The sequence below is a fragment of the Equus caballus genome, chromosome 2 (assembly GCF_041296265.1).
Source record: "Equus caballus isolate H_3958 breed thoroughbred chromosome 2, TB-T2T, whole genome shotgun sequence".
Taxonomy (NCBI): Eukaryota; Metazoa; Chordata; class Mammalia; order Perissodactyla; family Equidae; genus Equus; species Equus caballus.
The window spans coordinates 29,244,324-29,310,427 of NC_091685.1; the positions used below are offsets into that span (position 1 = coordinate 29,244,324).

Here is a 66,104-nt window from a genome sequence, read left to right on the forward strand (position 1 = left end):
AAATGAGACAACAAAAAGAGGCACAGGGCCTTGTTGTGATTTTGTGAAAGTGCCACCTCTGCCAGTTTATAAAGCTTGTCCTGCTTCCTGGTCCATACCACCTACTTCCTACACTCAACTGTCCTCTCAGTATGGTCAAAGACTGTGTCTTGTGTACTGTTGAATCATCACGGCCTAACACAGGAACTGGTACATAGTAGATTCCAACCCTTTTGTGTGTGTGTGAAGATTGGCCCTGACCTAACGTCTGTTCCCAAGCTTTTTTTTCTTCTTCTCCCCAAAGCCCCCCAGTACATAGTTGTATTTTCTAGTTGTAGGTCCTTCCAGTTCTGCTTTATGGGATGCTGCCTCAGCATGGCTTGATGAGCGGTGCTACGTCTGCGCCCAGGATCCGAACTGGTGAAGCCCTGGGCTGGTAAAGTGGAGCACCCGAACTTAACCACTTGACCATGGAGCCAGCCCCCCAACCCATTTTTTGAATGAATAAATGATAGTAGCAAAAACACTGCTGCCTAAATCCACCCTCTGCTAGGAAGGGGGGCAGTTAATGAGATTAGAAATAATTAATGGTCAGGATAATATTATATGGATACATTTAATCTTAATTCTGAAATTGAATAGCTCTTTCCCATTCTGCAGAAGGAAGGAGACTTAGGACCAGCTGGCCAAAGCCCAGGAACTGTCCCTGAAACAAGAGTCACAGAGTCCCCATGTTGAAGCAGGGATCATCTGGTCAAACTCTTTCATTTTACCTATGGGGGAACTGAACGCATAGAGAATAAAGTGACTTCTCACACATACACTCCCACACATACCCCATTTCTCAAAGCGATGAAGCTTTGGAGTCAGATTACACAGGAAAGGAGTCAAAGTAGGAGAATTCCCTCCTGTTTATTGGCCATACCTTCTGCCCTGCCCCCAACCATATCGAGGGGCCCAATCCCTTGGAAGAGCTTCAGAGATGGGAAGAGAAGGTGGGATGAGGACGCAGAGCTCCAGGCTCAGTGGCCACACTCCTTCCAGACAGTAGCTGTGTCCTACATGGGTTCCATCTTCACCTCCAGCCTCTCTGGTCCCTAACAAGAGGACAGACTACTTGCCTCTCCCTAACTCTTCCTCCAACCCACCCTTCCCTCAGGCATCTAAACTAGAGGCCAAGGGCTAGAGTTGGGAGAGCTGTCTGGGTAGGATTTAACCCAGCATCCAGCCTATCACCATCAGAAGAAATATAGGAATCCAGATTCCTGCAGGAAAGAAAGAAATCATTATAAAACAGGATTAGGAGGCTCTGGGAGCCTGGGAAACTTTTTAGGCTTAGATATTCCACTTTGGGGGATTATTTAGTAATCCATTCCTGCATTCCTTCAACAAAGCTATCCTGGGACTGACTATGCCAGTCCCTCGGTTAGATTAGGGGTGAGGCAGATGGAGATACAGAGATGAAATGCACTCTCTAGGGGCTGGCCCAGTGGCACAGCGGTTAAGTGCACACGTTCCACGCCAGTTTGGATCCCGGGTGCAGACATGGCACCGCTTGACAAGCCATGCTCTGGTAGGCATCCCACATAGAAAGTAGAGGAAGATGGGCACGGATGTGAGCTCAGGGCCAGTCTTCCTCAGCAAAAAGGTGAGGATTGGCAGATGTTAGCTCAGGGCTAATCTTCCTCAAAAAAATAAAATAAAATGTAAAAAAAAAAAAAAGAAATGCACTCTCTAGTTCAATGTGGACCCCACTCAATCCCCCTCACTTGCTGTTACCTGCCTGGCCTGTATCTTGAAATTTCAGTCCCTACTCTAATTTATTTCTGGATAGTCTCGGGTTCTGATGAGGTATAAAACTCTATGACTGACAACCACTCCGCAATGACAACTCTGCCGTGTACTGCCAAGGAAGCTGAGACTCTGAGAGGGTAACTGACTTCTCCTAAGTCATAGAGTTGAGCAGAGACAGGATCCAAGACCAGCACCTGCCAGAACCCAATGTGCACCTGCAGACCCTGGAGCAACCACCAGAACTTCATCACAGCGATCCTGTGTACCAACCTGCCAAACTCCTGCTGCTGGAGGCATTGGACTCTAAAACCACATAGAAAGAAAAATTGAGCTTGAGGAGCCATCCTGACAGGACAAGGCCAGCATGTTCCCATCATTTCAAGATTGGGCAAAAGCGCTGACCACTTGTTGAAGCTGGGACTCAGAAGGGTGTGATGACGAACCTTCTGCCTCTAATAAGAATGGACTTACTAAGGAGATAGGTTTTCCCATGAGGGTTGGAGTTTTGGAGGACTGTCATGGAAGAAAGAAGGGAGAGACTGTTCAGACCAGCAAGGAGGATTTACAAAGGCAGGCTGTCACAAGGGACAAACAGACTGGGAGAAGAGTGAGCTGGTGTGGCAGGAAAGGTGGGAGGAGAGAAGCAGAGACAACTCAGACCAGAAGTTTAATAAGTTTAATAAGTCAGAAAGGACCGGGTGAGGGGAGGGGACCTCTCCTGAGCAGACGGGGAGTCCAGGGAAAGCCAAGGGGGAGCCGAGGAGGATATGGGCTTGGGGAGGAGACTTGGATTTAGGAAAGAATGTGAGGGCATGAAGGGAGGAGGGGGCTCAGTGAAGGGTCGGGGTCTCTGAGCAGGTCAGTGGGAGGCTCTGGAAGACAAGTCAGGGAGGCCCCCAAATGATCCAGTTACCGCTTATTCGGATGGGCCCGAACACCATCCAGAGGGCTCTGTTCTCCATGCCCTCCGGCTCTCGGATCTCCCAGGCTCGATTCCTCCCGGGCGGACTCTTCTGACTACAGGTCTGTGGGGACACGAGCATAAGGGTGACAAGACCCCCGACCTCGGGCGGGCCTATGCAGGAGGCCCCAGGTAGATGCAGGCCGTTCACCAAGATCCCGCCCTTTAGGTCAACCCCAGCCTCCTCACCCCCACAAGCCACGCCCCCGGCAGGTTAGGCCAATCCCCCGCACCGCTGTCCCCCAGGTACCGCCTTAGTCCCGCCCCCAGGATGCCGGCATTGCCGGGAGGTGGCTCGCCGGCGCGGCACCCCGGAGCTGCCCGGCAGGCACAGGCTGCGGCGACGGGTGTGGGCCCCCGGGGCTGCCCGCTCACCGGCTGGCACGGGCGCCCCGCCCGCTTGTCGCTCAGAGTCACTCGGCCGTGCAGGTAGAGCGTATCGCTGGTCAAGAAGCGGAACAGGTTGAAGGCCGGCGTCACCTCTAGAGAGACCCCGTTGGCCCCCAGGCCCTGGAGCAGCTGGCTGCTGACTGGGCAGCTGTGGGGAGAGGCAGCGTCGTCAACTGTTAGGAGCCCCGGCTCGGGGCCACGGTGTGGATGGACAAACAGTGATTTCCCCCTTTCTGCTTGTCCTGTATGGGTGTAGATGCTGGGTTTCGCGCTGGGAACTTTACTTGCATTATTTCATTTCATCCTCAGATCAATCCTAGAAGGAAGACAATACTTTCCCTCCCTTCTTTCCCCTTTCTTCTCTTCCTTTTTTTTTCTTTTAACATCTTTTCTCTTCCTCTTTCTTTTCCTTTCTTCTCCTTCCCCTCCTCCTCCTCACTATTATTATTTTGACAGTGTGGTGCTAGTAAATTCAAGGTGAGATGACCTTTTATTTTTCTTCACTTTCATTTTATTTTTTTCTTTTTCTAAGTCTCTTTCCTTTCAATAAAGTTTGTTTCCTTTTTTTTTTTTAAGATTTTATTTTTCCTTTTTTCTCCCAAAGCCCCCCAGTACATAGTTGTGTATTTTTAGTTGTTGGTCCTTCTCGTTGTGGCATGAGGGATGCTGCTTCAGGATGGCTTGATGAGCAGTGCCATGTCCACGCCCAGGATCTGAACTGATGAAACCCTGGGCCACTGAACCAGAGCACATGAACTTAACCACTTGGCCACCGGCCTGGTCCCTAAAGTTTATTTCTTGACTGAGCCTAGTTTATCAGTGATTCCTTATTAGCAATAACTGTTCCAAATTGAAAAAGGAAAACTCAGTTACCGGTGACAATGTAGGGATTGATGGCAAACCGTGACAGACATGGAAAATTCTGAGCTAAAGGATTCAGAGCTAAGGGTCTGAACTGTCCACACTATTGTCACAGTAACTTTTTTTGAGATGACAATAACCTAAATGTAACTCTTTCACTATAACTGGTAATATTTGGATAGGCCTGTGGTGTAGGGTCCACGGGCAGAAAGAAATTCTTACTGTTACATAGGCTCCTTTCTAGGTGCTTAGGAGAATTAGGGAACATGAGTGAATAAAACAGAGCAAAACCTCCTATTCTCTTGTGGGTGAGGGGAGACGGACAATAACTAACTTAAAAATAAATGATCTTGTGTGATACAGTGTACAGTTAGGAGGTGATAAGTACATAGAAGAAAGGAATCGGGATCTAGAGTGGATGAATGGAACATAGTTTGCAATTTTAAATAGCATGGGTGGGGTGGGCTTCATTGAAATGGTGACATTTTAGCAACGACTTAAAGGAGATGAGAGTTTTCCATGTGAGTGTCAGGGAGTTGTGGGTTCCAGGAACAGAAACCAGCCAATGCAAAAACCTAAGGGACAGCAAATTACTTTCCCACCAAGTTACCTGTCCACACAGATGCTGCCTCCTGTAGGTATTAGGGAATTACCTCTCTGATCTCTGCCTCTTGTACTCTTCAAATCCCATTTAGCCTTTTTACCCCAGGGCCTTTATTCCAGGGCTCAAGTTCACCATCAATAAGTCCATTCTAGTTTCCCCCTTGATGGACCCTTTCTTTTTTAAAAATGAGGAAACTGAGGCTCAGAGAGGTTAAGTCAGGTGCCCAAGTTTCTTCAGGTAGCAGCCTGGCTCCATACCCTTAATCAGTAGGTTCTATTTCCTCCTGACAAAGGAGGAATTACATGCTAGGGCGGATTTGGTGGTGTTTCAGAACCTGGACTCTGGACCATGAATAGATCAACAGCGTGTCTGGTTAAGTCATTTACACTCTCTGAACCCCTCTTTAATCCCCTCATCTATACAGTGGAGGAAATAATACTTCAGAAGGTTGTTTTCAAAAATAAATGAGGCAATTAATGATTCACTGTGCTCTGTGAAGACTTGTTGTTAACATTAATCAAATACAACCTAGAAGTCAGGAGACCCAGCTACTTCCTTAGATGGTGAGCTGTTGAGGGTAAGGACTTAGTCTTACTTATTTCTATGTCTCCGGCACTTAGCAAGGTTTGCCACTTACCAACTATGTGAACTGAGCCTCAGTTTCTCCATCTATAAAATGGGAATAAACATATAACACTCATACAGTGTGTTGTGAGGCTTAAATGAGTTAATATATGTGAAGTGATTCGAACAGTGCCACGCATGGAGTAAATGCTATGTCGGAATTAGCTGTGATTAGCTATTAAATGTAATGCATGTCAAATGTATAACATAGTGTATAGCACTCAGAAATGTTAGTTTTTGTTTTTTACTTTTATCATTGTAGACCCTCAATAATTGTTTGAGGAAAGAAAAAAAGGAATGAATGTCATTTATTGGCTGTAATCTTGGACAGGTGTTAATCCCCCTGTACCTTAATTTACTCATCTGCAAAATGGGAGTGATAATAATACTTGCATTAATTCAATAAACATTCACCCAGCATGTACCTTCTCCCAGTGCTTAGGTACCATGGATACAGAGAGGAGTGACAGGATCTGTGCACATGGGTACAAAAGCACCTGGCACAAGCCACAGTCCAAAAGATAATATGGCACTGGCAGGATGTTACTGAGGCCTTATAGACACTTACCTCTCCTTCACAAAGTGGTAGGTGTCCTTAACAGTACCCATCCTGGAGATGTTGGAGCTGGCAAAGACCTCATTGGCCACAAGGGCAAATCTGTCTGGATCACTGCTTGTGGCTCTGAGGACCACGTAGAGAGGCTTGCCAAGGGGAGCTGGTCTGTTCCCAAGTGGAGATGAGAGCTGAGGGTCCGTGAAGATGCCCAGGATGACGATGGTGTCCCCAGTGCCTGGAACATGGATGGTGATATATCTGGAAAGGGATAGGAGTTAGACCCTCACCACAACACCCTAGAGGGAGGGACACTCACTCACCTTCTGCCTTGCACCCAAGGTCACGAGCACTGGTAGCCATAGAGAATAAGGGGAGGAGAGGAGCAAATCTGCTAACCTGCCTCCGGGACCTCCTAAAAAGTGAGGGCCCACCTCACTGATCCCCAGACCTAGCGCCTTGAAGCCATCCAAGCCATCCTACTCCATTTATATAAGCAATCCATAATGAATTGTGTCATAGAAACATCTTTTTTCTTCCACTAATGCTTTGAGTCTCAGTCTAAGAGGTACCTATGATTAGTGGGGTGAGCATGGGGAGGCCAACATCCTGAGGGTTTTGACCACTTTTGCCTGGATTTGAGGTAGCACTAGGAACTCAGGAGTTTCCGCAGGGCCCAGCCTGAGAGGGAGATAGAGCAGAACTGACAGGAAGGAGACCACTGGGTAAGGGTCGCTCTGGCTGACATTCACCACCAGAGGATACGTGCAGCTTAAGCACAGCATCGTCAAGTCAGTATTGGTGAAGCCAGGGAGAACCTGCAGAAGCTGCACCTCCAGAGAATAAAGGGCGTGGCTGCTGTTGGTCTAGAAAAGACAGGGAGGGGCCGTTACCCTCAGATCTCCAGGGGAAACCTTCGCCCATACTTGTTGGCTGCAAGTGGTTTATTTAAAAGCAATGGCTAAAGTTTACTAAGCATGGGCTGTATGCCAGGTGCCGTTGCCTAACCACAACTTTCTGAGGAAGATTCTGTTATTAGTCCCATTTTACAGAAGAGCGAACTGGGGCTTAGAAAGTTAAAAGATGCCCAGAGCAAGTACAAGAGCCAGAATTCAACATCTCTCTGATTCCAGAGCCCGTGTTCTTAACCTCTGTGCCAGTGGTTCTCAAATTTCAGTGTACATCTTAGAATCCCTTGGAAAAAAAATAAAAGAGTAAGCATTGGGGTGCTTCTTAAAAGTGCCACGTCCTGATCCCTAGCCCAAGATTTGGATATCTTTTTGGTATTTTATTGTTTCCTCAGGATCTTTTAAAAGAATCAAAAGATTTGTTGCTGTAAATAAAGCACTTTATTAAAAAGAACACTGATAGAGATTTCTAGGGGCATAGCCATGGACTTACCTATCGCATGTTGAAACTGCCAACTCTGTTCCAGGACCTAAGCAAGAGACCCCATGAAGCTCTGTGTGGCAAAACTAGAGATAACGGTAAACACTGAAAGGAACTAAATCACCCTTTTAGGACAAACTCTAGTTTTCAAACTGAGCCTGTGGGACCCAGGGCCTCCTTAAAGGGGCGTAACCGCCCACTTAGGTGTTGGGGGGACAGCTAACCCAGTGAGGCGATCTTCTTCCTCCCCCATTCAGTCAAAACAGCTCTGTTTTTCTATATTTATGTTTATATTCGGCTTTTGTGTAAGCTCTCTTCCAAAGAAAGGAGGCAGCAGCACTGGTGAGTAGTCAGGAGCACAAACCAGCTCTGTTAAGAGCTAGCTGTGATACTTGGGAAAATCTCTCAACTTCTCTGAGCCTAAGATTGCTCATCTGTAAAATGGGAACTTCACAGGACTATTGTGAAAATTTAATGAGATGATGCATGCAAAAAAGATTTTGACGCATGGCACATGGTAAGAAATTAATAAATATTGGTTTTGGTTGTGGTTATTTTTTTTTTTTAAAGATTTTATTTTTTCCTTTTTCTCCCCAAAGCCCCCCGGTACATAGTTGTGTATTCTTCATTGTGGGTTCTTCTAGCTGTGGCATGTGGGACGCTGCCTCAGCGTGTCTGATGTGCAGTGCCATGTCCGCGCCCAGGATTCGAACCAACGAAACACTGGGCCACCTGCAGTGGAGCGCGCAAACTTAACCACTCGGCCACGGGGCCAGCCCCAATGGTTGTGATTATTTTAAAGGGTTCTGTGGCTGACAGATTTGGAAACCAATATCCCAGTCCATCAAACATGGCACCATCTATAAGGGCAGTCCCAGTCTGATGGGGTACAACATGGTCTTTTCCCCCAAAAAAAGACTGGTTTGATGGCGAAGACTTGACTCCATTCTGGAGAATTATTCCTCAGTCAGATGGAAATGGTCGCTGAGGCCAATCGCTCATTTCCCAGGCCCCCCACACCACCACTTATCCCCTCTTCCTATCAGGTGGTCCCCCCAGCTTGCTTACAGAGAGGTGGAGTCCACAAGTTGACCTCCTTCTTCTCCATTCTGAAGACCTGGACGCGGTGACCTTCCTCTATCTTGCTGACACTGGAGCATCCTGAGAAGGCACCTGAGAAGTTCCAGTGGTGAGTCTTCAGGAAGCAGCTGATCAGGACCACCTCAATTTTCTGCGGCTGGCAGTGCAGAGCCACCAACAACGTGGACAGTTCTGCAGGAGAACAACAGCCAGGACAGGGGCCTCCTGAGGCTCCTGGGACAATGTTATGGGAAGGGATACTAGTTCTAATCCGGGTGGAAGAGACACTGGGGATACTAGCCCAACCCACAATGACTCCCTGAAACAGAGTCCCCTCACAGGAGGTGAGACGCCCACACCATGATGGCACTGGGGGACCCTGATCCCTGGCCTTCACCGATCCACTCAGAATCTCTTTCCCAGGAACTGAGCCTAAAAGGAGGCAGTATAAATCGTGAGTATTGTGAGGCAGCAATTTTCGGTCACGTGGGCTGAGAGGTAGGACAAACCAGTGTGTGGAGAGAGGAACAAAGCAGGTGCAGGTGCAGAATGGGGAGAGCAAGATGGAGAAGAGAGAAGCGACTTCCTGGTTCCTGCCATATCCACCGTTCCAAGTCCCAGTCCCTGGACATCCTTGTTGGAGCCTACCCTTGGCCTCCACAAGACACCCTTATAATGAGTTCTCCTGTTTTCCCTTAGCCAGCCCAATTGGTTTCTGTTACTTATCTGGCAAGATTATTTTTGGAGGTATTGATTTGTTTTGTTCTTTGATTTCCCTCTCATTCCAATACGTAGCCTGGGCCTTGGGGGTTTTGGAGGGGCCTAAACTGCTTCAGTCAGTGGCTCTATCTCGTAAAAGCCTGAACTTGAGAAAGACAGGCCGAGGGAGGGGAGGGAGGGGGCGCCTTTGAGAGCCATGAGGGAGAGAGGTCAGTCTTCACGTCCTCTTTAGGACATTTTAGTTTCATGAGCCAACAAATTTTGTTTTATTTTGTTTCATGTTTTCAATTTTGTTTGTTTGTTTTGCTCAAGCCAGTTAGAGTTGCTTTTCTGCCCCAGCACCACAAGGTGTCCTGCTAAATGTCCAACACGAGTGCTTTTTTGGTGTTGAATGAGAAGGTTAATACTTAACCCTCACCCCTTCTTTCTGTGCCTGCTGTTTCCACACTTTCTATTGAATTTGGGATGACCTGCTTAAAAATTAGCCGTTAAAAAGGAAAACGGAGCGGAAATAGTAGCGTAAGACATTTCTGGACTTGTTTCATTACTTTGAATGTAAAAATTTCTTTTCCTTTGCTCTTTTAAAAAGCTCACTCTTTATATCTTGGCAGGCGTGTTTGGTCAGAGTGACGGGCTGCAATTCAAGGGCAGATGCTTTGTACCAGTGTGTGTTGCAGGGGGAGCTGAAGTCAATCACAGAAATTTCTGCTATTGTAATCCATAGCATATTGTGATACGGAGCGCCAAATGATAACATTAACAATAGCTAATACTCAAACATTAATGCTGTGAGGTACATGTGCTCTTATTATCCCCGGAAGAAGAAAAGGAAGCATAGTTCAAACCCAGACAGTGTATCTTGCAGAGTCCCTGTTTACTCACAGGGGAACAAATTAACACAGAAAGAAAAGCTGGCTCATCCTCAGTGCATGAAAACACAAGCATAGACTTTATATTTCCTGTGGAGGGACACATGCAGCGTTTTACAAGTGGGCACGTAACCCCCATCTCACCAAGAGAGGTGGTTGAGATAGGTAGGGACAACCCTCTAATGAGCCAATACCTACCCAGGGTTTGACTAAAATGCCCCCGGGCTGGACGGGTCATCCCAGTCACTTCTATCTCACCCAGCCCCACTCAGCTCTCATCTGAATTCTCCTCCTCTGCAACAGGGTATATTCCAAGGGGCTACATTAATGTTCCTCAGAAGGAGGATTCTGGGGACAGACACTCCTGGAAAACTCCCGCTACAATCTGCTTTCAAAATCTGACTTAAAAGTCACAGTGGACAGTGGAATATTAAATATTGAAGGCTCTGAAAAGTCCTGCAGTCAAGAAGCAGTTTTGTTTAATCCAGTGTTTCCCAAATATATTTTTTGACAACAGAACCCTTTTTTTTTTAGTGTAATGTCTATTGAAATCCCATAGCACTGGCGTCCCACAAAATACATTTTGGAAAATACTGGTCCATACAGTAAGCACTGCTTAGTTTTGAATGTAAGAGAAGCTTTATCCCAAGGCTGGATCATCCAACAGACCAAAGCAGGAATGCCAAAGAAATATTTTTTGAAGGAATTTGATATTTAAAACAGCAGAGCAGTCATTTTAGGAAAATCGGGATTTTGTTAAATTGAAATGTTTTGGGGGAGTTAGAATTATTTTGACTGTAGAGGACATGTCGGGGGGACAACATCATCTTTTCGGTTCCCAGGACCCAGCTTCCATGCGGCTAGCGTGTGGGCCTGGGAGATTGCTGCAGCACCTAGGGGAGGCCCTGTGAACTCCGGCTTTCTGAAATATCTGCCACACTGGTCTTGCCCCAACAATAAGATTTCTGCCTCAGTTTCCCTGCCTAGCCCTCCAAGCCTCCGCTGGCGCTACAGCCTTTGTCTTTGGTAGATTATCAACTCCTCTCTTGAGGAAGTTTTAATCTCTGGCCAGCAGTTGGAGTCCTGGGGGTTGGGGGTCGATGAATTGTCTGTTCCACTTCTGCTACAGACTGAATGTTTGTGTCCTCCCGAAATCCATACGTTAAATCCTAACGCCCAATGTGATAGTATCAGGAGGTGGGGCCTTTGGGAGTTGATTCGGTCATGAGGGTTGAGCCCTCATGAATGGGAGTAGTGACCTTATAAAAGAGACCTCAGAGAGCTCCCTTGCCCCTTCCACCATGTGAAGACACGGTGAGAAGATAACTGTCTATGAACCAGGCAGGGGACCCCCACCAGACGCTGAATCAGCCAGTGCCCTGATCTTGAACTTCAAGCCTCCAGAACCATGAGACATTTCTGTTGTTTATAAGCCACCCAGTGTATGGTATTCTGTTATAGCAGCCTGAACAGACTAAAACAAACTCATATGCGCAGTTGCCTGTCCTCTCATAGACATCACCTCTAACCGGATGGACTCTTTTTTTTTTTTTTTTTTTGAGGAAGATTAGCCCTGAGCTAACATCTGCTACCAATCCTCCTCTTTTTGCTGAGGAAGACTGGCCCTAAGCTAATATCCATGCCCATCTTCCTCTACTTTATATGTGGGATGCCTACCACAGCATGGCTTGCCAAGTGGTGCCATGTCTGCACCAGGGATCTGAACCAGTGAACCCTAAGCCGCCAAAGCAGAATGTGCAAACTTAACTGCTGCGCCGCCGGGCCAGCCCCAGGATGGACTCTTTAGGTGTTAGTGTCTGATCAACCTCACGAGCCCTCCCGTACCCTTTGGACGCACATTCCTCTGGGCCTTCACAGATTTATGAGGTCCGCTCTGGCCCCCATCTCTTCTTTGCTGTACTGACATGAGTTCCTTCAGACTTACCTGAGTGAGCGTAGTAGCTGTCATTGCACATACAAACACCCCTGCTAGCTGGGTACTCATCCAGAGTACAGACTCCTGCTCTGGGACTACTGCTCTGGGTGTGTTTAGGGGAAGCTTGACTGGCCCCAGTCTTGGCAGAGGATTTTGTTGTCCCTGAGGAGCTGAGGATACGGGCTGTTGAATGAGCAGCTGTTGTCTCAGGTGACTGAGCTGTTGCAGTGCCAGCACTTGGGGCTGATTCCAGTAGATGGGAAGGTGTCTGTGTGGCGGTGTTGTGATGTGTTTCAGACAGCGTTCTCATCGTGGGGGCTGTTGCTGGGGTTGGAGGCGCAGCTGTAGTTTCCCCTTCCTGAGTTCCAGACATGGTTGTTCCAACACCAGTTGTCCCCAGGGTGGTCATGGTTAGTGAAGTGGTGCAGATAACTGCACTGGTTGTCACGGGTAGAGATTCTTTTGCCTCAGTGATTTTGTTCAATGTGGTTGGGGATATTGTTGTAGCTGACTCCTCAGAGACAGTGGCTGTCATGGACCCTGATCATGTAACATCATTGCCTGCTGTGTTTAATGCTGTTGCAGCTGTGATAGTGGCTGACTTCTGTGAGTAAGTGCACAGTGATGATTCCAATCCATTGACTATGGAGCTTGATGCTAATGCGGCTGCAGTTGGAGCTCTCTGATTTTGTTTCGGGGTCTCAGCTGAAGTGGCCATGCTGGATGAGGCCGTGATTCTGGATGTCCCTCCCTGGTCCTTCAACAGAGAAGTCATCGTGGAATTTGACAGTGTTGTGCCCTTGGGGGTTGTGGTGAAAGTTGTATTTAATCTCTCCTCCTGAGCCTCATGTCCTGGGTTGTCTGCTCAGTGGACCCGGCGGAGCTGCTGCCTAGTGGTGAAGTCAGAGGAGTAGCTGGTGTATGCTTCTGGGACTCAGACTCTGTTGTCCTCCTGGTTGCTGGTGAGGTATGAGGTGGAACTGTAGGGTCGTTGTCTCTCCCATTCTTGGACAGAGCTGAAGTTGTGGATGAATCTACAGTTCCCTTAGGCGCAGAGACTTTTGTGGAGGCTGTTGTATCTGACTCCATCCCCCAGGTTGTAATAATGCCTGTAAAAACAAAAACAAAGAGAAACTAATACACCTGTTCCCTCCACCAATCCAGATTCTCAGATGTTCTCACTTACCAAGTATCCTTATTGGAAGATTCAATAAAAATAATATCAATACCAACTCCATTATTACTGGCTCGCATTCATTTATGTGCCAGCTTTGTGCTAATAGATCTCAGCTAATGCGTGCCAGGGAGAGTGGGTTTAACTAGAGCTGGCAACTATGTCTCATTCGCCTCGATGATTGTCCGAGAAGGAGAGTCAGCAAAAGGCAGAAATCTGTTATTGCATTTAGTCTCTGCTTTCTTTCCTTTCTTTCTTTCTTTTTTTTTAGAAAAATTGGCCCTGAGCTAACATCTGTTGCCAATCTTTTTTTTCTTCTTCTTCTCTCCAAAGCCCCCCAGTACATAGTTGTATATTCTAGTTGTAGGTCCTTCTGGTTGTGCTATGTGGGACGCCTCCTTAGCATGGCTTGATGAGCAGTGCCATGTCCACACCCAGGATCCAAACCAGCAAAACCCTGGGCCACTGAAGCAGAGCGTGCGAACTTAACCACTCGGCCACAGGGCCGGCCCCTTGTTGTAGGCTTTTAATTAATAGAGGCCCTGATATGGGTTCCCCTACATTAAACTCAGCATGTATGGGGTTAAAACCAAGAGCACCCATCCCCTTTCCCAGCTTCATTAGTTACACTCATGTGTATATATCTGTTTCTTTAAACTTTGACTCCCTGAGCTTTACAACCAAATTGAAGTTACAAATTGTGAAAGCCCAGGTGGCCTCACTAAAGTTGACTCACACTAAAGTTTTGGCTCATCACTGGTCCTTGAAGTTTATTACAGCAAAACTAATGTCCAGAGAATATCAAGAAGCTAAAGTTTCCCAGGCCCCAACTCCTTGGCTTCCTGACACTGGAATCCACCACGGAGACAGACTACCAAGGACGTCCACCTTATCTCGTCACCCTCCTCCCTGGGAACAGCCTCACAAGGCCAAATGCAGGCTGGGGGAAAACACTGACCAGCAAGGTCACAGGCTCTCCCCCACCCCATTCCTTGCAAACCTTTAAAACTCTTTACCCATTTCTTAACGAGGAGCCAGTAGTTCTCAAGGTACTAGCCAGCTGCTAGCTCCCCTTACGTGGTAAAGAAAGTAAAGCTCTTTTTCCTTTTCACCCAAGACTCTGTTCTTGTTATTTGGATTGGCACCGGATTCAGAGACTGAACTTTTGGTAACAGTCTCTGGTTTCTTGATGCTTTTTTTGGTGTAAGTTTCCTACTGCATTGAATATGATTCTCATATTTAAAGATATACAGCTTTTTTGTAGAAAATGACCCCCAACTGCAAGCCAAGTACTTCATTTAGTGCAATAGCAGTCAAGGATAGTTTGTCATTGTTCGATTTTCACCTTGTCTGAGTAAGGTGCCACTCCAACCCATAAGCAATGGCGCATTGAATCCTCACATCCAACCTGAAGTAAAGATAATTATTTTTATTTATCAGATGAAGAAACTGAGGCTCAGACAGGCGAAGACACCTGTGCAAGGTCACACAGCCAGGAAGTGGTGCCACTGCATTTGGTACGTGGTCCATGAGACCCCAGAGCCCAATGTCTTCCCTGCTGCACTGCACAGCCTCGCAAAAACAGCTTCATTCTCATGACCGAGCCAGCCATTCTCTCCAGAGAGAAAGGTTCAAATCAGGTACACTGAGCTGGATCCTGGAAATCTTTCTCTTTCCCCTGGGCAATGGGCAGAAATAGGTCCATCACCTGATGCCCTGTCCTTGCATTTTTGGCAGTTATCAAAGAACTAATTCAGGAAACTCAAGGTGACCCAGCCCAGGTGGTGAGCTCCTCCTTCCCATAAGCTAGCTCTGAAGAGGCACTGACCTTTGTCCCTACCCCTGCCCCTGTCTGGCACCTGCTCCTTCCATATGCTACTTTCTTCTAGCCTTGGGCAGAGTTAAGGGGTCACAGTAGGGCAGGAGAGCTGTCCAGGAGAGAGGCCCCACCTCTCTCGGTGCCTCCATGTCCCCCTCAGCACAGTGAGGGACTTGGCTCAATATCCCAGGAGTCCTCTAAACTCTGGTGATACATGGGTGGGTTTGCAACAAAAGTCCAGGCTGAAATGAACAGATGTCTTGTTACAGCGTCTCAAATTTTTATTTGCAAGGAGAGATGTTTCCATTGGATGTGATTTTGTGTTTTTTCCATGTAGTTAACCAGTTGTCCCTGCCCCCTTATGGAAAAGTCCATCCTTTCCCCACTGATTCATCATGCTACCTGTCATTATGTATCCAGACCAATTTCCATGCTTTTCCATTCCATTGGTTCACTTCTCTGCACCAACACCAGATTTACTTTAATGTAAATCTCAGTATTTGTTAGGGTGAGTCTCCCATCTTGCTCTTCAAAATTATTTTGGCTATTGTTGGCCTTTTGTTCTTCCTTACATATATTGGAACCCATTTATCAAGTTCTACAAAATATCCTATTGGGATTTTGATTGAAAAGTGTGCCACAATTACAGATTTGGTGAGAATTTGATATTTTTATGATATTGAGATATTCTGGACACAACAGCTCCTTTGAGAAGCAATGAGGTGTGTGGCCTGGGCTCTGAAGTCAGATCTGAGATAGAATCCCAGCTCTGTGATGGGGGACAAAGCACTTCATGACTCTGAGCCTCAGCTTCCTCAACTGTAAAACGGGGATGATGATAGTACCCACTTCACAGATGGTCATGAGGATTAAATGAGATAATGCACGTGAAGCACTTAGCACAGGGCTTAGCATATAGTAGGTGCTCAATAAGTAGAATCTGCTCTTGGTAATGATTATCCCCTTCTGCTTCTCTCATCAAAATTGGTATCTGCTTCCTGGGTGCTTTGCCAAGGAAACTTCTGTCCCTGGAAAAAGTCATGGACTTATGGGAGAGATGAGACAGGCAATTTCTTGCCATCTCCCAGTATCTTCCCCCATACTCTCCTAGGAGCTCAGGATCCAGCACTGCACTCCAACTTCAGGCTCAGTGAGGCATTAGAGGTGGCGGTTGCTCTTTGCTGGAGTAGGGGAGAGGAGGACAGCGGAGGTCCAAGCCCTTGGGCCCTCAGTTCTGGGCCACCTTGGGTGGGAACTAGCCTGTTGAAACCCTAAGCTGTTGGCCTGGCCCAGATGGAAAGGACAGACAGAAAGGCGGAGACAGCTGAGGTGACAGACAAAATGGAGGGAGTAGACAGACAGAGCGCATCCCGGAAGAGTACGGATGGGCAAAGCCTGAAGTCCCTTGGAGGTCATCTGTCATGCTCCTACCTCCAAACTTATTGGTGCCCCAAGCCTTTCAGACAATTTAGGGGTGGGGTGGGCGATGGCTGTGCTCATGTTATAAGATCTTCCTGGGGATACTATCTAATCTTCTACCCCCTTCCTCCCCTCTCTGACCAGCCAGAAGTGGGGCTCTGAGAGCCTCCAGAGAAGGATAGATGGGAAAGGTATATGTGGCTACTCACCAGGCAGATTGAGGGCTCCATCCCCAACAAATAGCAGCAGCAAAAGCCACTGGCTGCCCATGGCTCGGCTAGTTGATGGTCCTGGAGGGCAGTGGGAAGGAGTCCTGGCCAGAACAGGGGAACAGACAGCAGCTGAAGACAGTGAGGCGCTGCTGGCACTGGTGTCACCTCTCACTTGCCCGCTGAGTATACCACCTTGTCCCCCGTTGTCCAGGTTCTTTCCTAGCAGGCCCCAGGGGGCTTTTCAGGGCTGGAACCAATGCTGACGGGAGGAGGATGGAGGGTGGAGTTTCCCATCAGCTGCAATCAGTGGGCCTCTGGGGATTCCCGTTCCAACTGGTGAATATCCCCAAGGACCCTACTTTCTAGCCTTTGCTGAACTGCTGGGCAGAACTCTGCACCTTCCAGCCTTTCCCACACAACACCAGGGAACCTGAGTCTCAGCAACATGGCTGATCTCATCTGTCTCCCAGCTCCCGGCCTGAGAACTGGCCATGTTATTTTAGAGCTGGAGATCAATCTTATCATCTCTCCATCGCACTGATGGGGAAAATGAGGTCCAGTGACTTGCCCAAGGATGAGAATCCAGGTCTCCTGTCCTCCAAGGAGGCTCTTCCTATTGCCCTTGACTGCCATAGCTTTCTCATATTCTGCATTGCCTAGCTCAGGAACCTTCTGTGGCTCTCAATGGCCTTTGGTGTGAGGGTCCCAAAGAGTCCTCCCAGGTCTCAAGTTCCCCACCAGATTTCATTCACCTGACCCACAAACTCCTCCTGCTGTCTTCCAGCAAGCTTCTTCCAGTGCACCTCTCCTCCAGAGAGCCTGCCAGGACCCACCCTTTGCCCACTCATTCTCCATTGCCCGGATGGAGCTGCCTGTAACTGCATGACTTGGTCAATCAAGCCCATCAGACTAGGGCTCCTCAGAATTAGGACCAGTCTCCTCCACCTTCAGAGAGAGAGAGAGGAGAGGGTAGGGCTATCTCCTTCATCAGACAGGGGATCCCAACTATGAGGACCAGACTTTCACCCCCAAAATTTAGGACCCTAAGGACAGGAATTATATCTCTACCATTAAGACAGAAATTTTCAGGGTGCAGATTCTCTCTCCCATTAGACTGGAAGCCCTGGAGAACAGTCACTGACTTTCCAAGACAAACAGGCTTTTGAGGCGCAAGATCAGTCTTGCCTATCAGACCTGGGGCAAGGTTGCCCCAAGGGTCTGGAGATGCACCAGTCAGACACATTGATCTCAACACAAAACTTTATTATCAACACACAGATGCCCGGCCCCACTGGCCTCACCTTTCTCCTCTTGGTGCTTGGGCCCACTTAGGCCCCTTCTAGCTCTGGCCTAGAGCAGGAGGCCAGGAATGCCCATCCTTAGGACAAATCCTCGCTGCCTTGGCCAGTACCCCACTTCTGTGCTCATCCTTGCTGCAGGGCTCCCACACTCATCCAGCATCCTTCTCCATCCTGGCTCTTCTGGACCTTGCAGGCACAAGCCCTAGAGAGGCCTTCCCCTTCACAGCCCCAGGCATCTGCCCAGGCATAAGGGAGAGGACAGGCTCAGGCCAGGCTGTGCCAAGTCATGCTAGGGATGCAGGAAGATGCAGCGGCTGCGTGTGTGTGCACAGGTCCCTTGGCTCCCATCCTGCCCTTTCAGCGGCTGGCCTTGTGTTTGTTAAGGAGTACGTTTGTGTTGGATTCCTGAACCTGCAAACCAAGAGGTCTTCTTGTCAATCCGCCTACCCTGACATGGCAGACTCTCCCTTACTGCCCTCCTCCAGCTTCAACAGCTGCCTATCCAGGCCTCTCAGGGAAGACCTTCATATGTCTAACTTTAGTCTGCATAGTATCCTCCAGAGTTTGGGAGCCCAGGCTGTGGACATTCACAAGGCTCCGGGTCATTCTACTCCGGTCAGATGGTGTGGGAAGCAGACACGAATGTGAGCGTCCATTTTTCTCCTTAGAAGCTTCCTCCCTCAGGAGGAGGCTGCTCTTATGCACCCTAGACAGGACCCAGGGGTCTTCTGCCACCAGTGAGCCTAAGTATCTGCCACTAAACAGGAACTGAGCTGGCTCACACCACACTGAGAAAGCGTAGGTTTGAGAGAGCCAGAAACAGAAGCGACTCAATGGGCGGAACCTGACAGGAGGGGGCGGGGCCTCTCGGAGAAGGAAATGGTGGAACCTAACCGCATTGGCGGCGACCGCTGGGGTGCGTGGGAATCTAGGGGTAGGCTGGGTGGCGGAGTGAGCACTGATTGGGTAGGAGACGGAAGCTGCACCTTTTCCCTGGTGACGAGTGCGGTGATCAAGTCTTGCTGGAAAGTCACTTCACGGATGTCCAGGGAGGACCCGCTGTCCATGGACGGGCTCAGCGACAAGTGCTTTTGCAGCAGCTCCTCCTCCTGCTCCTGGTTGAAGCGGATGGAGCGTACTTCGTCCACTATCCTGAAGGCGGAGGGGTGAGTGCGTTCCAGGGGACGGGGCACAGGGGGAGGGGAATGGGGTAGCCCTCCCACCTCTTCCCTGCTGTCCGCCCCTCTTCACCCTCCCGCTTGACTGTACTAGAGACCCAGGCTGAGCTGTGCGCTCCGTAGTGTGAGATGGGAAGACCCTGGAGGTCTGGATTCCAGCTCCTCCACCAACAGGCTGGGGGACCTTGAGCGAGTCACTTAACCTGTCTGGGCCCCGCATTATAAAATGGTGAGGGTGTGAGGCCAGAAGAATCTGAGGCTCCGCTCAGCCCTGACTCACGGGACTCGGCGGTACCCCCAGTACCCGCCCTACGTGTTGAGCTCCTCTCGGATCTCCTTGTACTGCATCAAGTTCTCCTGTATTGCCTCGAGCACCAAGCAAAAGTTATCACATGTGTTTTCCGAGAGGTTCGGCAGGGGGCCCCCCATAAGCGGCTCCTGGGGGAGGCCAGACATTTCCAAACGGGCGACCACACAGTGCACCAGTGGCAGCTCGTTATTCCCGTCCTTCTCCTCGTCGCCTGTCTGGGAATGGGGACACAGAGAGGGGATGGACAGCTCAGCCGGCACCCCTCCTCCAGCCGCTTCCTGCTTGGCTTCAGGGAGGATGAATGTCTTAGGACACCGGGGTTCTAATGCCCCTCATTTAACTCCAACCAATCTTAGCCTCTCTACCTTGCTGTGGGAGCTCAACTTCAAATGCACAAGCCCTTCTCCCACCTCTTTGGAAATTCTCAGTCCTTTTCAAAACTCAGCCCCTCCTCCCCTCATTTCACTCCTGATAACTCCTATCCAGCAAGCTTCTAAAGCTCTGTCTACTCTCAAGTCACAGCCCACAGCCCTCAACACTTTGGGAAGTACTCCTCCCGCCCCACCCCTACCCTTTTGGAAGTTCTACCCCCAATGAATGGTACTGTAGCTAACATTTGTTGTTCTTAGTATGTGCCAGGATGGTTCATTTACCCGTGTAATTCTCATAATAGCCCTTGAGGTAAGTGCTATTATTATTCTCATTTTACGGAAGAAGAAATTGAGGCTTCGATAGGTTACATGCCCTATGGTCACCCAGCTGCTCAGCTTTGAGTTGCCATAGAAACAAGACATCTAGGAAATCCACCCTCCCTCAGAAGCTCCAATTGGTGAGTTGGCACTCAAGGTGGGGGATGCTGCCTCCCGGTCTCAGGCTTGGCTTTCTCCAGGCCCTTGAGTGTGCAAGCACACACACACATACACATATGCTCAAGTCAGCACTCATGCACACACTCCCTCTCCTCCCTTCTGCCCTCCCCATCCCACTCACCTTACTGAAAGTTACTTGATGCTGTTGGCCCACCTCTCCTGCCTTCATCATTTGCTCCAGATTGGTGGTCACCACGACAACCAAGAGGTTGACACCAATGAAGGCACCAATTGTGATGAAGATGGCAAAGTAGATGGCACCCCCAATCTCCATTGCGTACTCCCTCGTCTCCATCCTGGAGATGGCAGGCAGGGGTCCCATCACCTCCCTGGCCCTTTGGGCCTCAGTTTCCTCATCTATGAAATGGGGAAATTATCTCAAGGCCTACTGGGACTTCTGCTCTTCCCTGCTGTTGTGCAGATCTAATACCTAACTCCTAACTGTCACAGCAGCTGCTCTTTCCTGAGCACCTGCTGTACTGCCAGCAGTGGCAGTCCTCAAGCCAGCCCTCAAGGTGGGGATTTGTACATCAGCATTATGAAGTTTAATCTATTGGTGATACTCTTTATTCATGTTTTTCTCTTTTTTTGCTAGGAAAGATTCGCCCTGAGTACATAGTTGTATATTCTAGTTGTGAGGCTCGGAAGAGAGATGAAGTAACTTGCCCAAGGTTGCATGGCTAGTGTAGTGGAGCAGACTTGAAAGCGCAGCCCACCTTTATTGCACACTTTATGATTTTTCCACTGCCTACATCATGATGGATAATGACTGCAGAAGCCCTTTACCATCTGGCATGAAGGGAATAAAAAGAAATCTCTCTACTCTCACATGAAGGGGATTAAAAATAATCAGTCAGGGGGATCCACTCCCTGGAATGGACTAGAAACAAATAGGCTTTAGACTTAATGGGAAAGAGGTAAAAAATGACCTTGGGCAGTGGGTCTAAGAATGAATTAAATGAGACCCTAAGTTCCCAGGAGTCCAGGCAGTTTGGTGAGCTCCAGTGTGGGCTGGGAGGTTGCCCTGGAACCCAGGTGCAACTGCAGACCGGCTCCCTTGCCCAAGGCCTCATTACCCAGCTGTTTAGCATGATGGGAGAAATCATGAACAGGCCTGTGGGGGGTGGGGGGGTGGACTTTGAAGAGTGGAGTTTCAAGGAGGACAAGGCTTCAAGCAGACCACAAACCCAGAGGCCCCCAGCCCCAGGGGTCTCCTTCTCCCCCAGTTTAAAGCCCCGGGCACCCCCCTCCTGCTGAGCCATCCTCATCCCAAGCCCTGGAGCCGAACTCCTGCTGAGAGCCCTTCTCCCTCCCCAGTCAGTGTCTTGCCCCGTGGGAACCCAAGCCGCTGCCCTGCTGGGCTGGGCCAGTCTGGGGGCCTGGAAGTCCCACAGGCACTCACTGAAAGTTATTGTAGATGTCCACCCAGCCATCCTGGGTGATGCAGATGAAGAGGGTGTACAGGGCAACCTGCATGTTCTGGAAATGCATAGGCACGAAAGCACCAAAGAGAGTGACCCCAAACACAGAGAAGACCTGCCAGAGAGACCGAAGACCACCCGGACTTCACGCAAGGGCCTTGGAGACAGGACATGCAAATACCACGCAAATGAATGCTGCCAAGGGAATCACAGGGATTCAGGCCCATAGGCTTCTCTTCTCCAGACACTCTTGTATCCCCAGTCACCCAGGGGCCTGTTCAGGGAAGGGGCCTGTGAGGGTGGGGGGGGCACTGACCAGCATGAAGAAGAGGATGAGAGCCATGATATTGGCCATGTCGGGTACCGACTGCAGGATGACGCGGATGATCCGGGCCAGAGGCTCCACCGCCATGCACACATGCACCAGACGAAGCACCCTGTGGCAGAGCCTCTCAGGGGTGCCCCTCAGCCCTTCCCAGATCCTCCTCCTCACTGCCCCCTCACCTGCCCAGATAGGCAGAGCTGATCCCCACCCAGTAACAATCCCTCCATCTCTTTCCCAGGGTCCAGACAGGTCCCCCTCTTTTCTCCAGAGTCCCCAGCTCACCTGAGGGTGTAGGTGATAGCGATGACACTGAGTTTATTAATGAAGAACCCCACGAGCAAGATAAAGATGATAATGAAGTTGAGGATGTTCCAGCCGTCCTGGGGGGTGGGCCAGCCCCAGCAGGGTCTGTCAGGCCCAGCCCACGGGAACATCCTGGGTCTGCCCTCCCCACACCCCAGGGATGGGGGCTCAATATTCCTCTCAGAGCACGGCCAGTCATCTGCCATCCCCTGCTGTTACTCATCCTGCTGCCCGCCTAAACATGCCACCAAACACACATGCACTCGCTCTCTCATACATGTGTCAACAGCCAAGTGCAGTCTCGGAGGCACACAGCAGAGACTCTCACATATACTCAGCTAGTTCCTAAGCCGGGGCCTACCTTGGCTACTGCACTGCTGATAATGGCCTTGCCCTACAGTTAGGTGGTCTGAGAGTGTTTGGATGCTCCAGCCTTTGTGTGATACACACTACAAATAATAATAAAATGAAAATACTAATGAAAACATTAAGGAACGCTGCTTAAGTAGCCAGCTCAGAGGTGAACAAGCTCATACTGTACGAGAGAGAGAGACAGGCAAATTTTTACAGGCCCTTTGTCCAATAAGACAGACTCATATAGGAGTTAGGATAGGGGAAGGAAGCTCACATGTATGATAAATTCAAGCATAACCACTAAAGAGGGGAATTTACTCTATCTAAGAAACAATAGATGCATTGACTTTTTGACCAGTGAGCCTACTTCTAGAAATCTGACCCACAGAAACTCTGGTGCAAGTACAAAATGACATTTGTTTAAGGTTGAAAGCAACCAAGTGTGGAGCAATTGGACACTGGTTGAATAAACTACGGCACATTCATTCAATAGAGTATTGTGTAGCCTTAAAAAGGAAAATGAGAAAGACCTCCATGCAGCGACATAGAAAGGTTGCCAGCATCCATTAAGTGACAAAAGCAAAGTGCAGAACAGTGGTTGTAGGAAGCCACTGTTAGGAAGGGAGGACTAAAAATATATACATATTTGCTTATGATTGCAAAATAAACGCTAGGAGGATAAACAAGAGACTATAAATACACAAAGATTACCTAGAGAGAGTAGGGGGAGGGGAAGGGATGAAGGCGACAGGAGTGGAAGCAAGAATTCTGTGTGTACGTTTCAATATAGTTGTGACCAATATGTACCTGCAATTAAATACTTAAAAAAGAAAACTTTTTAATGGAAAAAGTGTTCTTAAATTTGTTGGGCAGTCCAATAAACACAAGCCCTCCTGGTGTCCCAATTCAGAGAGTCTGTCTACACGTACACACGGGGATATGAGTCTGCCTGTCTGCAGATCCGTCTCTCTATCCATCCAGTACTAAGCTCCTACTGTATGCCAGATCCTGAACTGGATCCTGAGGATACAGGATTTCTGCCCTGCTGGGCTCACAGACTATTTTGAGGGAGGTGGATAAACAGTGAACTTTAACTGCACATGAGAGAGAGAAGCACGCAGTATTAGGGAGACACAGAGCAACACCTAACGGAGCCCGGGAGAGACAGGAAGACTTCCTGGAAGAGAAGACATCTGAATGAGTCTTAAGCTGTAAAGAGAACTAAAGCAAGTGAATAAGTGGCAGGCAGCTAGAGTAGACTAGGGGTCAGCATGGTCGAGGGTATAGAGGTGAGAACAGCAGTGCGTGCGTGCGTGCGTGTGTGTGTGTGTGTGTGTGTGTGTGTGTGTGTGTGAATGTGAATGCAACTACAAGCTGTTTGGTGTAGCTGGAACACAAAGGGTAAGGCCAGGAGTGATGAGGCTGCAAAAATAAGCAAGGATCACATCATGGAAGGCCTTAGTTAAGCACAATAAGGCATTTAGACCTAATCCTATAAACAACAGGGAGCCACTGGAGTTTTTTAAGGATGCATTGTCTTGTGCCTGGGGAAGGTTACTTTGATGGCAGGTGGGGGACACAGGAAGCCATATAAACATCCTGGTGAGAGAAGACACAGCAAGAGCTAGAACAGGGGTGGCAGAGATGCAGAGGCGGCAAGAAATTTGAGAAATATTTAGGTGGTGAAATAGTGATAAATAGGCTGTGGAGATGAGGAGGAGGGTGGAGCCACGTGAGGGCAGTAGAAAAGGGAGAGCTGAGCACAAAACTTCGGGGATCTCTGTGTGGCTGGGTAATATTTAAGGTATTAATTTACAGACTTTCCTCCCTTCTCAGCATTTTCCCTTTCCGTCCCCTCCCCTCCCCCACATCCATTCAACAAAGAGCAGGCTTTGTGCCCCAGGACTGGGGAAGGGATGGGGGTGGGGGAGGAGGAGGCAGAAGCAGCCTGTAATAAGCCCCGGCTTTTGGCCTTGGGAGCCTGGCCCCACATGAAGGTTAGGTTTTGGGACATTAGTGCTCAGCCAGGGGTAATTTTGCCCTCCAGGGGACATTTGGCAATGTCTGGGGACACTCTTGGTTGTCACAACTATGAAGGTCCTAATGGAATCTAGTGGGTAGAGGCCAGGAATGCTGCTAAACATCCTACAATTCGAAGGACAGTCCCCCACAACAAAAGATTATCCAGGCCAAAATGTCAAGTGTTAAGGTTGAGAAACCCTGGTTTAGCGGACAAGCAGAGTGCCTTGGAGGAACACGAGATTCTTAGGCTTGCTTCAGTTCTGTTGTGCTAAAGGAACTCTGGGGCTTAACCTTGAAAGTGCAGGTCCCTTGAAAATGCAGGCCCTTCTAACTGCTGCTGAAAGGAATCTCAGGAAGATATGAAGGAGGAATGTTCCTTCTTAGGGAACAGATGTCTGCTGGCATCCTGGAGCTAGTTCTGATAAAGTGGTATATTGAAATGTTCATAAAAATCATGGTACCTACTTTCTTCTTGAGTGTAGAGACATGTAAATATGCACCATCCCAGTCTAATTTGTTAATAAACATCCTTGCAAGTGTTGTCTGCACAAAGCAGTTTTTAAGACATCCAGATCTCAGAATTTTTGTTCTAGGTTCTACATTCTTTGTTCTATGAAGTGAAACCTGTAACCCCTGGAAAGCTTGTAACTCTAATCGGTTGTCCTGGTAATGGTATTTAAATAATACTTTGTTTTTATGAAGGTTTGTTGTGGTTCTTGTTGTTTGTTTTTGAGGAAGATTAGCCCTGAGCTAACATCTGCTACCAATCCTCCTCTTTTTGCTGAGGAAGACTTGCCCTGAGCTAACATCCGTGCCCATCTTCCTCTACTTTCTATGTGGGACGCCTACCACAGCATGGCTTGCCAAGCAGTGCCATGTCTGCATCCGGGATCCAAACTGGTAAACCCCGGGCCACTGAAGTGGAACGTGTGCACTCAACCGCTGTGCCACCGCAGCCGGCCCAGGTTTTTTTTAATACATTTTTTTTTTTTTTCAAAGCCTCTTCTTGTACAAAATAAATCCCTTGACTCCAGAAGTCCTATTCAAACAAAGAGTTTTAGTCTTTGTCTCATTTAATGTAACTTTAAGACCCATTCCCACCCAAACAACTCTTTGATACTCTCCAGAACAGGGGTCAGCACACTACAGCCTGGGGGCCAGATCTGGCCAGCAGCCCTTTTTTTTTGTAGGACCCTCAGACTAGGAATGATTTTTATATTTTTATAAGGTTGTAGGGGGCTGGCCCGGTGGTCGAGTGGTTAAGTTCATGCGCTCTGCTTCAGCGTCCCAGAGTTTTGCAGGTTCAGATCCTGGGCAGACCTAGTGCTGTTCATTGAGCCATGCTGAGGCTGCGTCCCCCACAGCAGAGCCAGAAGGACCTACAACTAGAAGGTACAACTATGCACAGGATGGGGGCGGGGGGAGGGGCTTGGGGCTTTGGGGAGAAGAAGAAGAAAAAAAGATGTTAGCTCAGGTGCCAATCTAAAAAAAAAAGATTGTAGGGAATAAATCAAAAGAAGAATATTTTTGTGACGTGAAAATTACATGAGGTTCAAATTTCAATGTCCATGAATACAGTTTATTTGGAACACAGCCATGCTCATTCGTCTGTGTGCTATCTACAGCTGCTTTTGTGCTCCCACAGCGGAGGTGAGTGTTTGCAACGGAGACTGTATGGCCCACAAAGCTTAAAATAATATTCTGGCCCTTTACAGAAAAAATTTGTAGACCCCCTGCTCTTGAACCCAATAAATTAAGGTAGATACTCTCAATCCCATTTTTCAGATAAAGAAATCAAGGTTTTCCCAAGATCACAGAAGTGGGGAAGGCTGGAGCAGGAACTGGAACCAGGGAGGCTGCACTTCGAGTACCAGTTACGTTCTGTTGCATCACAGACATCTCAGAAGTAGTCAGTCTCTATCTCTACGCACGCGCACACACACGTGCACACACAAACCCCTCAGTTTGCAAGGCCAAGAGCACAAGGGCGGGGACTGGATGGGGTGCAGTCCCTAAGGAGGAGTAGGGGCCGTGGTGGGGAGGGCCCAAGATCTCACCTTCCAGAAAATCCAGAAGCCATTTAACCAGCCGAGGAACAGCTCACAGATAAGGATGGTCAGCACAATGTCATCTATGGTAGAGAACAACTCATAGTGTTTCTACATGGAAGACAGAGAAAAGAGAGGGACAGAGAGGTCAGTGGAGCAGGGCCTGGGCGAGACCAGGGAGAGAGGATGTCTGCCGGGGAGGGAAGGCCCGTATTCCCGCTGTTCTTCATCTTCAGCATCTCTGTCGCTCCCTTAGAGCACACCTGCCATGTACATGCCAGGCACTGGGCTAACACCACACACGCACCATTTCATCCTGCCATCACCACTGTCCTACAAAGTAGGTTTTACTCCTATTTTACAGATGAAGAATCAGAGGGGTGCCCACAGTCAGACAGTTAGTTGATAAAGACTGTTGTCTGACTACAAACCTTGGCTCCTAACCTCTAGAATAAGGATATTTGGAAAAAGGAGGTGGGGGAGGGGTAGAACAAGCTCCAGGACTGGGAGGAAAAGCCGTGGCCCCTGAGATGGAGGACACCAAGCTGCAGCCTGTCTTCTCTGAGGGTCCCAACCACTCCTGCTGCTCCAGCTCTCTGAATCCCCCTGGTCAGGCCTGACCAAACCCCTGGGTATCTCCCCATTCATGACTCCAGGACATGGACTTTGGGTGGATGGATTGACAGATGAATGACTTGAATCTGCCCAAAACCCAACTCAATTTCACCTAACCTAGATGGTACTCCCTTAGCTTCCATTAAGCTGTGACACTGCTGTAGTCTGTGACCCCATTAGCATCTCTCGGCCCCCCGACTCCAACCTGGCAGTTACTGAAGTCACCTTGACTCCTGCCTTTCTTCACCTGCATGGACAATAGACTCAGTGCCCCAAGGCTCGCTGCTACACATGGGGGCCTCTTGCTACCCACACCTTGCCACCACCCCAGCCACCAGCCTATGTGAGGCTGGGCAGAGCTTCTTAAACCCAGGTGGGAAGTTAAGGTTTATGAGATTCCTGCTCATTCCAAATTCCCAAAGGGCTGTCATTGGACCAGGGATGTCTGCTTATAATAAGAAAGAGCTTTCTTTCCCCTCATCTGTCCCCTCAGCTGTGCCCTTCTGGCCACTGGAGGCAACAGGCCCTCCTCACTATTTTCAAAGAGCTTCCTAAATAGTCTGCTGCCTTCTCCAATTCATGGGCATCTGTGGCTAAACCAGAGTTGCCTTCCCCACCCACAAGCCTTCCATGGCTCCCTATGGCCTGCAGGGTAAGGTTTAAAACCAGTCTGGCATTCACAGGCCTCTAGGGTTTGACATTCCTGGACATATATCCTATACCGGGGCTTTTAGCATTTTGACTGGGACCCATAGTAAGAAATATATTTTACATTTTATTTTATACCATAATGTTATTTCTCCCCTCTCTCTCTCACACACACATATGCACAGACACACTATTTCTATTTCACTCTTTTTTCATATCAAAATGCTGGTATCTGCACTCTGAACTAATTTCATGGTCCATTGTTGGGTTGCAGTGTGCCCTGCAGTCTAGTCATTCTGCAAACCTTGGCGATTGGGCTTCTGCCTCCACCACATCTGAGGCAGCTCTTGTCAAGTCACGAGATGCCTCCATCCCTCAATGGGACACAAGCCACAAACCATTTTGCTTCCAGCTCTTTAGGAAACTGAGAAAGAACTCGCTTTCCACAGCGCTCTTACGGCGAACCGCGAACCTCTCATACAAAGGTGGCTGAAACGCCGATTCTAAAAATCCAGAGGATGCTTCAATGTCCTTATCCTGCCTCATCTCTTGGCTACATCTGATCCTGTGCCTGCTCCCTTGATGGGACACTCTTCTCGGTTCCCTCCCACTCCTCTGACATGCCTCCTCAGTCTTCCTTTGCATCTCCTCCTCTGTTTTCCGCCCTTTACTTGAAGGCTCTCCTCAGAGTTCTGTCTTGGTCCTCTTCTCTTCTCACTCAGTGTTCTCTCCCCAGGCAACCTCATCCATTCCTTTAGCTTCAGCAACCAACCACCTAGATGCTGGCAACTCTCACAGGGCCATCTCCATCTCAGAGCTCTCTGCAACATTTCAGATTTGACCGCCAACTCCCCACTTGACATCGCTATGTGGATACTGCATGGGCACGTCAAACACTACACAAGTCAAACTGACCTCATCATCCCCCTAAACCTGCTCTTCCTCCTTCATCCCCATGTCCCTACAACAGCACCATCTCCACACAGTTGCTCAAGCCAGAAACGTAACTTCTTGTTCTCCCTTTCTCTACATGCGTGAGATGATGACGTATATTAAACAATGGAGCACACAATAAGAGATTACTGAGTGTTCGCTATAAAGAGAATCACTCAAGAAGGCTATGGATCTCACTCTAGAGAGCTTCAAGTGAATGTGACCTCTTTTCACCCACTGCCATCGTCCTGGTCCAAGTCTGATCATCTTTTACCTGAGCGTGCGCAACATGGCCCTGCCTGGCCACTCTTCCCCTACTCTTGGCCTCTGTCTTACATGCAGTTTAAGTTTTCTAAAACATGTGTCCAGTCTTGTCACTTCCATACTTTAAACCTTTCCCTGGATTTCCAATGACATAGGATAAAGGCCATCCTCCTTAACATAACTTAAAGACCCCGTGTGATCTGGCTGCTGACCACCTCTCTGAATGCATCAGCTGCCATCCCAGATGTTTTTAAAATATTGATTTTAAATAGCACAATTCATGTATGTAGTTTACTCCTTATAAGAGACAACATCAAGGATAAGACCAAAGACATACTAGACTTCAAGTTGGACATACAGAACTCACTCAAATGCTGTTCGTCTGCCCAAAATACTCTTCCCCACCTCTCTGTGCCTGGCCAACTCCTACTCATTCTTTTCTCTCACCTTCAGTGTCCGTTTCTCCAGGAAGTCCGCCCTGACCACCCAGATTAGGTTCAATGCCTCCTTGGAGCTCCCATGTACTCTGTGTGACACACAGGCATTTGTAATGACATGCTTGTGTCTGGCTGAGACAGAACTTGGTCTGTTGTGTTCATACCTGGACACCTGGCACCGAACACAGTACCTGGCCCAGTGTGATTCTTGCCTAGCAACTACTGGGTAAAATGGAATACCTTCCCCACGAGGTGCCCATTTGCCTGCCTCTGCTCACACCATTTTTCTCCTGCCCGTCCTCTACAAATCCAATGCATTCCTCAAAGCTGGGCCCTTCCACCATGAAGTCTTCCATGATCTCTAGACCCCTGGAAGGTCAGAGCTGATAGGCCCTTGAAGAGCATCCAATCCAACCATCATGGACTGATGAGGAGCCTGAGGCCCAGAGAGGGAAGTACCTTGCCCCAGGCCCTCGACTTCGATCAGTGGGGGCAGAGGTCAGGCTGATGTCCCACCTGGCCAAGGAAGGAGTTGGTGCGGAGCGCAATCGTGATGGCGTTGACCAGCAGCAGCGTGGCCAGCAGCAGCTGGAAGGCCGGGTGTCGGAGCAGCTGCTTGATATACATGCGCGTGATGAACTCCTGCATGTCCCAGGCATCCTAGGGGAGGGCGGGGGATCGTCCTTTAGGCAGGTGTCACTGTACGAGGCCTCTGCCTGGATGTTTGCTCTTGGTGAATGGGGGTCCCATCCCTGGGAGGAGGGGGACACTCTGGGTGGAGAAGTTGCCTGAGAGGGAATCATGGAATGGGGCATCAGTGTAGAGGTCACTACCTAAATGGCCACTAAAAGTCCATCACTGCTGGGGGATCTTTGTGGGGCTCTTTGCAAGGGAGACTTTTGGAGTCTCTGCTGGTGAGTGTCACTATATAGGGGTTCCTGTGGGGGGCTCTGCCAGGCGGTTAGTAACATATCACAGGGAGTCACTGCAGGGCTCACTGCTGGGGAGGGTCCTGTTGGGGGACGTTTAGAAGTCAGAAGGGGCAGAGTGATTATGAGGGCCTGTTGCCCCATGGGCACAGCAGCAGAAGGGTCACTGTGGGGCGAGGATCCCTGTAGCCCCACCTCATTCTTACCTTCGTAGGAGTGATGTCTCGGCGGTTGATGAGCACCTGCTCCTCTGGTCGTACGTAGGGCTCGTGAGGGACCCTCTGCAAGGGTGAGCAGAGGGTCCAGCAATGCAGCCAGTGCCCCTCCAGACCCAGTACAGTCCTCCTGTGCCTCCCCTCACCCTGGGATGCTCAGCTCGAGTGGTGACACCAGGCAGGGGCCACCTACCATGACATTCAAAGGCTTGATATTGGTGATGTCAGTCCAATACTGCCACCAGATCTTCTGGTTCTCGGTCATCGTTGCTCAGTCTCCTACCACTTTTCAAAGAAACTTCATTCCAAGCGGTCTTGCTCCCTCTCGTGGTGATATCATAGAGGCCTCTGTGACCTTAAACTGTCTGCATTCCACCAAGGAATTCCAATCCCAAGAAAAGCTCCTCCCACTGACCCCCTTCTGCACTCCACAGAGGAAGCTAGGGACAGGAAAGGGCTGGGCTGGGGTCAGAAGTCAGAGGCTGATGGGAGCAGGTCGTCTCCTGTGCAGCATGGATGGAGACACAGGAGCGTGTCTCTGCTCTGGGTCCAGGAGTTGAAGGTGAGACAAGGCTAAGGAGGGAAGAGGAGAAAGGTGTTTCCTCCCAAGCCCCTCCTCCTGGCAGATCACAACCTGTACCCACCCTACCGACTGCCCCATCCCACCACCCCAGTCTCCAGGGCTGCTCACCCTGCCCTTCCATGCAAGGTATGTTACCCATCTATAAAGTGAAAGGCTGGTCTCTATTTCTTACTTTGTTCCCCCTGGGCATGGGGCAGGAGAGCATCCTCTGGTCTCCAAAGGGCTGGGGAGAGATGTGCATGAGTAGAAGCCCTCACTAGCCATGGATCAGCATCCATCATCCTGGCAGGCGTGGAGCTTCAGGTGCAGGGCCCAGGCCAATGGACCTCGCAGTGGGCTGGTTATCGAGAGCGTTCACTCCCATCTGACAGCTTTTCATCCCAGTCCCCCTGGGGAGCAGATTCCTGATTCTAATATGGGAATCAAAGGCACGCGTAGATTCATGTTATAGAAACTGACTTTATTTGGTTGAAAAGTGTCTCTTGTGTAAAGTGAAGAATGCCTGTACAGACTGGTTTGGGGAAGGGAGAAGTGCCAAGGGACTGAGGGCGGCAGGTCTGTGCTCCCACAGGTCAGAGGATGGGGTGGGAGAGAGTTTCTTTCAGCCCAGCCTCCTGCTCCTTCCTTGGCGAGGGAGGAAAGGGTGGCACAAAGCTCACTTCACTTCGCCCCACTCCAGGGAGAGAGGAGCAGAAAGGGTGGCAGCGCGGGCAGAGGGGATCAGCTTGGGGTGACATGGACTAGCACTATTTCAACCTTGAGCAGAATCCAGGGATGCTCTGCCCTACACATGTCAGAGGCTGGGGACTGAGGTGGTCCTCAAGACCAGAGGTCAAGAGCTAGGGTACTGGCCAGGGTCAGAGGTCAGGAGGTTGGAGGTTGCTCTCTGGGGTCAGGGGGCAGAGATGGGAGTGCTCCTCAGGGTCAGAGGGCAGGGGGTGGGAAGACTGTTCTCTGGAGTCAGAGGTCAGGACTGGGGAGCTGCCCTCAGCCTGCACCACTCCCCAGGCCTCCAGGCCCTCTGAGTAGAGCTCCTGGTTCTGTTCCTTCCACTGTCGGAACTTCTCTCCAGTCAGCTCGGGGTCACCTAGCACCTCCTCCAGGGCCTGCAGCTCCTGCAGCTTTGCCTGTAAGAGGAATAGGGCTAAGGGACCATGATCACCTGGGGAGAGGGTGGAGCCTGAGCCAAGAGCTAACTCTGGAGTTCAGTGCCTAGAACCCCAGCACCTGGCCCAGTCCAGCCCTGATCTCTAGATCCAGAGCCTGGCTCTGGGAACCCAGAACTTGGCCCAGTCCACAGCTGAGCCCAGAGGTGAGGGCCAGTCCCTTGCCATGCCCAGTGCCCTCTGGCTGACCTTGAGTGTGCTCTGGAGCGCCCGCACCCGGTGCACTCGCTCATTGAGCTGGGGGTCTCGGTTGCGCCGCATGAAAGAGCTCCGCCATTGTTCATGAGTGAGGGGCTGTAGCCGGCCCAGGAGGGACACGCCACCCTGCCTCAGCCCCCGTACCATTCCTTCCAGTGCCCCTTCACTGCTGTCTGTGGGAGGGGGGAGCAGGATGAAGGTGTACCGTCCCAGCCAGCAGCCCCCCATCACAGCTCCCAAGCCCAGCACAGCACCTGTCAGGGAGCCAAAGGAGGTCCGTGGGCTGCCCCGCGTGGGGGTGGCTGCAGGTGATGTGTCTCCATGGAGTGGACTGCAAGTGTGGGCCAGGCTGGGCTGCAGGCAGGGTGGAAGGAGAAGAGGGTATCAGTCTGAGCTCCAAGCTCTGCTGCTCACCCCCCACCAGTCCCCTACTCACCGAGGCTGAGCGGGACCCAGCCTCGTCGTCAGGGTCTTCTGCTTCTGTCTCACTGTAGCAGTCTGGGGTGACAGGAGCAGTTGGGGAACTCACTAAGCTTCATGGGGTTTTGGGAGGCCAAGGAGTGGGCTAGGGCATTTGAGTGCCCAGCTCCCACCTCAGGAAAGGCAGAGGCTCAGGTGAGATCCCGCCCTGTGAGACACTCACCTTCCTCTTGGGGTAGGGGGGCCCGGCCTGGAGACTGGTACTTGGAAATGCAGGTAATGAGATGGCGTACCCACCTGTGGAGGGGCAGATGGGTCTCAGAGAGTTCCCATCTACTGTCTGCCAGGGACTTTCCACCTATATCATCTTCTAACAATCCTCAGAGCAACTCTGAGAGGTAGGAACTCTTATTAGCCCATTTTATAGATGATGAAACTGAGGCTTAGAGAAGTGAATGCCTTGACAAACCACTATCAGAGAGCTGGGATTTGAACCCAGGCTCCTGAGCCCAGGCTCCCAAGCACTCACGTGGGAGCTGGGAGGTGGGGGGTGGCACTCACATGCTCAGATCCGCCAGGGTATCAGCAGCGAAGATGAAGGGTTTGTACACGTCATGGGTGAGCTGGAACACACTGCCAGGGAACAGAGGGCCTCATTCAGCCTGGGTGTGCCCATCCAGAACGCAGAGAGGCTAGCCTGGGAATCCCAGCCACCTGCTGCCCCCACCCCGCCCCTCCTGTCACCTTACCTCTCCCTTTCTCTCCCCGCCCCCTAGCCTGTCACACTCCCGGACTTAACTATTTCTTCTTCTGATCCTGTCCACTTTCCAGACTGTAGTTGGAGACGTTGATGAGGCCCTCAGCCTTCTCATCCTGGGGGAATCACAGTGTGGAGGTCAGCATGAGGCCCCAAAAGCCTCGAGGCCTGGTCAGGCTCCTGAGGGCAGGGGCGGGAAGAGGGCATCTCCTGGGCTCTCTAGCCAGAAATCTCTCAGTGCCCAGAGCTCAGGGCAGGAATCTGGGGTCGGGGCAGAGGGTGTAACCGAGGGGTACCTTTGAGCCAGGAAAGGGGAGCCAAAGATATCCAGAGAAACAGCCACAAAAGAGAAGCCTGCTCTGCATTTGTTCCATCAACAGACACAGATGAAGCTGCTTCACACCACTGAGCTTTGCAAACACTTGCCTTTCCTCGTCTTGCTTCCCTTTTCTATTTGACTAACCCCAAGGCAGTGATTTCTCAGGAAGCCTTTGTGACTCCTCAGGCTGGACTGGCCACCTCTGCTGGGCTCCCACCCACCCCCTGGGCTTTTCCTTCATCCTAACACGTGTTGCTCACACTGTCTACAAGTGTGTATTCATCCTGTCCCCTACCAGCCTGGAGCAGCAAGAACTGTCCAAGTCTTCCTGGTATCCCCAGTGCACAGCCCGGAGTTGAGTACAGAGTAGGCACCTGAATGTTTGTTGAATGAATAAACAGTTGAACAAATGTCCCATCACCAGGATGGACGGAAAAGGAAGGAAAGGTGGGCAGAATAAAATTGATTCTCTCTACATGGCCTCTGATACCTTTTCCAGACTGCTTTTACACACCTTTTAGCTCATTCCTCTCTGAAGAGTGCCCTCATTTTACAGATGGGAACACTGGGGCTCAGGAGGGCCTGTGACCACAGATGGGAGTGGATGGTGGAAGAGGGACAAGAACCGTGGCTCTGACTCACTTGCTTACCTGTGTTTGTGTACGGGGTCTCACCTGGGGCTGTCGGTACCAGTAGAGCTTGTGTCCCTTAAGCACAAACCAGCAGCGGCGCCAGCGTGGGCCCATGAAGCCGCCGGGTACCTTGCGCAGCAGGAGCCAGCCGTCGCAGTCTGGCTGGCCCAGCTCCCGGCATGACACCCGCCGGCGGCTCAGCCGCGTCGCCACACCTGCAGCAGCACAGCATGGCCCAGTTGGTGAGGGGCTGGCAAGGCGTCCCAGACCCCCAGCCTCGCTCCCGTGCCCCTCAGGAGCATCTCCAAGCCGGTGTTTTGAACTCATACTTTGTGCTCAGAATGTTACAAGTATCATCTCTGAGGGTGATGATTCTTCCCATTTTAGAGATGAAGAAGTGGAAGATCAGAGGATGAGCTGTTTGCGCAAGTCACATAGCTAGAGAGAGGCCCAGGGTGGGAGCACAGATCTGTCTGACCCCAGAAACAGAGCTGTTTCCAGGAGAGGCTGTGGATGAAGTGTGTGTGGGGTGGTCTTGCCCAGCACTCTAAAGACTTCTAAGAGCTCCTCATATTGGGGGACCCTCACCAGTCAGATGCATCTCATACCTTTTGATTTCTTCCGACCAGGGACAGGACTCTGAAAGGACCACAGAGGTTAGAGAAGGCCTGGGTCGAGAGCCACATACTCCTCCTTGCTGAGGCCCTGAGCTTACCTCGTCAGGGTCTTCTGGGGGCTTCGGAGTCTCTGCAACCCCTGCTAGGAGTGTGGCTGGGGATGCAGGGGGGATGAGCAAGGGCTCAGAGTCAAGGGAGGAAGAGTCTGTCAGGGAGGGAGGAGAGAAAGGAGGTCCCATGAGGCCAGCCCCAGGCCCAGAGGTCAGTGAGGGGGTCAGCATCTGAGGGTCAGAGCCAGGCACCCCACATGCTTTGCCCGGGTAACCCGCCACCTGGTGGGGCTTGGAAACTGCCTGTCCAGGCAGGGCTGGGTCCAGGACTTGGATCTGAGGTCAAGTTGAAGGCAAAGACGTCTTCAGACGGGGTCCTGGGGACAGCAAAGGGAGATGAGATGAGCCCATGGCTCCCCCACCAAGATGCACCCAGTACAGAGCCTGTTACCTAGGAGACAGTGGGGCCAGAGCCAGCGATGAGATCCTCAGCTGTGGGGAGCCCAGGGCTTGAGGAGAGGTCTGGGGAACAACCAGAAACAGGGTGATGCAGCTGATGACAGGGGTCTGAAAGCAGGTTCGGGCAGGGTCGGGGGGCAGTACCTGTGGGGGGGTCTCCGGCACGGGGACCTTCTTCAGCACTAAGGTGACTCCAGCTGACTTCTGCAGTAGCTCTCTCACCACATTCTTATGGGGCCACCCCACCTTGGGGATAGGTCAGGGACACCGGGCTGGATCAAGCTGGGCAGGAGGCTCTGAAGCAACCCAAGAGCTCTCGCCTTTGGAGTCCTCTCTCAGCCTCCCGCTCTGCCTCACCTCCTCCTCCTCCGGGAAGCCTCCATGAGCCCCTCTGCCTTGGCTCTACCAAGGCTGCTCTGACCCGTGTGAGCTCATTCATCTCACAGAAGGCAGCACCCACAACCTGGTCTCCCCAAGGGGCCCTCCCTACCCACTGGCCCGGGGTTCTACTCAGCACCCTCTTCACTCCCACCATGTCCGTCTCCTCCTCACTCACCACCACCTGCTCATTGATCTGGACAATCTCGTCTCCAGGCAGGATCTGCAGCTGGGAGTCAGTGGGGACCTGGTGTGGGGAGTGAGGCTCAGAGGGTGCGCCCTCCTGGGCCTGAAGCTGGCTTGGCTGGCAGGCAAGAGGGTCTTGGGGGTGGGCGGCTGAAAAGGGTGTGGGGCCCTCACCTGGGTGCCCACTTGAGACACAAAGTGCAGGCAGTTGGTGGTGGTGTGGATTTCCAGGTCCTGCCAAGGCAGAGGCTGCAGTCACTGAGGGTGTGGGGGCAACAGGGCGAGTGGGCACACCCCTGCTGGGCACCAGGATTCTTGGGCGGGCAGAACTGGGAACAGAGCTGGCCCCAAGTTGGCATTGCCCAGCTTGCTGTGTGACTTTGGGTTTGCTACTCCTCTCTGATAAGGGCCAGAGGGAAGCTGGGGTTGCTGACTTCTGAGGTATGAGATTGTCAGCAACTCTCCCCAAGGGATGAGCAGGGACAGGGCCGGGACAGGCACAGGGCTGGGGGCTCTGGTCTTCCCAAGTGAGCAAAGGTTAAAGCAGAAAAGTTCATGTCCCCTCCCATCTCCCCCAATCTGCCAGGTCTGTGTCCCAGGGCTAGAATGTGTCACCTGAGACCATACCAGTGGCAGCCCCTCAGGAATGGAGGAGGTGCTCCATTCCTCACTGTCTCATGATGGTGAGACCCCAGGAAAGTCCTCTGGACCTTTAACATTTGTACAAAAAGGGCTTTCCAGCCATAACAGTACAGCAGTCTGTGGGATCCCAGAACCAGATTTCAGGGCCCCGGAGAGGCTGCCGGGGGGTCAGAGGTGAGAGATGAGAAGTCAAGGCTCACCAAAGGATTGTCCAGCTGCACTCGCTCTAGCACGGCCCTCTGCTCCAGCAGCTCCTTGGGGCTGTAGCTCAGGATGTTGTGGCAGATTCCAGCCACATGGCTGCACTGGGGGAGGGGGAGCAGGACGTCTAGCCTGAGCCCCAGCCCACCCTCCATCCCCACTCCCTGCTCACCCCACAGACTCACAATCCTCAGGACTTTGCTCTCCTTCTCAGCCGCTGCACAGTCCTGGAAGCAGAGAGAGAGCAGGGACCTACCCTGAGTACCGGGTACTGCCTTCTCCCGACAGCAGGGTGGGATTCCTGTACCCTGGCCCCCTTCCCAGAACTCCATGGCCTAAGAATTTGGCCCCAAGGTCTCGTCCCCCTGACACCAGGCCCCCAGAAGTCACCACACACGCCCTCCCCTGCTCCACTCCCTCCTGAGAGTCAAGCTTCCTGAGCTCCCCTGCCAACCAGGAGACCCCTTGCCCCCATTGCCCCATACCCAGTGGCTGGGCCACCTCTCTTCCTGCCCTTGCCTCTTCCTGCCCTCACACCCGATCCTGTGCTGATTCACAGGTTATAAAAAGCTCTAGCCTGACTTGGTCTCTGCGGCCTGGGCCAAGCCCGGCCCCTGGTTCTCCTACCTCCTGCAAGGCCTGGCCCAGCTCTCCGCACAACTGCCCAATCTCCTGGCAGGCCGAGAAGTCATTTAAGTGGGAGAAGAGGTACCTGGCAGGGGGAAGGATGGAGCAGTGGTTAGGGGACTGTGCTTAACAGTCAAGTCACAGGACCACTTGGGGCTGACTATTCATCTGAGACTTGGGGATAATACCTGCTCTGATGGGTTTTATTTTGGGGTAAAGGAGATGATTGATACCTCTCAGGAGCTTAGCAGAGGACTTATTTGTCAAGCAGCTAATACAAGCCAGGCCCTGTCCTAGGCAGTAAGCAGACAGACATTAAACACATAATTACATCAATAATGATTTGATTTCAACTGCTCTGAAGTGTCAGGAGCTCTGAGAGTGTGTAAAGGGAAGGCTTCCCTGAGGAGGTGACATTTGAGCTGGGACCGTGGGACCAGCAGCAGCCAGTGAAGGGGGTGGAGAAGCTCTCCATGCAGTGTTGTTGATATGACTGTTATGATGATGTGCTGGGGGTGGGGTGGGAACCCAGGCATCCCAGTGCAGCTGCACAGACCAGCTACCCTCCTTGCCCTGCTCCGCCACATCTGAACAAGAGCCAAGCTCTGTTTTTCTCTCCCAGACCCTGAAGAAGGCTAAGGATGAGAAGGGTGCCCTCACTCGTCACCTGGACCCTGGGAGGAGCCTGAGGTACCTGTTGAGCCAGAAGAGGAGGGTACGCGCCTCATGTACCAGGTCTACAGCTGCACTGAGGACATCGGCAGGGGGCTCGGCACAGCCCCCCAGGTGGCCTTGGACTAAGCTCCGGAAGGCATGGGTCCCCTCCAGCAGCCCCTCTGTCAGGCTCTGCAGGTTCTCTGTCTGTAGGCCGGAGCTCTGTGCCAGAGAGGGGGCAGGTCACCTCCCTGGCAGTGGCCAGCCCCCTATCAGCAACCCCCAGGGGGTGGAAGCTGCAGCCAGTGTGGCCACCATTCACTTACCAGGGCCCGGAGCTGCTCCACCCCTTCCAGGATGAGCTCCTGGTGGCCCAGAGGCCACACAGTTAGAGCCTCAAGGCTGCGGGGACAGAGCTGGAGCAGGTACTTGCCAGGCAGCTCCCAATCTTCAAAGCAATAGTCCTGCAGGGAATCATCGAGGCCTGGAGGGAGAGGAGGCGTTGGCACAGGGGCAGCCAGGGAATGTCATGGCCTTTTTGGCCAGTTCTTCACTCCCACAAAGCCCTTTTCCCTCCCATTTGTTACTAATGACAACCCTGAGACCCGGGCTGTGTTCTGCCCATTTCACAGATGAGGCTACTGAGTTGAGATGTAGGAGAGTATAGGGCAGTGGCTCTCAAAGGATGGTGCCCAGACCTGCAGCAGCAGCAACCTCCCTGGAGAACTTGTTAGAAATACAACTTCTGGGCCCCATGCCATGCCTGCTGGATCAGAACTCAGGGGAAGGGCCCAGCAGTTTGTTTTAACAAATCCTGCAGGCATTTGATGCTTGCTGAAGTCTGAGAAGTACCGATACAGGGCATAAGAGCATGGGGCTTTGCAGTCAGGGAGACTGGAGTGCTAGCACTTGAGCAAGTAACTTAATTGTCCTCAGTTTCCTTACCTGTAAAATGGGGATAATAAAAGCACCGACCTTCTAATCATCTGTGTGTTAAATGACATGACATATATCAAGCACTTGGCCCATTCCCTGGCTCATGGTAGTCCGTCAACAACCACCATATGATTATCGCCAGACTCTTTACCATCATCTACAAGGCCCCGAATGATCAGGCCACCGCCTGCCTGTCCAGACTCCTCTCTTGGCCCAGGCCCCAAACTCAGCACTTCAGATCCAGAGCACTAACTCCCTGTAGCATCTGGAAGGCTCTTTTTCCTCAGGGTCCTTACATGCGCTATTCCTTCTGCCTGGACTGCTCTTCCAGCTCCTTCACTCCCTTTTTCATCCAACTCCCTCCAGGAAGGCTTCCACAACTCCCCAGGCTAGGTCGGAGGCCTCTCCTGCTCCCACTGCACCCTCTGCCTCCACAAACCCCTGCACCTGGGCCTCCGCCTCTCCCACTTGCTCACGAGCTCTCCAAGGGCTGGGCCTGAAATAACTTCATCTCTAAGGCCAGCCCATGCCCAGCACAAGGGAGACACTCAAAAACAAGAAAAATATCTATTGAATGCTTACTATGTGCTAGGCAGAATTTTAAGGGCTTCATACATATTAACGCGTTTGATCCTCACCAAATCTAGGAGGGAGAGACCACTGTTATTCCCATTTTGCAGATGGGCAAACTGATACAAATAGAGATTAATAGTTCGCTTGCTCACTCTGAAGAAATTCCTCCCATTCCAGGCCAAGTTCCTCCATGGGGTATGTGCGTGTGATCAGTAGCTCTCCCTCATTCGCTGTGTGACATTAAGAGCACTGGACTAGGAGTTCATGAACCTGTCACTCCATGGCTACGGGCCCTCAAGCAACTCCCTTTCCACCTACAGTGAAAGTGCTGTGCTGCGTCCCTCCCAACAGACCCTGACACTGAGCCACACATGCTGGCACTTGTCACAAGTGTCTCATTTTGTCCACCTCAAGAGCTCAGAGTTGGGCTGGCCCGGTGGCACAGCGGTTAAGTGCGCACGTTCTGCTTTGGCGGCCCGGGGTTCGCCGGTTCAGATCCCGGGTGTGGACACAGCACTGCTTGGCAAGCCATGCTGTGGTAGGCGTCCCACATATAAAGTAGAGGAAGATGGGCACGGATGTTAGCTCAGGGCCAGTTTTCCTCAGCAAAAAGAAGAGGATTGGGAACAGTTAGCTCAGAACTGATCTTCCTCAAAAAAAAAAAAAAAAAAAGCTCGGAGTTGCTTTTCTCATTGTGGATAGGGAAACTGAGACCCATGGTCACAGAGCTGGTGAGGGGACGGGCTGGACCTGGAAGCCAGCCTGGGAGTCTGACTCCAGCCCTGAATCGCTGCTTTTACTGGGGGTGGTCACCCTGAGCCTGCCGGCGGTGTACTCCTGCTGCCCCCTCCACTCCAGCTCCCCTCTCCAGGAGGGATGTCCTGACTCACCTCCCCCCTCCCAGCTGCTTGTCAGAAGGTCCTCATTTCTCTGAGTCTGTCAGCAGTCTGGGCCTTTGCCACCCCTCTAGGCTCACCGAGCCTGGGGAGCATCTACCCTGGAGGCCCCTAGGGTAGGGCTGTGACAACTCCTTCAGTCTGGCTGGGGCTTGTCTTCTCTCACTGGGAGCCTCAGGATGGGGAGAAGGGAAAAGACACCAGGGCCGGCCCTACTGCAAAGCCTGAGCAAATCACTTGCTGGCTCAGTGCGCCAGTTTCCGCTTCTGAAAAATGGGTTTAATAACAGCCCACTGCACCCTAGGGCGGAGGGAAGATGGAGGAGATAAAGTGGGCGTGGGCCCCCCGCCCCCTTCCCACCGCTGTTTTCTTTACACAACCACCGCCTCCCCGCAGCCTCTTGGGATGCTGGGGCGATGGGAGACCCCTTCTGGGTCCTCAGCCCCGCCGGAGTCATTTCGTCGATCTTTCTGCCTAGCACGGTACCAGGTTTATAAATACTTGTTGACTGACTAACCAACTGACAGTCTCGGCAAGTCCTTTTTCCTTTTCCTCTCCCCGTCCCAGTACCCCTCAAGCCCAGCTCTGCCCCAGCCCTACCCACCTCTCAGCCAAGCTGCCACCTTTCCAGGGGTCCAGGTTGCTACAGGCTCCATAGCCGAGATCGGCCCGCTTGGATCGACGCCCGCTCCTCCCGCCAGCGCAGGAATTTCCGCTCCCGGAGACCAGGCCTGGGGAGGGGCTGGGCTGGGCCCTGGGCGGAGCCACCGGCATACCTGGGCCCATGTGGCTGGCCAGGTGAGGCGCTGGGACAGCCATTGGCCCACCGCTGGTCCGCCTCCTACCTTGGTCTTCAGGCATCCTAGGCAGTTGGGCAGCCTGACTCTGAGGGCGGTGCCACTGGTGTGTGACCCAGGTGACCTCAGAACCAGTCTGAGATCCTGCCCCAAACTGGCCTCAAATCTCAGGGCCAGACCTTGACCTTCAGGCTCCCTGCAAAGGGGCCCAAAGGTGAGCAGTGAGCACAGCCGCAAAGCCCAGAGGTCAGGGAGCCAGAAGGCTGGGTGCAAATCCCAGCTGTGCAGCTCTTAGCTGTATGACCAGGGGCTCACCCTACCCACAGTGCATCAGTTTCCCTGTCTGTAAAATGGGCTGCTGTGCAGAGTACTTGACTCTGTAGCTTTAAAACCTTTAGAACAGGGGTTTTTAGGCCCTTCTTTTTTTGCACAGACCCTTCTGGCAGTCTGGTGAAACCTATGGACCCTTTCTCAGAATAGTGCTTTTAAAAGCATAAAACAAAATGTCAAAGATTACAAGAAGGGACAATTATTATCAAAATATATTTTAAAAAACAAAATTTATGATATAGTAATATGTAACAAGACTGGCAAGTTAAAGTTAAGTTTTCCTTTTCTAGAGACATCAGTGTATTGTCACGCAACTTGAATAAGAACAGTGAACTGTGGGGTGGTCTTTGAATCACCTCTTCTCACACATTGATCAGCAAACAGCTGAAGATTGGAAATGCAGGCGAGTAATGGAGAAGCCTGGGTCACCGCATGAGAACAGGCGGATTCACCATTTGGTCACTGACTCTCTACTGGACACGGAGGTGCCCGATCGAAGGCAGTTATGTTGCAGAAGTGTCTGAAACTCTGTGTGATGTAGTGGTGGGTTAATAACTATCACGATTTTGAAATAGTTATGAGTATAGATAATATTTTGAGGTACTTGCAATAACTACAATTTGATATAAAAATATCTGTGATTCCTATTGGTGAGAAAGCCACAGATACTGCTAATACTTCAATCCATAAAAAAGGAAATGGTAAATTTTCATTAGATGTTAGTGAAAGTAAATATATATATATATATATTTTTTCCCATCCAAGTTTACGGGTCCCTGAATTCTGAGGCCCAGGTTAAGAGGCTTCCTCTTAGGACAATATCTGAAACACACCAAGTGTTTTATCTTTGTCATCATCATCCCAGGCCAGGGGACTCCCAGGACTTTGGAACTGGACAGAATCAGTTCCACTTGCTGTGTGACTGAGCCCAACCCCTACACCTTTCTGAACCTGTTTCTTCCTCTCTAAAAGAGGAACACCTAGACCTTAGTGCTGTGAGGAGGTCCTTTAAGCATTTTGACATCTGTAACATGGGGTAGATCTGAATTATTATTGCTTTAATTCTGTGAGAAGGGGCCCAGGAGACTTTTCCAGAGCCTGCACCTCCGACCCGGTCACCTAATTCAGAATCTCTACTAGCACCCCAATACTCAGTCTTCAAAGCCTGTCACAATCTTGCCTCTAACCCAGAGACCCACATTCTGAATTTGGCCCACAGATGGCCAGCGCAGTGCATGTGTTTTAGTTGTCATCATTTAATAATTTCACCTACAAACTGAGTTCTCTGGAATTCAGCCAGCTCTGCTGACCCCCTCCCACCTTCACACGTGGCATCAAACACAAGTGCAGATCGAAGGCTACTTCCTTCAGGGGGACTCCAGCTCACCAGGTCCCTGCAGGCCTTGCTCCTTTGTTTGTGAACCAGTAGGCTCCAAATTTGCAACATGGCCCTCACCTCTCTGGCTCCATCCTTTGCCTCACGTCCTCACACACTGCACTGTGTGTGTCCCTCCAACGCTCCTCCGTGCTGCAGCCTCCTATAATGTTTTTGCCTCTTCCTACAACAGCCTCCCTGTGGCACTCTGGGAAAGCCCAATAAACAGATCTGTCTCCGCCATCCTGATTTCATCAAACAAATACCCTGAGCTGGCACAAGATACAGAGGTGAGAAGACAGCCAGCCACTCTCTGAATTCACCAGCCTGTAGAGGAGAAACAGACCAGAACTCACCACTTGTACTCAGCTACTGCCCTAAAAGGACGGGGGCCTAACAAGCACAACCACGCCTTTACTCTGTGCCTCTCGCACCTGGCAGAGCTAGCCACGTAGGGGGACAGTAAATGGCAGCTTCTATTTTAAAGGTAGTTTTATGAGTTCCAAAAGTTCTTTCTACATATTTGCTGTAAAAATTTCAAAGGCAACAGTAGGTCACTAAGTGAAAGGAGGGCATGCCCTTTTCCCAGCATATCCTTGTTCCATTCCCCAGTGGTGGCATCCGGCAAGTTTTCTGGGTGTTTTTCCATTTTTTAAATATGCAGATACTGTACATACTATTCTGCAAATACGCTTTTTTTTTCATTTTTATGAGCTAATCAATACCAAATAAAATAATACACGTAAAGTGCTTAGAATAATGCCCAGCACAGTCAGCTACTATTTTTTAGCACACCAGAGACAGCCTTCTTAATCAGTATATGCAAATCTTTTTATTATTGTCCCCAAGCTGAGGGTAAGGAAGTCCCTGCAGGAACTCCGTCTTGTGGAAAGGGGTGAAATGTGCCCTCCCCCAAGGTAAGGGTGGTTGATGTAACAGAAACCAAGTGAAAAAAGCACACTCCCCCTCCTTTGCAGAGAGCTGATTGGTAACATCTAATCATCTGAGGTGGGGATACAGCTGGGACCAGCGCTGGGGAGGCCTCCCAGTACCTGGTCCAGGCCTGAGACTCCTGAGAGCTTCTAGGCAGGCCCTCTCCTGCCTACCCAGCCTGGCCTCCCCGGTGGGTGGGGGAGGTGCTGCTCAGGCCTGATGCTGATCTCTCCTGACAGCTGCTCCTAAGGCTGGCAGTGCGGGCAGCCGGGCGGGGGGAGGGACAGATTTAAAGGTCCAGTTGCCCCACCCCCTGCCAGATGAGAGGGCACACGCTGGTGAGCATCCTCTGAGCGCATAAGAGAGGTCAGGACCCTCTATGCGCTGATTTCCGTTACTTGGTACCATGAACACCACTGGTCTTCATTCCTGCTTCCACCCCGAAGGCCGCTAGGGAGACCAGCGACGCCCACCATGCAATTTCGACGCCTGACCCCTGGCTACTTCCGGGTGCTACAGGTAAGTACCCCTAACCAATGGCTTTTGGCATCGACCCCTTAATCTCCCTACCATGGCTGGGTTGACACCCCAAAAGCCAGGCCGTCACGTTCCCTGCCGCCTGAGCGGCCAAGGCCCAGATGGGCAGTGAAGCGAGAGGGATTGGGGTGGAATCTCCCTGGGGCAGCAATGGCATTGGTATCTCCTTCACCCAGCTGTACTTTCTCGGCCCCTTCCCCCACCCCCCACCTTCCTAGAAGTCTTGACTGACCCCTTAGGTGCTACTCTCCTTGCACGTCCAGATGCAGGTGGCCGGGAAGCTAAAGGCAGAGCCCCGGAGTCCACTGGCTGGGGTTGTGGCTACACTGCTGGCTGTCCTCGGGCTGGGCGGCTCCTGCTATGCTGTCTGGAAGATGGTGAGGCAGCAGCGGCCGCCACAGGCCCCATAACAGGCCCTAGGGGTAGGTGACTCAGAGGGGGCTGCAATCTCAGGAGCCTACTTCTTTTCTGGGGGTCAATCCCTGCCCTCATGGGAAGCAGGACAGTATAAACCTGACCCTACTCCCCCCGCCCCGCACCTGGGCTCTGTCTGGGGCCTCCAGTTCAGATGTCAGGACCCCTAAGAAAAGGCAAGGATGCATGTTCCAAAGCTAGGCCAAGTGAGGAATAAACACCCTAGGCCCCTTACACAGGAATAGTAAAGAAACCCCTGCAGGGCAGAGTTTGGGGGAGTGGCCTGGAGGTTAGAGTCAGAGGCAAGCCCCCTTCATCCAGTTCCTTTATTGGGGGGAGGGGACCCAGAGTGGGCCATCCACTCCTCAAACCCAGAGCCAAAAGCGGATAGCACAGTCTCTCCAGCCTAGCGCTTGCACCACTGTCCATGGGCAGCTCCTCTGCTTTGCATCCTCAGGCCATGTCAGGTAGATGTGTCCATCTCAGGCACCTCTGTGGACACTTCTGTGGGCACTGCCAGCCGCTGGGGGGGCACATAGGAGCCCATACCCGCTGCCCTCTCGGCCTCTTCCTGACTGTAAGGCTCCACGCTCAGCTGCTTTAGCCTGGGAGAAAGAAAAGTAGGAGTTGGGAGCCGACCAGATGCGAGCCCTGTCTGCCTGACACCCATCCCTCAATCCTCTCCTTACTCCTTCATACCTTTTCTTGTGGTCTTTGGATCGGAAGTGGGTCTTCAAGGTGGCGGAATCGATGAAGTACCTCCTGTAGGGATGGGGGTAAGAGGAGAGTGAGGAGGTGATGCCTCTCAGGTACGCCTATCTCCTGACCCTAGCTCGTTCCCTGACACCAGGCTCCGGGTCTGAAGGGATGGGAGGCCAGCAGACCCACGGGTCCCAAGAGAGGAGACCCTTCGCGCCCCGGGGCCCGAACTCACACCCTCCGCCCATACCGCGGACCCTTTTCCTCCTCAGGCCGGGTCCGGCCAGGACTCACGCGCAGGCCAGACAGCGATGCAGGCCGCCCCCTGGCAGGTCGGGGTCAGGCTCGGCGCCGGGGTCTGGCCGGGGCCGTGCGGAAACCTGGGGCCGCAGCTCGCGGTGAATCTCATCCAGGTCCGGCCGCCGCCGCTTCGCCTTCATCTGGCGGGCCAGGGAGTGCGTTCGGTGCGCGCCCGTCCGGCGGGAGCGACCCATGGCCGGTGACAGCGGGGCCAGGACCCAGAGCCGAGCTGCGAGCACACGTGCGGGTGCTTCCGGACTGCTCAGTGACGTCATGCGACACCCGGGAGCACAGCAGGCTCCGCAGACCGCCTCTGATGACGTCACTCGCACGGGCCGCGCCTTGAGCGCCCCCAGGCGGCCGCTGACGTCAGTGACGGGGTTTCGGGCGGGGTCTGTCGAGGCGTCCTCACCCTTCTCCGTGAGGCCGCCTCTGAGGAGCGGCCGGGTGGTGGCTGCTCTGGGGGTATTCCGGCTAGTTCCGTGGCCCTGCCCCCTCTGCCTGGCCCAGCCTATCTCAGCGCCATCCTCTGACCCTGTCACCCCTTCCTCGTTCCCAGACCTCACACTCCACGGCGGAGGGGGAATGCTTTAAGCATCTCTGGGAGGCACTGAAAAATGCCTGTGATGTGAATCAATTAATAAATGAATGAGAGTGAATCAGCTTGGGATCCTGGTCCCGGAGAGGGCTTCCCAAGATACCTCCAAATCCCTAACAAAGCCCTCACCACTTCTCCCAGCTCCCCAGTTATTCCCTCGGGTCTCCATCGTCTATCCGAGCCCGGCCAAATCTGTGAGGAACGGTGTTCCTCCCAAAGATGACAGTGCTCAGGCGTTCTGCCAGACAGAAGAGGGGTCAGCTCCTCTCACAAGAAGAGGAAGTGCTCATCGAAGGACCTCCCATCTTTGTCCCCTTTCTCTGAGTTCTGGACTCTCAGGCATGGGCTGGCAACAAAGGCAGAGATACAGCCTGGGTGTTGTGTGCTCAGAGTAGGGAGAGGACCAGCGAGCCATTCCCCATTTACCAGAGCCTCGAGCCTTCCGGAGGAGCTCAGCAATAATTCAGGGGCTCCAGCTCTTTGGGATCTATTGCCAGGAAAGAAGGAGGCAGGCACGTGCGTCCCTGGGGAGAGGAATCAGTTTCCAGCCCCGACAAAGCAGTGAAATGCAAGCCGGGGGCACCGACGGGAGTCCTTGGGAACTTCCTGTTCCAGTTCGTAGAGGCTGAGTGGGGACACAGGATGGGGCCCTGCTGAGGGCACAGCTGCTATTGGCTACAGTCACAAGGACTTTGTAAATAGACTTTGCGAATGGAAGAGAATTTTTCTGAAGCCATTCCAAGAGATTAAATTCAAGTACTCCTAGGCCCAGGAAGGAGGCCTCTGTGGAGAGAGATGTCTTCGTTATTCTTGGCCAATATGACAAGGGGCTGAGGCAGCAGAAGCCTACTCTGTCCCACCCCCACCCCAGACCCCTTTGGATCAGGTTCACTTGCTGGGCACCCTGCCAGCTAGGGATGCTGGTGCATCTTTAATGAAGTCACCCGATCCTGGGACAAGTTCTTGGCCTCACCAAGTTCCTGGAGCCAGACCACTGGGTGCCCACTGAGCCACAGCCTTCACATGCCTGTATGCCAGGCCTGTTTCCCCTACAGCCATGAACCAGGCCTTCTGGAAAGCTTACAAGTCCAAAGTGCTACAGACCCTGAGTGGGGAATCTGAGGAGGACCTGGCAGAGGAGGTGGGTACCAACCATGCTTGCTGAGTGGGGCCTGGGCAGAGGGGCAGCATGAGTGTAAGGTACAAAGAAGGGCAAGGGACAGGCTCAGAGAGAGAGAGGGCACATTTGTGCAGAAGCAATTGGCACATTGAGGGATGACAAATGGCATGGTGCAGTGTCAGAAAGCCAGGACATTCAAGAACACTGAGGAAGAAAAGAAGACCTGAGGGCACCAGAGGAGTGGTTGCTGTCTCCAGAGATCTCAAGGGCTGCCACATGGAAGAGATCCTTCTAGGACCAGTGTGCAGTAGCCACACGTGGTACACTTAGCTCAACACAACTTTTTAATGGGCAGAGCTGAGCAGAAGCAGGATGGCTTGCCTTGAGAGGAAGTGAGCTCCCTAGTATTCAAAGTAGAGGACGTGGCCCTTGTACTCTGAGGGTCACTGTAGCACCATCAGATCAGAGCCATCCTTGGACCGTGTTTGTCCTGACATCAAAAGGATTGAAAAGGCTCTGAAACAGCCTTAGGTCTGGAGGCCGTGATAAGTGGCAGTTGTGCAAATAGATGCGGCAGGGGCAGGAAGTCCTTCTGTGGCGTGTGTGTGAATAAGTGTATGTCTAGACAGGTGGGTGTCCAGGGCCGGGCTTGTGTAGAAGTACTTGTGGGTCAGTATTAGGACTGTGGAATCTCAGTGAAGGTGTATGTGCAGCTATGAACTGGGTATAGGTATTTTCAGGTGTGTACATTTTGGGCAGAAGTCTATGCCAGCATACCTCTGTGCAGGCATTTGCAGGTGTTATGTTTGTATGGTGCATGTGTTTGGGTGTGTACACATCTGTCTCTTGGTGTCTGTGGATGTGTCAAGAGGTTTTGTGTGCCATGGGTGGGCCTCTGTGCATCTGTCTGCAGTTGTGTAAGTGCACAGGTGTGAATGGTATGTGTCTGTGTCCTTGTGTAGTTTCCTCATAGTATGAACCTCGATGTACAGGTGAAGAGCAGTAGCCATGGGGAGGCATGGTCATGTACAGGTGTGTGCCTACATCAGCGTGCATGCCCTGGTCCACATGTTATTGGGTATATCTGGAGGTGTCTGTGGGTGGGCAGGTATGTGTGCTTAAGGCCATCTGCAGGGATTTACTATGTGGGTGATGGATGTGGCTAGTAGCTTTGTGTAGAGGAATACCTGTATGCGTTTGTGGAGAGTGCAAGGGGACTAGATATGTGCTTAGTTCTGTGGGGTTTGGGGTGCCTGGTCTGTATGTACCAGGCTAGCAGTAGGAGAGGGAGGTCCCATTCCTCTGGGGTCTCTCTCATGCTGGGTGGGGGTCTTGTGTCCCAGAGGGAGAACCCAGCCTTAGTGGAGTCTGAGACAGCGGAACCCACTGAAGAGGCCTTCAGTCCCATGTCACAGCTGGCCCGCCGGGTAAGTTCTCCCTTCTTCCACCCCAGCCCTGGGAAGCGTGGCAGAGGCAGCTGGGGGTGCTGGGGCCCCTCTCTCACTCCAAGCCCCTCCCTCACAGGTTCAGGGGGTCGGGGTAAAAGGTTGGCTGACAATGTCATCTCTGTTTAACAAAGAAGATGAGAACAAACTGCTACCACCGGAGCCCTGTGCTGACCAGTATGTATGTGTGTGTGTGGAGGGTTCTGGGATGGGCCTGGGGTCCCCCTTCTCCCATGTCCTTTCCATCTGGTCTATTTGTCTGTCTTTCTGACCACAGAGAGTTAGGGAGGGCCAGCCCCCGGGCTGTTTCTGTTTCTCTCAGCAGGAAAGAGGCCAAATCAGCATATCTGGGAGATTATGTTAGATCTCAGGAGGAATTTACCAGCTGTTGGGATTGAGGTGCTAGAAGGTATTATGGGCTCTCTCTCCCCATCCATGAGGGAGGGGTCATCTCCCTAGAATCAGGGAACCAGGGAGCCCAGGAGAGAACCCTTAGGTGTCTGGAACAGAGGGTGGTCCAGATCAGTGGCTCCCAAATATTGGTCTAAATCCTCACCCTCCCAGGGAGCTTGTGACAAACACACATTTCCAGACTCTCCTTCAAAGACTCTAATTCAGCAGGTGTGGGCTGAGACGTGGGCTCGATATTTTCAGCAAGCACCCTCCAGACCCAAGGCACAGTAGTTTAGGACACTGTCTTAGAAGGTCTTTGATGCTGGGGGATTGGCGGGTGGGACCCAGGACCTCAGTTTTCCTCCTAGCTCTATCTCTGGCACACATTCCATCTCTGCCCTTTCCTCCAGCCTAGTCACATCCCCTTTTTGACACTCCCCTGTTTCCTTCTCCCCAAGGGCCCCCCTGACCCATCCAGATCCTGCCCCAGGGTTTCCTTTCTCTCTCCCGGCGTCCATTCCCCGCTCCCTCCCAGCTCTCCAAGGACTCTCCCTCAGCCCTAAGGCTCCCACCTCAAACCTCCTACCTCAAGCCTCCTCACCGCTCCTTGATTGCCGTTCTCCCCACATCTTCCTGCTTCCTCCCCAGTGCCCCCCTCCCCTAAGCCTCTGATCCAGGCCCTCCTTCTTCCCTCGGGGTCACTCCACCGTTCTTCCGAGTGTTCCCCCATTTTTCTGGTCCCCCTAGTCCTCCATCCCAGAACCTGATACCCGTCCGTGCTCCGCCTCTTTCCCCAGGGCTCCACGCTTGCCTTCTCTTCCGGGCCCCCGCCTCCAGAGCCTGACCCCGCCCCCTCCGCGGGTCTATCCCCCCCACCCTCGGTGTCCTACTCCTCCCACGCATCCTTGGGCCCCGCCCCTTTCAGGGCTTCTCCCCCAGATTCCCGACCTGGCGTCTCAGGCTTCCCTCCTCTGGCCTCATCCTTCTCTCCGAGTCCCTTCCCTGACCCCAGCTCTCTCCCCAGGGATCCTGATCCCGGCCCCCTCTTCCCAGATCCCTCACCTAATCCCCTGCCCCACCCCAGCCCCTTTTCCCAGTGCCTCAGAGCCCTCACGTTGCCTCCAGGCCCCGCCCTGCCCCCTCTTTCCCGGGCCCCTCTGGTCACCTGACCTCGCCTTGACTCCCCTGGCCCTACTACTGGTCCCTTGGCCCCGCCTCCTCTCCTTCGTCCTCTCTGGGGCCTCTCGGCCGGCCCTTGACCTCGCCACTCTCCCGCAGCCCGCTGGCTGCGCGGCCCTCCTCGCAGGCTGCGGCGGCGGCGGAGGCGGAGCCGCGCGGGCCCGGCTTTTGGGACGCGTTCGCCAGCAGGTGGCAGCAGCAGCAGGCCGCGGCGGCGTCCATGCTGCGCGGCGCCGAACCCACCCCGGAGCCGGACCCCGAAGCTGCGAACGAGGCCGCGGAGGAGGCCACCGAACGCCCCGAGTCGCCGGAGGCCGACGCTGCGACCGGCTTCAAGTGGGGCTTCCTCACCCACAAACTGGCCGAGATGAGGGTGAAGGCTGCGCCCAAGGGCGACTAGCAGGCCGGCTGAACTGCGTGCCCGCTCCTCCCCTCCGCTCATAAAAACCCTGGCCCGACACCCCGTGTGACCGCGTGCTTTTGTGTGGACAGCGGGGAAGACTGCTTTTGGGTGGGCATACTCAGGGCGGGGCCCATCTGGAGGGGTCCTCCCTCCCTTCCCCCACAAACGTACAGGGAGAAAGTGACCAGAGACAGCCCGGGTGTCAGGATAGACTGTTAGATGTAAGGTGCAACTTTCCACACACCTGGGGAACCCCAGAGGACTGGCCCCGTCGTCCTGTCCAGCCTCTTTTAATTCGACAGACGTTGCCTGGGGTCCTGCCGCTTGCGCCGTCGGTGTACTAGGGGAAGGGCAGAGACTAACGAGAGAACTCAGACTACCAGCAGGTCCCACACAAGGCGACAAGCTGAGGCACAAAAATAGGGCTGTATTTGGGGGCTCAGAGGAGGTGAGCCCGACTGGGGAATTCGGGAATTCCTGAGGGAGAATGAATGTGCATAATCTTAGAAAGATGAGTGGAGAGAAAAGGGAAGGTAACCCAGGCTAGGGAGGAGGACCGTGAACAGACTTAAAGGTGCGATGATGTGAGGACGACAGGTGGCTTTGTGTGTCTTTGAGGGAAAGGAAGAGAGTGGCAGGATGTGAGGGTGTGGGTTGGTATATGTGCTGCCGAAGCGAGCACTGAGGGTACGGATGGGCAAAATCCTGGTTTGAAGGGTCCCTTCTTTTACTGTCCTCAATTCTGGGTCCTCCATGTCTCAGGCCCTTCATACCTAGTAACCAAAAGGGGGCAGCAAATCTCCAGGAATGGGGGCCTTTTAGGGACCAGTGGACCCTAATTTCTGGAGCAGATCTCTACCCGAACTCCCCAAACGCGCTATTCCGGGCCGCCAGCTCTGGTTTGGACCGACCTGGGGGTCGATGGAGGAGATGATCATAATAATGAGAGTACTAATTTGATAGTGGTCCTAGCAGCTATTGGTTATTGAGCACTCGTTATATGCTGGACACTTTTGCCATGCGCTTTACGACCATTTCAAAAATACTTTGATCGCCGAGAGGTGCAGCTGCGGTCCCGAGAGGTTGAGTGCTTGCCCAGGGTCACAGCCTGAAACCACACTCCAAAACCCTCGCGTGTAACCACGCAAACCCGCCCCGCCCCCTTCCTCAACTTCTCTCTAATCCAACCTCACGACTCCTTTAAATAAAGTTTTGGCTTTATTCAGCAGATTCTTTGATCTCCCACCCCAGTCTTCGATCCCCAGACCCGGCCTCCACAGGGGCCACGAGGCGGCCACCTCCCCTTCCGCGTTCTGCGGTGAGAAGGGCCTCCGAGATTTTGTCCCATACCCCCACGGTTCACTTCGGGAAGCCGCGATCCAGAGTGAAGGGCTTGCCCAAAGGCACCTTGCGCTTCAAAGGCGGGGTATCCCTGCGTGTGCCCAGGTCCAGTCCCGCGCTCACCCCTTGCCCCTCCCCGGACCCCGGACTCCCCGGGACCCCGCTCCGGAGCGGCCGATGTCACACTTCGGACTCGCGGGGCGGGCCGCGGGCGCGCTGGCAGCCATACAACCACTGGATGACGCGCGCGTTGCGCTCCACCACCGACACAGGCGGGCGCCCATCCCGCGCCGAGCCCGCCGCTTCCGAGCCCCCGCCGCCGCCGTCCGCACCGTTCGGGCGATCCGTGCCGCCGTCGCTGGACGTCCAGTCGCTGGTGTCCCCGGATCCGGGCGGCAGCGACGATCCAGGCTGGGGGCTGGCGTCGGCCCCCCAACTCTGCGGAGAGAAGCGCTCGGCGCCCAGCACCTCCACCAGCGCGCGCTCCAGGCCGCAGTAGTTGAAGAAACGCTCCTTCTCCGATAGGGGCAGCGAGCACGTGGGGCACAGCGCCCTCTTTCCCGCCGCTTCCGGGGCATCTTGGGGCGCAGACCAACCCCCAGGAGCCGCAGGTCTTTCCAGTGGGGCCGGGCTGCTCGAGGCGGCGTCTCGGGGGGCTCCTAGGAAGAGGCGCCGCACCAGCCCCTGGCCCTTGGCGTTCTCTTTGTTCACAGAAGCCTTGCAGTCCCGCTTCTGGCGATAGAAGATGAGAGAGTCAGGCCTTGGCAGTCGCCTGCCGCTGCCTCGGCGGGCGGGTCTGGGCGTCCGGGGCGATTCAGAGGGCCCCAGCTCATTGCAGGGGTGCGGCGTCAGCGGCCCGGGACCCCCGCGCAGAGCTGGCTCCTGGCGTCGCGCTATCACCTGATGCGTCTTGACATACTTGGCTTTGTCGGCCTCTAGCCTCTCCACTGCGCTGGGGGTCCGTCCCCTGGACGGGGTGGAGGGAGAGGCCTGGAGCATCTTAGCAGAGTTGGTCAGGACAGTGCCCCATAAGCCACTGGAGGTAGGCAGCTAGTTGAGGAGGGGAGAGCAATTGGCTGGAGCTCCCTGGGGCCTGCAGGGAAAGAGGAATGGTCAGGGGGAGAGTAGGAGATGTCCCTGCCCCTCTCATGCAGGCATTCCTGGGAATAGGATCAGCCAGCCACCCCTCCCCCATCCAAGTCAGCCGGTACCATGCCCTTCCCCTCATCCCTCAAAGACATTCAACAGGGGCTCCCTGGCCACCCAGAAACGTATGCTCCTTTGAGGGTGCCACAATCTGGCCAAAGGGCCATGCCAAGTAGGCATCAGAGAGCAGGGGACTTGGAAAAGGAAATGGGGCTGGTCCCTGCCCGATTCCCGACAGTGGCCTCAACCGGAAAAAATACCTCTTCCCAACCCAGCAACTTTGAGTCCAAGACAAGGAGGCTTCCCAGCCACAGGCTGGCTCCAGCAGGGCCCACCCTTCCCGCCCCCAAGCACAGAGGTCAGGGATATAACCACAGGGTAGGAGCCTCCAGTAATTGCAGCCAACTGCCCTGCCCATGCCCAGCAGGGCCATCAGGGAAGGAGAGGGAGGTGGTCACCAGGTCACGTCAGCCAGCTGCCTGCCACCCCCCTCTGTGCCCCTGCCAAGGGAATTCCAGATTGCCCACTGTCAACATCACCTTGTCTGCTTCTGCTTTTCCATTTCATAGAAGAGAAAACTGGCCCAGAGAGGAGGGGGCCTGCCCAGGGCTTACTGAGAGTTAGGGGCCTGGACTGGAACCCGGGTTTCTTGCCTTGCAGGCCAGAACTAGTTCCGATTGGATCTCTTGCTTGCCTATCAGAACTTTCTCTGGTGTTTTGCCTCTATTCCTGCTGCTATAAAACCAAGCAATTTCCATTAGAGATGGGCCCCTTGCCTCACTGAAAAGTTCCTTCCACTAATTCTTCCTGGTAACCTACACTCCTAGAAATCTGCCCTCAGGGTCCCTGCCCCCTTCTCATCCTAAGACCCTGTGACCCTTCTCCTCCACCTCCCTTCTGCTGGGGAAGGGGGCCAGGAGGGGTTGTAAATCAAGAGCTGACAGTTCCCTTGGCAGTAACAGAATGGGCCACCCACATGGCTCAGCATGCCCCACCCACCCCTTTCCCCTTCTCCCCCCATCCTCTATTCAGCTGAGAGTGACACATCAGTTCTGGGGGCTGCAGGGACCTCGGAGACTTTGGATCTGGAGGCAACAAAGGAACAGAATTTTCTAGGAATGGGGTCAGGGGAGCCCCGATGATGAGGGCTTGGGGCAGAGACCTTGCCAACTTACCTACCCCAGTGCAACCAGTTCAGCTTTACACACACACACACACACACACACACACACACACACACACACACACACACGCATACCCCTCCATCTAGTGTCTAGTAAGTCAGCCTGGAGGTAGTTGGTCACTGGGAGCCCAGGCATTACGGAGAGCCTGGCAGTGCCCTCCTTCCTGGCTCCCAATGACTAGACCAGGTGATGGGTCAGATTCCAAGGTCCCAGGAGGGCACTGTGCTTGTCTGACCTCATGAGTACCCTCCCGTCCCCTCCTCCTCTTCTCAGTCATGAGCAGTGAGACTATAAAAAGTCCCTAAACACAGGGACCAAAATAGTCTGCCATCCACTGCCTCTTCCTTGCCTTCTCGGCTGGCCTTGATGCCTAACCACAGACGTTGCACCCTAGAAGCCTGGCAGACATCCTTGTACCCTCCATCCTCCCCTTGCCACCCCTTCTCCCAGTCCTGGGGTCAGTGGTCCAAACTGTGGCTAAGGCTTTGGCTCTGGACTGGGCTGGGGGACTGTGCTTACTGGCTTGGTGTCAGCTCCCTGCCCTTTTGTCCCTGGGTGCCCTCCCACCCCAGCCCTGGGCTCAGGATGTACTCACCTCTGTGTGGAGAGGCTGAATGCAGGGGTCCCGGGGCAGGGCCAGACTAAGGGCAGGAGGGACAGCAGGGACTGGAAGTAACTTTGGTGGCAGCCAAACCTCACTCTCCACAGGAAAAGCTGTGAGAGCCTCCACCCCCCAGATTAACCCTCACCTTCCTGACCCGGAGCCCGGCCTCCCTTAACTCCTTCCTGGTCAGTCTCAGCGCTGGCGAGGACCTACGCACCAGGTCCAGCTCCTCTACCTTACAGATGGTCACACAGGCCCTGACAGGCTAAGTGATTTGCATGGAGGCACAGTGAGCTTGGGGCACAGCCAGGACCCCAAACGAGGTCTCCTGTTTCCCAGGTTTCCTCCAGAGGCTTGGGGTGAAGATGTGCTCTTCCCCGGGGTCAGCCCCCTCTGCTGGGCCTGGGCGACTCCTCTTGGTTCCAATGGGAGGGCAGAGCAGAGTCTTGGCTGCGGTGCTTTTTTTCCCTCTAGGGCAGGTTTAGACCTGTCGTGGTCTGGGTGTGTGGATGGTGTCAAGCCTCTTCTCCCTAGGGGTGAGGCCAGGAATCTGCAGCCTAAGGGTGGGTGGGGGCAGTGGTGCTGCAGATGTGCAGGGTGAGCCTGCCCCAGCACGTCTCGGCACGAGGGTCACCCGGGAGCCCACTGGAGGTGCCTTTGCCCGACGTCCTCTGACGGCAAATGGGATTGGCTGCGAAGAGGATGATGAAGGAACGATTCTGGGACCCAGCCTGGGTCCTCTGGCCTCCTTCCTCGTCTGCTCCAACTTGGGGGCTTCTAGAGCTGGCACAGCATTTTTTGGATACCTCATGTCTCATGGGGGAGCCCTGGCCCCACAGGGCTGGCATTGGGAGCACTCCTCCCCGCTGCTCAGCAGGTAAACTCTGCAGCATCCAGAGCTCAAAGGCCAATGCCCCTGCCAAGGGGTCCCTGCCCCCGACTAGCTGGCCACTTCCACAAATCCCTTCCCCTCCCTTCTAGCAGTTTTTAACGTTTGCAAAGCACATTCACATCTGTGCTTTCAGATCTCCTTTGTCCCTCCCAAGGACCCTGGACAGGGGGCCCAGCAGGGGTGACCCTCCCCCTCGATGGGTAAGGAAACAGAATCAGACAGGGGAAGACTTGCCACAGTCCGACTCCAAATCCGCTCTTTCCCCTGCACCGTTTGCCTGTCGAGTAAGATAACGAGTTTGAAAATCAGAAGGCCTGTCTCCTGGTAAGAGATTTTTATTACCTAGTTAAACGGAACATTTTTTTTTCCCATGATAGTTCCCTCTTGTGTTGTTACAGCACTTTACAAAACGCTTTCATGTATATTATCACAATTCGTCCCCAGGATGACCTTTGGGGACTAGGTTTTATTATTTTCCCCATTTGACAGCTGAAGAGACTGAGGCTCAGAGAGGTGAAATGACTGATCCAAGCTCACACAATTAGGAACAAGAGCTAACTTTTATTGAGAGACTGATAGATGCAAAGTGCTGTTCTGAGTACTTTACACAATGAGTAGTACTTTTAATCCTCAAAACAATGCAATGAAATAGGTACTTTCATTCTCCTAATTTTTTAGATGAAGATTGGGGGTGCAGGCCGGTAGGCCTGAGATCTGGTCACGAAGGGGTTAAGCACAGAGGCTGGGCAGGGCCCAGCTGGGATGCTGTCAATGGCAGGAAACCTGGCCTGTGAAGGAGGGGGAGGATGGGGCTGTTGTGTCTGACTCTTCATACAACCCCCATCCCTTTGGTCTTAAAGGAGCATCCAGGTTGAGTGGAAGGACAGGCAGGGGCCCCCTTCTCGGCTCTTTTCTAGGGACCAAGGACAGATGCTGGGCCACAGAAAAAGTGGATTCAGAGTGGAACGCAGGTGCTGGCCTGCGGCACCCCTGCTCTGATGAGAGTGACTAGAAGTGACCCCACCTCCCCGAAGGAGCAGCGCTGGGTCAGAGGGGGGAGACACAGCCCCAGCCTCCAGCCCTGGGAGCCCCCAAGTCAGAGGGGAGAGACACAGCTCTGCCCTTAGGAGTCTGAAGTGGGGGGTGGCCAAGAGCCTTCCTCTCAGGAGCTCCCAGTCTGAAGGGTGACAGTACCCTGTCCCGCGATGCCAATGGACACAGACCCCTACCATACCGGCAGAGAAGGTCAGGGAGGAGAGGTCAAATGGGATTGGCTTTCTGGGTGAGAGCGCCCTGAAAGAGCCAGCAGGAGCTGGGGGAGGTAATGAAGTGGGGCTACAGGGGCCTGCCCCGCCTGTCTCTCGGCCACACTTGCTGTGAACCGGATCATCTGTCTTTCTGGTCATGTCCCCAGGGAGATCTTTAAAGTGGTTCTTTCCGGCCTCAGAACCAGGACCTCAGGCAGGGGGGAGGCTAAATCTGAGAGATGTTTCCTTCCTATTTCTGAGCTCATTCCCGGATCACCTTGAGGATCGATCGGAATGGGCCTGAGTCAGAACCAGCTCCTTCCAGGAGACAGTGGTGGGAGGATGGGGGAACAGCTCTGGTCAGTGTCCGGAATAATGAGACGGGTCAAGGAGGCCCTTCACATCCAGACTCAGACTGCAGACCATGTTGTCACAGAGGAAAAATGTGTCACCCCCCCTTACCAGTCAGCTACAACCCCACCACCACAGCCAGCCACACCTTGCCCCACCTTTGATTCTAGTCCTGGTCTACCACTCGCTGGCTGTGTGGCCTCGAGCAAGAACATAACCTCTCTGAGGTTCCTTCTGTATAAAATGGGAATGATATGACCCAGCTCTTGTGTGGCAGAAAGATGTGCTGGCTGAGAAAGCGCTGGTCCCCCAAGGTGCTCATACATGCTAGATGAATCTGCCTCTTGGCTCTCACCCTCCACCAACACCTTCCTGACACCTCTGCCCGAAATCTTTTTTCTTTCTAATCCCACAGTTTTACTCTCAGCTGCCGTCAACAAGTCATTTTGAACTCTGCTCTGTGCCATGGGGTCAGCAGATGGTCAGACTTGGTTTTTGGTCTCAGGGAGCTCAGCCTGCTGGGGGCGGGGAGGGCAGTGCAGCGAGGCATGAAGCATTGGTCCCAACTCACACGAGAGCAGTGCTGCTGCGACAGCCAGGACAGAGCAGGGGACGTGGAGGCATCTGTCCTGCCTGGGGTTGGGTGGGAAGCTTTCAAAGAGGACGGGGTACCTGAGCCTGGAAGGGATTTCTGATGGGGGTGGGATGGGAGGTGGCGGGTGGGAGGTTGGAGGGGATAAGGTGGGGGTGTTGGGGGAGGGATGGTGAGCACAATAGGCCAAGAGGACAGCAGGAGCCAGGGTCTCAGTGAGGGCAAGAGGCTAGGGCAAGGGCTGCTGAGTGGAGGGGGAGCGGGAGAGAGAGAGAGGGAGAGAAAGGGAGAGAGAGGGAGAGAGAGAAAAGGAGAGAGAGGGAGAGAAAGGGAGAGAGAGGGAGAGGGAGAGAGGGAGAGAAAGGGAGAGAGAGGGAGAGGGAAAGAAGGAGAGGGAGAGAGAGAGGGAGAGAGAGGCTCGGGAGCCATGAGAGAGAAGATGGGGTGCAGAGAAGGGAGGGGTGCTGTGAGGAGACGAGTTCAGTGAGGTGATGGGGACCCTGAGAAAAGGCAGGCTCAGATGAGAGAATGGGGCTCAAGGAGGCTCAGAGAAGAGACAGGGGCTCAGTGAGGGGTCTGGGATTCAGCGAGAGGAGGAGAGGAGGAGAGAGGGAGGGAGCTCAGCGCTGGCGTCAGGGGGAGGGCCCGCTCCGAGGCCTGTGAGCCCCCACAGAGATTAGAGCAGCAGTCCTCTAATTCAGGGCTTCCCATTTCGGAAAGAGTCTCAGCCGCAACAATAGCCTGGCTCCCGCTCACCCTCTGAGGGGCGTGGCCTCCGGGCGGAACCAGGCGCCCAGCACCCACTACCCAGGACTCACTGCGGGGAGGGGCGGGGGTGGCCAGAGTGAGGAGCAGGCGGTGGGGTCGTGGAGAGAAAGGTGTCATGAAACTTTTTTCCTGAGCACCTCCATGTTGCTAATGAACAATGAGGATAAGAGAAAGGATTTCTGCTCTCACAGAGTTTAAAGCCTAGTGTTAGAATAACAAACCCGACTACATTTACTGAGTGTTACCAAGTGCTAGGCACTATGCTAAGTGCTTTATGCTCGGTACCCCACTTACTTCGTACAAAACCCTTTGTGAAGTGGGTGAAGAAACAGGCAGAGAGAGGCAAAGTAACTCAGCCCCCGGCACACAGCTTGCGGATGGAAGAGCTGGGACTCCAGAGCGGGCTCCTAGCCACTGTGCAGCGCTGCCGGCCTGGATCCTACCGCAGGCAGGCTAGAGCAAGTCTGCCCTCACCGCCCGCTGGCCTTCCTGCCTCGCTTGCCGCTGGCTCTCTGAATTTCGTCTTCTGGAGCGAAGCGAGGGCTGGAGTGAGGGCAGCCCCGATGGCACTCCTCCCTCCAATCTCTGTCATCCACATCTCCACCTTCCTCCATTGTCTTCATCAAGGTGGCTTTAGACTGAGTACAAGGAACAAAAAGCATCCAATGTAGACTAAGTAAAACAGGGTGACACACGGAAAAGAAACAGAGGCTTCTCATGTGGTGGCCAGAAATCTATCCTCTTACCTCGACAAATACAGCTTCCTAATGACGTGTTGAACAATATGTTTTGATTTTTTTACACAAAGTCATCAAAATATCAAAGTCGACTGAATTTAATTGTCATTGAGCAAGTTTGGGTTTTTTGTTAAAGGGCTGGCAATGTTGAATGAGTAAGGAAACAAAGATGTGAATATTTCATAAATTATATCTTTATTCCATAAAACCTGATTTTCTTGCCTTGATTTCAGCAACATTACTAACTGTGTTGCTATAATTAAAAGTTCCATATAATTTGTATTCTACTGACAGTAATGCCTAACTAGACAATCTTTCTTCAGTCTTTTTTTAAAGTTTTTTAATATTTCAATTTGGTGAAACTTTGCTCTGGTGAGGTAGTAGCAAATAGGATTGGAAATGAAATTTTTACAGCAATGCTTAAATTTAGAGATGAACTGTGGATGTTATATAACATGCTCAAACATTTAAATGCGGTATATATGATAAATTATCATTAACACAGATAATATTACAGTATATTTTAGTGGCATCATACAAATCTCTATCTCTTATATCACCATTTTCCCCCTTTTTTTTTTTTTAGAGGAAGATTAGCCCTGAGCTAGCATCTGCTGCCAATCTTCTTCTTTTTGCTGAGGAAGACTGGCCCTGAGTTAACATCCGTGCCCATCTTCCTCTACTTTATAAGCAGGACGCCTACCACAGCATGGCTTTGCCAAGTGGTGCCATGTCTGTACCCGGGATCCGAACCGGCGAACCCTTGGCCGCTGAAGTGGAATGTGCGCACTTAACCACTGCGCCCCCGGCCCCTTAGTTTCCCCGTCTCATAAAGCAATGTCTAGGTTCATGACAGTAAAGAATTGGCACCATGCTTCTTGCATATTATGCCTAGCCTTGATTTACAAATTTCAGAGTAAATGCATGGTTTAATATTGCAGAAGCTTCCTCAGCCATCATTTGCTACTGTTGCAGATGCCATACTACACATTGGAACATGAAGTGCAATGAGAAATTGGATGCTCAGCACTTGCTGGGAAACAATACTTCCTTGTGCATAAGTCTCCGGGATTCGTGCTCTCTGAGAGGAAGGATTAGACAAGTTAATGAATTGTCTTTTCTCTTACCTAAGTGCTTCCACCACTCAGTCTTCACACCCCAAACGGAAGCTGTCTGCAGTGTCAGCGGCAGCGCAAACCTTCGTGGCGTGTGAATGTAGTGGCCTTTTGTCTCGAGGACACAGGGCAAGAGGTGCGGAGAAGCAATTGTTTCCCTGGGGCTGAATGGCGTTAGGTCTGAGAGCAGATGTGGAGGGTTACGGCTTACGCTGTACAGTGTTGAGCAGTGGGTCCTGAGTGAGAGATGCCAGTGTGGGCTTCAATCAATGGCTTTTTGGGTGCTTTTGATATGGAGACCCTTTAAAGGGTAGGGACCCTTCTAGCCAATTCTAAGGCACTGAACTATGGCCAGGGAGGTGTTATGTCACATTGAACATACCTGACCGTGGGGATCTACCCTTTCGTATGTGAGGAAAGCAATTCCCAGAGAAGGTGGAAGTTGAGGGCTGGGCAGATACCCCAAAAAGTAGGTATTGTAACCACCATCCCTAATATCACCATAGCATTTTAACTAACACCTTAATCTTACCACTGGATTATAGTTGTTACGTTCTCTGCTGTCATCAAGTTCCCCATCGTTCTGAGCACTGTGAGCCTCTGGGGGTTTTGCCATTCAGCAATTACTCGTCTTTCTTTCGGCAGTCTTGCCCTGGTCTTGGCCCCCTTTCTCCCACACTCCATCCCTGTGCTCCCAGAGGGGGGAGCCTGGCTCAGGGTGGGGCATTTGAGCTAGGCCTGGGTCAGAAAGCCTGTCACATTTCTCTGGCCCCAGTACTTCATTTAAAGATGGACATGTAACTCAGTTATAGCCAATGTGACTTTTGCTAGGACTGCTGAGACAAAGCTTCTCTCTCTTCCCCGCTGTGCGAGACCCTGGGAACGCAGAGCCAGCCTGAGGCCTGAGTCAACAGACAGTGGAGACAGTGACAACCAGGCTTGATGAGCGGAGCCTCCGTGTCTAGTCATGACTGAAGCAAACCTGTATGTGGTCTTTTTTTTTTTTTAAAGATTGGCACCCAAGCTAACAACTGTTGCCAATCTTCTTTTTTTCTTCTTCTTCTTTTTTCTCCCCAAATCCCCCCAGTACATAGTTGTATATTTTTAGTCGTGGGTGCTTCTAGTTGTGGTGTGTGGGATGCCACCTCAGCATGGCCTGATGAGCAGCGCCATGTCCGCGCCCAGGATCCAAACCGGCGAAACCCTGGGCCGGAAGTGGAGTGCGTGAACTTAACCACTCGGCCATGGGGCTGGCCCCATGTGTGGTCTTTATAGCCGGGTAAGCCCATACATTTCCTTTTGGCTTGACCTTATTGGGTTGATTTTTCAATCACAACCACAATAAACCAGAAGGAAATACATCGTTCTCTCCAAAACTGGGGCCACCTGCATCACAGTGTCTGCAGCATTGAACATGTGCAACCTCAGTTTGTTCACCGTCCCAACTCACCTCCGCACTCATTTCTCAGGTGTTCTGACCAAGTGCCTCAGTCTGTTGTAGAGAAGGCTGGAAGAGCAGGAGAAGTTCCCATAAAGAGTCGAGAGACCAAAGCCCTGGTCCTGACTTTGCCGTAAACTCATTCTCGGTCTGGAGCAAGTCACTTTCTCTCTCCAGCTTTAGATTCTGATCTATTAAAAGGAGAAAAGTAGATTAGACCAGCAGTTCCCAAATGTCTTTCCCTGGATGGATTCCAGTTGGCTACATAAAATTTACCTGGGGCGCTTGTTAACCAGACAGGGGCCAAGTGTCCACCCTTGAAGAAGCTCATTTAGCAGATCTGAGGTGGAGTCAAGGAGGAAGGAAGACAACACTGGATCAGACTGATTTTATTGATATGAGTGCCTGTACTAGAGATTCTAGAGTTAATGTGTTACCTCTTTTAGCTCAAAGTAGCTCTAATAGTTTACTTGTTCAGTTGACTGAAGCTAGTACTCAACATGACCTATTCAGTGAGGTAGAGATGTCAGTGTTTCCCTGGTTAATGTGTCCAGCATCTAAGAAGATGGGAATGTTGGGGAAGAGTTATCACATGAAATTGTATATACTCCCTAGTCCCACTGAGTGCATTCTCCAAGAGGGCTCAGAGGGTGGTTCTTCCCCTAGGTGTTGGCATTACTGAGACATACCATCAGCATACCATAACTTTATGGCAGATGTCCTCTGGAGCTTGGGTATATTGGAGGAGAGAGCACTGAGATGGGCTCCCTGACTTCACTGGGGACGACGGGGTCCTAGAGAAGGAGCGGCCAAGTGCAGGGCTGAACTGCCAGTGTCAAGGTGGGGCCTTCACTGTAACGCGCAGCGGGCTGAAGTGACAATCAGAACGTCTTAACTTAGAGGGATCTTTGATCAGAGTGTCCCTAGGAATGAAATAGATGAGCAGCTTATTAAATATTATTGAGTTAGATAACAGAAAAACCTCCAAATCTTATGGCCAGAAGCCTAAGATGAATTGTTGTCACAGTGGAGCATCTCAGCCTTTTGGCTAATTTCTAGATCTAAGTCAGTTCACAGACATGAATAGGAGGCCAGGTTCCTTAGGAGAGGAACTTTTTTTTTTTTTTTGAGGAAGATCAGCCCTGAGCTAACCACCGCCAATCCTCCTCTTTTCGCTGAGGAAGACCGCCCCTGAGCTAACATCCATGCCCATCTTCCTCTACTTTATACGTGGGACACCTACCACAGCATGGCTTTTTGCCAAGTGGTGCCATGTCCGCACCCGGGATCCGAACCGGGAAACCCCGGGCCGCCAAGAAGCGGAATGTGCACACTTAACAGCTGCACCACTGGGCTGGCCCCTTAAGAGAGGAGCTTGTAGCACTGCCACAAACATATACTGTAAATCTTCCTCCAAGGAAGGGGGAGGAGAAAACCCAGACCTTTTAGGAATTACTAGACATTAGCTTTGAATCGATGCTAATATCTGGAAACCCAAGATTCAGCATGTCCGAAACCAAACTGCTGATTGATCTCCTGACCCCCAGAATCCCTTCCACCATGGCCTTTCTCACCCCCTTCTTCATCTCAGCATCCTTCCAGTTGCTCAGGCCAAAACCTTGGAATAATCTTTGACTCACTCTTTCACATTCCACATTCTAACCCATCAGCAATGTCTGTTGGCTCTGTCTTCAGAACACATCCAGGTTTAGATCACTTCTCTTCCACTCCATTGCTATCACCCTGGTCCAAACCATCAGAATCTCTCGGCTGGATTACTGTAACCATCTCAGATAAGTCTTCCTTCTTCTAACCTCATCCCCCGATAGTCTATTCTCAACACAACAGCTAGATCAATCCATTAAAAATATGTCAATCATATCACTTCTCTGCTCAAAACCCTGAAAAAGGCTCCCTGTTTCACTCAAGTAAAAGCCAAAGTCCTCAGTGGCTTGCAAGGCTTTACGTGACCGGCTCTGTTAGCTGTCTGATCTTATCTCCTATCCTTCTTCTCACCCACTTTGCCCCAAATACATTTGGCCTCCTTGCCTGTTCCTTGAACACACTGACCATGCTCCACCTCAGGGCCTTTGACCCTCTGCCTGCAATATCTTTCCTCTAGTTCTCTGCTTTGCTAACTCCTTCACCTCCTTTAAGACTCTGTTCAGATCTCATCCTGATGAGATCTACCCTGACTGCTGTATTTATTAATTCTGCCAGCCCCTTTCTGCAGCATTCCTGAAACTTTTTACCCTGCTCTACTTTTTCTTTGCATCTTCCTGATTTTTTAGCTTATCCGTTCTAACGCACTAAGTAATTTACTTATTTACACTTATAGATGTGTCCCCTGCTAGAATGTGAGTTCAGTGAAGGCAGGGATCTTTGTTCTGTTCACAAATATATCCCAAGCCCCTGGAACAGCACCCTGTGCTTAGCGGGTGCTCAGTATATTTGTTTCATGAGTGAATTTTGAAGAGACCCTGGAGACTGGGGAGGGGGCTAGAGAGGGTCTCCTGAGAGAGTGGGTCCTGGACCAGAGTGATACAAACTTCGGGCCCCAGAAGGCCTTCCAGGACCATAAGTTTCCTTTTCTGGCCAGTGAAACATGAGGGAAATCTGCTGTGGTGCCCTAGGAAATGTTTCGTTGCTCTCAAGGAGACACAGGAAGAAACAGCCCCTTTCCTCCTCCAGATGAGCTATCTAGAAGTGATTCTTAGAACTATTCTGGTCATCTTGGGACCGTGAGGAGAGTAAGTTTAAGAAAAAAGGCCTGGGCGAGCACAGGGCATGTGGGTAATCTGGGTCCTTTCCTCATAATGCACCTTCACGGGAGGGCTTGCTGCCCCCATCTGTGGGCAGTGCTGTCAGCCCACTGCCTATGGCCATTACCTCCTTCAGGGTCTGCCTCAGCTGCTGAGAGCCCCTTACCCAAGGTCAAGCTCTTCTCAGGGTGGTCCACATCTAGTGATTGAGAGAGGTGAGAGTATAGAGGTCTGGCCTTTTGACACAAAGTGGGAGTCTACTGGGCAATACTTCCTCCAATGCACTGGCTGACTCAAAGACCTTTATGTGGCACGGTGTCCCCATGAGGAAGAATAGAGGAGTATGGGAATCAAGGGGTGGAAGCAGGCGTGACCCCACTTCCCACTACTCTGATAACCCCTGGAGACCGTGTCCTTCCCAGCCCTGCCACTCTGGGCTCTGCAGGGTTAGAGGTCCTGGTCCTCAAAGGGGCCCATATTTGCCGAAAAGAGTTGCACTGAATCATAAGCTACATCTGCCTCCTGGGTGCTCGGAGCTCCTTGTATCCAGGGAC

The 66,104-nt window shown here is 52.2% G+C and overlaps 7 protein-coding genes and 1 long non-coding RNA gene across 13 annotated transcripts; 3 read left to right on the forward strand and 5 right to left on the reverse strand.

Annotated features, from left to right (window-relative positions):
• Positions 1 to 2,434: 2,434 nt before the first annotated feature.
• On the reverse strand, positions 2,435 to 13,144 carry LOC111772401 (uncharacterized). Its single transcript, XM_023635435.2, has 6 exons — positions 12,947 to 13,144; positions 11,770 to 12,869; positions 8,224 to 8,427; positions 5,782 to 6,004; positions 3,110 to 3,272; positions 2,435 to 2,798 (listed from the first exon to the last, which is right to left on the reverse strand). The coding sequence occupies exons 2-6, from the start codon at positions 12,293 to 12,295 to the stop codon at positions 2,658 to 2,660; spliced, it is 1,257 nt and encodes a 418-aa protein (XP_023491203.1). The 5' UTR covers positions 12,296 to 12,869; positions 12,947 to 13,144; the 3' UTR covers positions 2,435 to 2,657.
• A 4,486-nt stretch (positions 13,145 to 17,630) lies between these two features.
• Positions 17,631 to 31,583, reverse strand: CATSPER4 (cation channel sperm associated 4). 3 transcript variants are annotated; one of them, XR_011432418.1, is made up of 12 exons: positions 31,312 to 31,583; positions 30,750 to 31,129; positions 30,548 to 30,622; positions 29,929 to 30,072; positions 26,525 to 26,626; positions 22,071 to 22,168; positions 21,780 to 21,900; positions 21,445 to 21,578; positions 20,164 to 20,338; positions 19,168 to 19,388; positions 18,672 to 18,837; positions 17,631 to 18,096 (listed from the first exon to the last, which is right to left on the reverse strand). XR_011432418.1 is itself a non-coding variant. In XM_023635436.2 (12 exons), the coding sequence occupies exons 2-12, from the start codon at positions 30,819 to 30,821 to the stop codon at positions 18,043 to 18,045; spliced, it is 1,353 nt and encodes a 450-aa protein (XP_023491204.1). In that variant the 5' UTR covers positions 30,822 to 31,129; positions 31,312 to 31,583; the 3' UTR covers positions 17,631 to 18,042. The 3 variants fall into 3 exon arrangements, 2 of the variants coding, with proteins under 2 accessions (XP_023491204.1, XP_023491205.1); XM_023635436.2 differs by having other exon boundaries at positions 19,177 to 19,388; XM_023635437.2 differs by lacking the exon at positions 21,780 to 21,900 and having other exon boundaries at positions 19,177 to 19,388; positions 20,164 to 20,399.
• Positions 18,713 to 22,558, forward strand: LOC138920726 (uncharacterized). The gene is made up of 2 exons (XR_011432426.1): positions 18,713 to 18,851; positions 20,638 to 22,558. It is a non-coding gene; the product is annotated as an uncharacterized lncRNA (long non-coding RNA).
• Positions 30,978 to 45,363, forward strand: ZNF593OS (ZNF593 opposite strand). 2 transcript variants are annotated; one of them, XM_070250837.1, is made up of 6 exons: positions 30,978 to 31,118; positions 38,414 to 38,481; positions 42,268 to 42,479; positions 43,546 to 43,642; positions 44,732 to 44,804; positions 45,086 to 45,363. In XM_070250837.1, exons 5-6 carry the CDS (start codon positions 44,760 to 44,762, stop codon positions 45,230 to 45,232), a joined length of 192 nt encoding a protein of 63 aa, XP_070106938.1. In that variant the 5' UTR covers positions 30,978 to 31,118; positions 38,414 to 38,481; positions 42,268 to 42,479; positions 43,546 to 43,642; positions 44,732 to 44,759; the 3' UTR covers positions 45,233 to 45,363. The 2 variants fall into 2 exon arrangements, with proteins under 2 accessions (XP_070106938.1, XP_070106936.1); XM_070250835.1 differs by lacking the exons at positions 30,978 to 31,118; positions 38,414 to 38,481; positions 42,268 to 42,479; positions 43,546 to 43,642 and having other exon boundaries at positions 44,627 to 44,804.
• Positions 31,579 to 41,716, reverse strand: CNKSR1 (connector enhancer of kinase suppressor of Ras 1). Of its 2 annotated transcripts, none has more exons than XM_014737474.3 (21): positions 41,455 to 41,716; positions 38,772 to 38,929; positions 38,486 to 38,667; positions 37,792 to 37,876; positions 37,350 to 37,391; positions 37,164 to 37,268; positions 36,496 to 36,555; positions 36,314 to 36,382; positions 35,902 to 36,003; positions 35,750 to 35,820; positions 35,581 to 35,675; positions 35,347 to 35,453; positions 35,240 to 35,270; positions 34,674 to 34,846; positions 33,723 to 33,796; positions 33,485 to 33,556; positions 33,147 to 33,220; positions 32,940 to 33,001; positions 32,758 to 32,857; positions 32,495 to 32,676; positions 31,579 to 32,266 (listed from the first exon to the last, which is right to left on the reverse strand). In XM_014737474.3, exons 1-21 carry the CDS (start codon positions 41,504 to 41,506, stop codon positions 31,997 to 31,999), a joined length of 2,166 nt encoding a protein of 721 aa, XP_014592960.2. In that variant the 5' UTR covers positions 41,507 to 41,716; the 3' UTR covers positions 31,579 to 31,996. The 2 variants fall into 2 exon arrangements, with proteins under 2 accessions (XP_014592960.2, XP_070106910.1); XM_070250809.1 differs by having other exon boundaries at positions 37,792 to 37,872; positions 38,482 to 38,667; positions 41,455 to 41,608.
• Positions 45,364 to 45,544: 181 nt separating the features above from the next.
• ZNF593 (zinc finger protein 593) lies at positions 45,545 to 46,510 on the reverse strand. Its single transcript, XM_001504097.5, has 3 exons — positions 46,230 to 46,510; positions 45,936 to 45,998; positions 45,545 to 45,841 (listed from the first exon to the last, which is right to left on the reverse strand). The coding sequence occupies exons 1-3, from the start codon at positions 46,508 to 46,510 to the stop codon at positions 45,700 to 45,702; spliced, it is 486 nt and encodes a 161-aa protein (XP_001504147.2). The 3' UTR covers positions 45,545 to 45,699.
• Positions 46,511 to 47,611: 1,101 nt separating this feature from the next.
• C2H1orf232 (chromosome 2 C1orf232 homolog) lies at positions 47,612 to 51,430 on the forward strand. The gene is made up of 4 exons (XM_023635442.2): positions 47,612 to 47,974; positions 49,297 to 49,380; positions 49,478 to 49,575; positions 51,070 to 51,430. The coding sequence occupies exons 1-4, from the start codon at positions 47,891 to 47,893 to the stop codon at positions 51,368 to 51,370; spliced, it is 567 nt and encodes a 188-aa protein (XP_023491210.1). The 5' UTR covers positions 47,612 to 47,890; the 3' UTR covers positions 51,371 to 51,430.
• A 1,142-nt stretch (positions 51,431 to 52,572) lies between these two features.
• On the reverse strand, positions 52,573 to 55,760 carry FAM110D (family with sequence similarity 110 member D). 2 transcript variants are annotated; one of them, XM_023635439.2, is made up of 2 exons: positions 55,640 to 55,760; positions 52,573 to 53,807 (listed from the first exon to the last, which is right to left on the reverse strand). In XM_023635439.2, the coding sequence occupies exon 2, from the start codon at positions 53,711 to 53,713 to the stop codon at positions 52,895 to 52,897; it is 819 nt and encodes a 272-aa protein (XP_023491207.1). In that variant the 5' UTR covers positions 53,714 to 53,807; positions 55,640 to 55,760; the 3' UTR covers positions 52,573 to 52,894. The 2 variants fall into 2 exon arrangements, with proteins under 2 accessions (XP_023491207.1, XP_023491208.1); XM_023635440.2 differs by lacking the exon at positions 55,640 to 55,760 and adding an exon at positions 53,926 to 54,036.
• Between the last annotated feature and the right edge of the window lie 10,344 nt (positions 55,761 to 66,104).

Bases quoted from the DNA above. Each gene is read 5' to 3' on its own strand.
- ZNF593 (XM_001504097.5), bottom strand. From the start codon at position 46,510: ATGACGTCACTGAGCAGTCCGGAAGCACCCGCACGTGTGCTCGCAGCT. The intron at 45,999-46,229 runs GTGAGTCCTGGC...CCATCCCTACAG, and splicing joins CATCGCTGTCTGGCCTGCGC to GAGGTACTTCATCGATTCCG. The intron at 45,842-45,935 runs GTATGAAGGAGT...TCTTTCTCCCAG, and splicing joins TCCAAAGACCACAAGAAAAG to GCTAAAGCAGCTGAGCGTGG.
- CNKSR1 (XM_014737474.3), bottom strand. From the start codon at position 41,506: ATGGAGCCTGTAGCAACCTGGACCCCTGGAAAGGTGGCAGCTTGGCTG. The intron at 38,668-38,771 runs GTAAGTGAATGG...TCTCTGGCACAG, and splicing joins TGGAGCAGCTCCGGGCCCTG to AGCTCCGGCCTACAGACAGA. The intron at 35,454-35,580 runs GTGGCGGGTTAC...CCTCCCTGACAG, and splicing joins CAGTTTCCAAGCCCCACCAG to ACTCTTCCTCCCTTGACTCT.
- FAM110D (XM_023635439.2), bottom strand. From the start codon at position 53,713: ATGCTCCAGGCCTCTCCCTCCACCCCGTCCAGGGGACGGACCCCCAGC.
- C2H1orf232 (XM_023635442.2), top strand. From the start codon at position 47,891: ATGAACCAGGCCTTCTGGAAAGCTTACAAGTCCAAAGTGCTACAGACC. The intron at 49,381-49,477 runs GTAAGTTCTCCC...CCTCCCTCACAG, and splicing joins TGTCACAGCTGGCCCGCCGG to GTTCAGGGGGTCGGGGTAAA. The intron at 49,576-51,069 runs GTATGTATGTGT...ACTCTCCCGCAG, and splicing joins CCGGAGCCCTGTGCTGACCA to CCCGCTGGCTGCGCGGCCCT.
- ZNF593OS (XM_070250837.1), top strand. From the start codon at position 44,760: ATGCAATTTCGACGCCTGACCCCTGGCTACTTCCGGGTGCTACAG. The intron at 44,805-45,085 runs GTAAGTACCCCT...TTGCACGTCCAG, and splicing joins GCTACTTCCGGGTGCTACAG to ATGCAGGTGGCCGGGAAGCT.
- LOC111772401 (XM_023635435.2), bottom strand. From the start codon at position 12,295: ATGACAGCCACTGTCTCTGAGGAGTCAGCTACAACAATATCCCCAACC. The intron at 6,005-8,223 runs GTAAGCAAGCTG...TCCATGTTCCAG, and splicing joins CTTGTGGACTCCACCTCTCT to GCACTGGGGACACCATCGTC. The intron at 2,799-3,109 runs GTGAGCGGGCAG...GTGTCCCCACAG, and splicing joins CGGGGCGCCCGTGCCAGCCG to ACCTGTAGTCAGAAGAGTCC.
- CATSPER4 (XM_023635436.2), bottom strand. From the start codon at position 30,821: ATGACCGAGAACCAGAAGATCTGGTGGCAGTATTGGACTGACATCACC. The intron at 30,073-30,547 runs GTAAGAATGAGG...GCCCTCCCCTAG, and splicing joins GAGACATCACTCCTACGAAG to GATGCCTGGGACATGCAGGA. The intron at 26,627-29,928 runs GTGGGACATCAG...TCTTCCATGTAG, and splicing joins CCAACTCCTTCCTTGGCCAG to AAACACTATGAGTTGTTCTC.